Here is a 50568-nt window from a genome sequence, read left to right on the forward strand (position 1 = left end):
GGATTATGCAACTTAATTAGCTTGCATTTAAGACTAACAAACACTTTTTACTTCTATCTCTCTTGGTTTCTTCTCATAATTTACTAACTTTCAAACAAAATTAGAATAAAAAAAGATACACTTCACCAACAAAAACGATTTACACATACCTTTCATGCATATGTGGTCAAATGGTGGTAAAACATGTGATCATGACTTTCTTCAATTCATAACTATAGTTTCCACATATACTAGTATACATAATTATGCTACTTTTCTGTTACAAAAAATTGCATTACGCCTCTTTTCTGGATCAAATTTTAAGAATTTTGACCATAAATTATCAATGATATATAAAAAATAATATAATCAAGTGATATCTTGTTGAGTGGAACTATGAAAGTGTCTTAATATATTAAATTTCAAAGCATCAACTTTTATAATTTTAACAATGTAAAAGTAAGGATATACATGATCAAATGAGTACATTAAATTATCATTAACAAATAAATTATGCAATTATTAGTAACGGGAAAAGTATATAATAATATTTTAATGTATGGAATAAAACGGCTGACTCTTATTTTAAACTTTTAGATCATTACAACAAATTTTATGACGAACATACTTTTACTTGTATAATTTTTCCAATTTTGTATTTATTATTTACTTATTATGTGTCCTCCAATTATGCCTTTGATGTGTGCTTGCGTGGTAGTTGGTCAGCATCCTTTCCTTAATACCACACCTTTGTTGACATGAGAATGTAGGCACAAACGTGGTGTGCTATTCTCTCTTCATTCCCTTGGTAAATGTTGCTATATGTCATGACTTGTGTGTTATTCTATTAAGAAAGGCCGAATTACTTTATTTGTTTAAAATAAATAGTCAAATTCATTTAAGCTATCTTAAAATTATTTTTGAGAGTGAAGGATAGCTTAAGTGGTTAGAGTTTCTCTTTCGGTTCTAAGAAATTTTGGGATCGATTCTCTTCAAATCACTTGTTCTTGTGGCTCTCTAAACACCAAAATAAAATAAAATTGTCTTTAAAAAGTATGACATTTTTTATTTCCTATAATTACTCCATTATGATTTATAATCTCATTACCTAATGTGTAGTATTTACTTAATAATAATGATTTATGATCTCATTACCATATACATGGTATTTACTTAACCATGTTCATGTTGATAAATGGTAATATAGTTGCATCAAAAATAAATTGTAATATAGTACTCCCTCCGTTTTTATATAAAAGTCTCATATGGAATCAATCACATAAAATAAGAAAAGAAGAATATTTGGAATCTAACATTAAAGTACAAAAACAGTTCATAATTAATTTGCCTTATTTAAATTTTTTGATTTTTTTTTTTTGGAAAGCATCAGCCATAATTGCATAATTCAAGGGAGGAATTTCCTTACTTAGAGTCATGTCATAAATCAACAATCAATTAATTTAACCAATCAGAATATAATATGTATAAACTAGGAAATAAAAACTAAGTTAAAATGGAATATATTCAATATGGTAGATCTTTTTGAAACGCCTAAAATAATATATGGGACTAACATTATGAAACGGAGGGAGTAATAAATAATAATTATTGTTAAAAATATATTTAAGAATTAATATCATATCTTTAATTACTGGAGATAATAATTTATTATGAAATAGTTTAGATGGGGGAAGTATATTTAAAAATTAAAGATTTGATTCTATATTCCTTATTCTCTTCATATTACTTAATAATGATTTTTGATCTCATTACCAGAGACATGGTATTTACTTAATCAAATTCAGTGTTGGTAATGGTAATACATGGTAGTAAATAACAATTATTGTAAAAAATATCTTTGTGAATTAATACCATATCTTTAATTATTATTGGAGGTTATATTTGATTATAAAACAATTTAGATGGAGGAAGTATATTTAAAAATTAAAGATTTGATTATATATTCCTTATTCTCTTCAATTAACCAGATACATGGTATTAAGGGGGATTTTTCTATGTGCTTGGCCACACCGTGTGGTTGGGATTACTTCAGTTCCTCAGTCAAGGGTTCGACAACTCGAGTAACTAACAAATAATCAAATTTAGTGTTGATAATGGTAATACATGAGAGTAGTAAATAACAATTATTGTTAAAAATATCTTTGTGAATTAATATCATATCTTTAATTATTGGAGGTTATATTTGATTATGAAATTAGATGGAGGAAGTATATTTAAAACTCATAAAATTAGGATAGCAACAAGAAAGAAAATTTAGATTACAAAATAATGTCATATCAATTAGTGAAGATATGAATAAGAAGCTACTACTCAAAAATTAAAAATTAAAAAAAAGGAATAAGAAGCTACATAAATGTTACAAAATAAGATCAAACAATAGTATTAAATAAAACGAAAAACGAAATCACGCCTGATTTTGTTATAAATTTCTAAAGATGAATATTGTTGGTATCAAAATCATTAATTATGTTATGTACAACTTTCTTCAGTCATTAAGGTGGAGAAATCTCATACGATGTGAATAATAATTAATTTAAAAATCGCCATATGGCAACCAAGTGTAAATTAAATTACTAACACGCAGCAAAAGAGATGTGCTGAATTTATGGAAAAATTTGCAATTATCAATAACCCCCCCACAAGACGATGGGGGTATTTTAGTCTTTTCATCAAAAATCTTTAACAAATAAAATAAATTACAAAAATTGCCCTCACAAGTTGACTCTAATGGCGGCCCGTTTAGCCTTCTCTATATAAAACAAACAGAAAAACATTTCTTCTTCCTACCTTCATTCTTTCTCTTCTCCACTTTCTCTCTCTACTTTCTCTCTCTAGGAAAAAAATGGATTTTGATCAAGAAGATGGTAAGAATATGATGATGAAGGGTATATGGGTAAATGTGGTAGTATTGGTAACAATAGCAATAGCAACAAAATTAGTGTTACAATTATGGTGGAGACCAAGAAAAGTTGCAAAGCATTATTCAAATCAAGGAATTAAAGGGCCTCCTTATAATATCTTCATTGGTAATATGAAAGAATTGGTGGAAATGATGCTCAAAGCTTCTTCACAACCTATGACTCTTTCTCATAATATTCTTCCTAGAGTCCTTCCTTTCTACCATCATTGGAAGAAACTTTATGGTAAGTAATTCCCGCTTTTTATTTCATAAATTTACGTTTCATACCAATAATTAGTAAGGTTGCATACATCTGAACCTCCTTACTTTTTGGCAAGCATCTGTATGTCTTGCTCGCCCTAAGCAAGAATTTTGTGTTTGTGTGTATGATCATGTTTTGCTTGTCATGTTTATGTCAAGTGGTGGCTAGGGAAGAAAACAAACCTTTCTTTTCTTTTGATTCAAAAGATGCCAAAAAATTGATTTTACTTCTGATTTGAAAGGTTGGGAGTGATCTGAAAATATGATGAAATTCTAAATATTATTGCATCCAACTTTTTTCTACAATTTCCTTTCTTTTTCACCTTGTTCCCATCTTTGCATACAAAAAAATTGTCCATTTTTCATACAATTTTTTTTTAATTAATTCTAAGCAATGCATATTGGGTTAAATTTTAAGGGTGTTTTAATTTAATTTGATTTTAAAAAAAATTCATGGATCATGTTTTGGAAGTACTACATAGGAACTGTTTTTGAGCTGTCTTCTTTCCACCCTCTCACTTTCATCATAAATTCATAATAACATTATTCTCTTTCTCTCTCCTCAATTCTTGTTTCCTAATTTCCTAACTAGTTTTTTTATCATCAAATATTCATGATCATGTAATAAATTTTCTCCTATGTTTTAAAACAACTTAATTAGAAAGTATTATTACAGTTCACATGATTAATGATAATTGCACCATAATTTCGTTTTAAGTCATGAAAATTAACCATTTTATTGAAAAAATTTCAACAGGTGCAACTTACCTTATATGGTTTGGACCGACCCCAAGACTAACCATAGCGGATCCGGGTCAAATAAGAGAGATTTTATCTACCAAAGCAGAATTCTACGAAAAATACGAGTCTCATCCTCTTGTAAAAAAACTTGAAGGTCATGGTCTCATATCTCTTAAAGGCGACGTATGGGCTCATCGTCGCAAGACCATTTCACCCATCTTCCATCTCGAAAACCTTAAAGTAAGTTACACTCTGGATTGTACAAGTGCTAATGTACGGAATATTTTTTAATTTAAAACGACTACGTTATTTATTTATCTTAGTAGTTGTAACAAGAAAGATATCATGTACACATGATATATCTATATATATTTACATTTATTACAACCCATAAAAATGTAATAAACTTATGGTTAAAAATGGTAAATGTTGAGCAGATGATGATACCCATAATGGGAAAGAGTGTGGCCCATATGTTGGACAAGTGGTCCTTGATTTCGAATTCGGGCAAGGTTGAACTGGAAGTCTCAGAATGGTTTCAAAATTTGACAGAAGAGGTTATTACAAGGACTATTTTCGGAGCTAGCTATGATGATGGCAAGAAGATCTACCAATTACAAGCTAAGCAAATCGTCTTCGCCGCCGAGTCCTTCCAAAAGGTCTTCTTCCCTGGCCAAAGGTATGTAAATTAAAAATGTTCGTTGTTGGTACTCGACAGTACTGCTGCTACTGCTGCTGGTGTATACACGTATATACATACAGTAGCAGCAGTACTGTAATGTACAAGACTGATATACTCCCAGCCAAGCACGCTTAATAATAACTATTTTTATTATTAATAATAATATAATATAGGAAGGGAATTGACGCGTTTTGTTGTTGTTGTTGCTGTTGTCCTTTTTATTTCGTCGCAGATTCCTGCCAACGAAGAGGAACAGAACGGTGTGGAAACTAGACAGGGAGATCGAGGCGTCATTAATGAAATTGATTAGTCAGAGGAAAGAGAGTCTATTAAGACGACAGGAGGAGGAAGAAGGAGTCGGAGTCGGAGTCGGAGACGGAGGAGAAGGAGAGGAATGTCATAGGGATTTATTGGAGATTTTAATAGAAGCAAGCATGAATAATAATGAAAACACAAGTGAAAAAAAGATAACAGATAATGATATAGTAGAAGAGTGTAAGAGTTTCTTTTTTGCTGGGAAACACACAACTTCAAATTTGTTAATATGGACAAGTATACTCTTAGCAATGCACCCTCAATGGCAGCAATTGGCACGTGAGGAAGTTATGAGGGTGTGTGGAGCACGTGATATCCCAACTAAAGATGATGTTTCAAATCTAAAGACGGTAAGTAGTGCTAATTTAAAGTGCTCTTCTTCCGACTAATTTTATTTGCTCTTTTTCTTTTTGTCCGCATGCATATTCTTGTCTAATTCCAGGAGGAATTAATAGTATAACCAATTTTCAATTTTAATTTTAAAAAAAAACTTTTAATTAAATAAAAGTACTTAAAACAAAATAAAAAGGACAGTCCTTAATTAGATAAGAGTACAATCTTATTAGTGCTTTGTCATTTGGTATTTTTGTCACCAAAAAATTTAAAAGTATAGTAATTTTATTTAGTAAAAGAGTATTTAAACTCTAATTTTTATACAAGTATTTTTTTCCACCTATAATATAATTAGTTTATTAAGATATTTATTTTGTGGATAGGTTGGATATTCCAAGTATATTTCTTAGCTTCGCGAAGCTGATGTTACAATTTTGATTTTATAAAGTACTTTGTATGTTATATTGTATGATATTGTTATTAAAAAAAGTCAATAGTTAAGGTGTGCCTTTTTTACAAAAAAATAAAATAAAATAAAATATAAATAAAAATGGCACACTTGATTTCTGCCTCTCACGATTATTCTTCAATGGCCATTGTCTTAAATTATTTTTAGTATGGCTTACATTTTAAGGAATTTAATTAGTTGGTGAATAATTAATTTATTTGACAAAAGAAAATTCTATTACGGTAAAATGTCAAATTTGGCAAGGAAATTTAGAATTCATGTGCATTTTGTGTTAATTATATCTTTAATTATTGTCTCTCAAAGTACAATTGAATAACATGTTTTCTTATTCATGCAGCTATCAATGATCATATCTGAAGTTTTAAGGCTCTATCCACCAGTAGTAGCAACAATTCGACGAGCCAAAACACAAGTAGACCTCGGAGATATTAACATTAAAGAAGAAACCGAGCTCTTAGTCCCAATATTATCCGTTCACCATGATACCACAATATGGGGCCCAGATGCATCGGAGTTCAACCCGTCCCGTTTCTCTCAAGGCGTGTCCCGGGCTGCCACCCACCCGACCGCCTTCATGCCATTCGGCCTTGGGGGGCGCCAGTGCATCGGGCAAAACCTAGCATTGTTACAAGCCAAATTAGCTATAGCCATGATCTTGCAAAAGTTCACATTTGAGATATCACCCAATTATAAGCATGCACCCACCGTTTTGATGCTCCTTTACCCTCAATTCGGAGCTCCGATTATATTTCGGAGCTTGTAGGATCCTAGATCCGACTCTAACCTACATATTTTATGTCCTACATACAGAGAAAACCCAACAAAATAACTTTTACTCCTTTTACTCCCTTTCTTTGATTTTCTTAATTCCTTTTTTTGGTTGTCTTGATGATTTGCTAACTTTTTTGCCAAAACACTAACCCTATGTGAAAATATTAGTTGTAGGACTGACTACTTTCTCTTTTTTAATTAGCTTCTTGTGTCACTCAATGTAATTAAGTATATATTTGTATACATTTGCTCCTGACTGACACCTTGTAATATATAACAAAATGTTTATGTTATGCACATCTTTGTTCCATTAGATGAGCACTTGGCACTTTTCATGCATATAAATTTAGAATATTTTAAAAAGTGTTCATATTTCATAAGTAATTATGGTGTGAGCGTTTAGGATAATGCAACACTTCAATCCAAGCGACGATGGAAGTAAGCCTTGAGGTAAAAAAAAAAGTTCAAAAGGATAGATACAGGTATCAAAATCAAATTTCATCTCCATCAGCGCACTTCAATGAGGTGCATGAAGAGCAAATAAGATAAACAAATTTGAACACAACTCTCAAAATCCATTTATTAAAAGGAAATGATATTTCCCCCAAAAAAATAGTAAAAATGTCAACGCTTATTATCATGGTGACATACATTAGAATGTCACAATAATACATCGCTGTCAAGGCAAAGGAATAATAGAATTGACAAATAATAATAATGTAGACAGTAGTACAGTAGTAGGAACTAGGAAGAAGCTGATATCAACAACGCGGAAAGCCTAACTGCACACAAAGGGGAACATCAGTAATGAGGACAGCTTATCATGCCAGATGATCAGATAAACTAATTTAAGCTTGTCATTAAAATTATTAACAAGATGCAATTAAATATAAGCACAGGAAAATTATTTGAGGGGGATGAAGGGGGTGTGTGGGTAGCGACTAATCATCATCAAATACTGTTTTCGGAACGCGACGTCGAAAACAACTCGGATGCTTCAAAACCTACAGGGAAAAAAATAGGTATTGACTTTACAATGAGCAAGGGGTTGCAAATTGGTGTCTTCAAAATGTATGCAAGGGGCATGAATCTTAGTAAAAGCATGAAACATTGGTATATAAATATTAATTTCATGAGAAAGAAAGTAGGTTTCACATTTTTATTGTTAGGATGGATGACAAAAGAGGAGGCACAGCTATTGTTATCTGATAATGTCTGAAAATATAGTAATATTAAGGAATTCAGTTAGTCAAAAGAGCACATGATGTCACATTATTCATATTTAAACTGATAATTTAAGTACTATTCAGGGAATTATCAACGTGAACCACAGACAAAATTTGGCAAGGTATTAAGAAAGATAATCCAGAAATAGAGGGTATCATCAGCAAAATGTTCTATCAACCACGCGTATGTGTACATAAGGATGTCATATATGTGGTGCAACCAATTACCTTTCAAGCTATTCCAGTAGACGTGATGCAACTACTGCATTGAATAGTAGTCTTCTGACTGCAAAGTATTTTAACTGATCATTGTATACCTGAAGAATTCCAGTGAAGATCCTGAATTGGGATTAATAAGAATCGGACTAAAGATCAGAGTCATATATTAAGTCGGGATACATGAGCATATAAGTGATTCGAGGACAACATGTAAGTTAATCAGAAAGTTGTAACACAAAGAAAGTAAAAAATACAAGTACTATGATTCCAAGGCATGACAATTATCAGTAACATTCAGTAATTGCCAGGTTTAGAATCAACATCAATAACAAACAGGAAAGAATTTCTTGAAAGATAAAATAACAATTTCGACATAAAGCATAAATAAACAAAAGGAATTACAGTAATCAATATGCATATATTGATAAATGAGCAGTAAATAAACAAAATGACACAGAGCACAATACAAAGGGGTAGGTTCAGCTAGTTAAACGAGACCCCAAAATTTGGAGCAAAAATTCCAGGGTTCCCATATTGTACAATTCAAGACAATGATCTGGAGCTTCAAAACAGCAAAGTGTTATTTGTCCCCCTTGCTTATTATTAGTTGGAACTACAGTATGTTAAGTATAATAATGCACTAGATAAGCACATATACCGATTTAACAGTGGAAATACCCATGGTGTATGCCGGAGAGTGGAGCTTTTAATACAACCATGCCATACTTAATTCGCTTAAGCCGATGAAGAGATAAAGCAAAGAAACAGTTACACTATAAAAGTATGGAGTTTCTTTCAAAAGCTGGAACACCTTTCCCTACTTTTAAAGCATTTTAATCATATATTACATCAAGCATGTAGATGAATAGATGATTACCTTCTAGCAAGGAGCAATCTGGAGCATACCGATGTGAACGCACAGTATTCTACATGTCTAAAATTGATCCGATTGAATATCGAGCTGAATTTTGAGATAGGGACATCATTTTCTAACTTGTAATCCAAAATTATCCAAACCTAAACAACCTGCAAATTCTTCAGTCAGCTAATATCAAATCATTGAATGCCATTGAGCTGAAGGGAAACATGACAAATTAACAACCAGAATTAGATGAAGACCTTTTTGGTCAGTACTTTAGGAGTAACCTGTTTGTAAAAGACAGAGAGTGTCACATATGTATGTTATAATCATTTGACTTGTAGTTAACGTGACTTTTAGACAGTTTTCTTTCTCATATTTGTCTTGAGGTGTTAACAATCACTAGAATGACATTAAGTCGATCAATGTTTCATTTTATAATTAATATAATTAATGACTCATTAATTAGCTTATCTTAAAGTGCATGTTCATATTGCATTCACAGTCACAAGTTTATATGTAGAAATTTGCATATATTCATAGCTGCAAAAATCATAACAACCTTGATAGGTCTTCTAAACAGACAGTAATTAAAAAGCAGGACCAACAGATTGCGCAAGCTAAAAGCCAAGATATAAAAAAAATTGGGTTATGAACAATTGAACATGATTTTTCAACCTCATTAACTGACCTACGAATTACCCAAACCCATACATTTACACCCCACATCCGACCTAAGCAATGAGTTTGCACTCTTTCTCTCTATATTGTATCCCATTTCCGTTGCTCGTAATAATGCGTTGCTAAGGACCACCCAGCAACTCTAACTGCAGTATACCAGTTTATATGGCCCTTGTACTGCAAACTACAGCCTAGAGCTGACTCAATATCCATACAGACCCATCAAAGGAGGTACTACCCAGTGAATCTGCAATCAACAAACATTACCCATTGAGACCAAATGGAGGAAGCTCAATATAAATGACTTCAATCATCCAGTTCTTCCATCTTTCTGTTTCCACAGTGAACTTAACATTACCTGGCAAGATAGCCAAATCTACCAACTATATGCCCTCATGGGACCACGAGGTTTCTTCTTTATTGATTATTCTATTGTCCTTCGAAGCTGTTAGAACTGATTACTAATTGATGGTCCCCAAAAGGCATGTGGCTAGGAGATCTACTCTCTGTCCTACTTGTAAAGAGATTGTGAAATTTTTATACATTTAATGAAATAGAAGCATCATGCCTAATTAGCTCCTAATACCTACTTATTTAATTTCTTAACCCAAATCCTAGCTTCATACATCTTTATCTTAACACCTAGCCTACAATGGTCTACCATTTTTAAGGATGTAATAATGAACGTCGATTAAGCAAGAAACGTGCATCTTCTGAACTTTCTGTATCACTGAGACACTGTATGAGTGACCATTAAGTTATCATTAACAATTACTGGTAAGTGGTAATAGTATATGCCTGTTTGCTTCTGCTGTTTAGTTACATGTCTTTATAAAAAAAAGGCAAACATCTCTGTAGCCTTGATCTACACAGCTAATAAAGAATCAAGTAAACTACATATTCGGGAGAAAAAAGTTACTGAGTAGTGTTAAAAACAGTTGCTGCTATACTAAAGAGGCACTATCAAAGACATCAACCTATGACAAATCTACACAAGCCATCAACGTTGAAGTGTGTCAAAAAAAAAATTCAGCAGTATCTTCTTAGTTCTTATCCCTTTGTTTGCCAATATCTTTTCAGATGATTTAACATTAAATGTCATGCAACCTAAGCTAAAACATCAACCAAGATCTTAGCATATGCCAGCTTTCAGCTGGATTCCAAACGCCAAAGCACTATCCTAATCTTCTAACCAAAGCACCTTCTTATTCTTCTGACATGACAGTAGGTATACTCATGCAATGAACTTGGCAAAGTAAACATTAACATCATCCAATTTAAATAATTTCCTTTCAACCACAAATCACTTCTACGAAACCCAACTAATAGCATTTAGAAGTTATTTGTTTCCTTTATCTTCTTACATTGGTAACTGCTCAATCTATTATTGCCTCACATTCGTGTTTAGCATCATGTTATTCATGTATGAAACTCTGCATTTTAAATTCACTCTATTTAACTAGCCCACCAAATCCATCACCAACAGTTTATATAAAAGGCATCAACTCATCAGGGATCCTTTAACCTGTTGTACTTTAGTTATTAGTACTGGGACAGTAGATGGCTTCTAATATATAATCTGTTTGAAATCTTGTTCCACCAGTCCCTCTGCCGAATCCCAAATCAAACGTCTCAATACAACTGACATTCCTAAAAAGACAAAAGCCTAAAACTTGCTTTTGAGTTTTCCTTTGAGTATTTGTGCAGGAAATAAGATGTTTAACCGAGTCCACCAAAAACACGCATACATTAAATGTTAGGAACAGGAATGTAACCTCTTATGTTACTTGAAAGCCCAGAAGCAAACAAACACTTCTTGTGGCTCCTGCAAAAACAAAAGAGATCATATTGTTAAAAAACAATTAAAAGACAAAACAGCCCTTGATTTAAAAAAAAAAAAAAAAATTCAAAATATCGTACATTCATCTCGGAGCTATCCAGCTCACCAGCTCATTTACCAAATTGGACACATCCACAAATCCCTAGTAAATCCCTTAAATCCATGGCTATAGATGACCTTTCCGCTTAAATCTTAATACTTTAAGAAACATTGTCTCCTTTGGTAACCTATGGCCAAAGCAATTTAACTGGCTTTGTCTAACCTTAATTTAAGCCACTTTGTCGGGCTTTTCTAATTCTCTTCCTATGATTGGCTGTCACCTGTTTTTTAATCTGTATAGCAGCACCAATCTCAGAGGGGCTGGTAGTAGCTGCTAATTTATTCCAAAATGAATTATCTTTTCTATAAAATAAAAAATAAGACTTTGGATTTTTATCAGTGAACTAATGCATAAGAAACCTTAGTGCTTGAAACTTACTTCCATTAAGATCACAGCATTGTACAAGATGTTTCCATGTCAATATCACCATGATTAGCTGTAAACAACTGAAAAAAACATTAGACTATTAAAAAAAGCATAATTAACTAGTTACAAATATACAATAAAAAAATGCATGATCTCTGCACGTACGCGTGGCCAAGCATATGATATTACTCATATTGGTTAAAAAATTATATATAGGGGTATCTCCTTTAGACCCAATCATTACAGTATAATACCAAACATGAACAAGCAAAGCATTATGAACTCCAGTGCAGAGCAGCAAATATTGGAACAGCAGCAACAGTTCTAACAGACATTTCAACTACCAACCAGAACAAATATAATTGTTTAAACAAACTTAGAATTAATATAGTAATACCTTAACAGGTCCCCAAGTCTTCTTTTATAAACAAATGTGCCAATACTTTTTTGCTTCACCCAGGATTGTCATGTTATCTGATAATACTATACAATAATTTGCCCAAAAGTTTTCTAAGAGAGTGTCAAAACTCAACTAAACAACAAGAAAATATCCTATATGGCTTCTTGATCTTGAAATCAGATGCACATTTCATTTGTCGTCTTCTTTGCTTGCCAGTTGCTAGCAATTTAAAGGGAATCTCTCTCTCATGTGACCAATGCCATATTTCTATCTGATAAATGGGTGTTATCACATGGTTCACCAACGCCATAACCCCCGTCACATAATTACTCAGTGTGCGACATAATATTTGCTACTCATTCTACTTCGGAGCTATTTGATGAAGGTGAGATGCTTCATACAAGAAAACACTCCAATTAATAAGAGGATTGGGAGAATATTAGTCAAATTCATATTTACAATTTAACACCAAACCAAACAATCCCAGATATCAAACATCCTAGGCAATGACTCATGATTCTGCAACCAGAAGCATAAGCATAAAATTCTTCATCTCATCCCCAGAGTTGAAGCTGTTGAAAAGTATAACAGGCAATTGAAGCTGTTGAAAAGTGATGAACTTGTTTGCCCACAAAGTTATGTAAAACAAAATTGGTGCAGCCCAATACGAAAATAGTTTAGTTTGGTTCACAAAGACATACGAAGTTTAAAGGATCTATGCCGTGCCTAAATCAAAGCTAGAAAATCTTCCGGTTCCTAGTGTCAGAAGAATTTACTGCCTAAACATATACACGTCATAACTAGATATGTTCCTCATAATTGGGTTAGAAAGCTCCAGATGACGTCTCTTTACTCATTTATAACATACATCTGAATTTCGGTAGACTTAGCATAGGGTTCCTGTAAAATTGCATCAGAATCAGTTACGCCTTTGGGAATTTGGGTACAGGTGCAGCAACTACATAGAGAAAAGATAGAAGGCCAATGAAAGACTGGAAAATGATAGCACAGATCATTAACATGAAAGAATATTAACCAGAGTTGCAAAAACAGAAACCATGTAGCAATACAAATAAATTTCCAGTACTCATGCATTCATTTTGAAAACATGCTTTCTTAAGTTATTTCTACTTCCTTCTCCCAAGGTGTCCCCAATTCCTTAATTTTCTTTGTACTTGTAATCCATTTCCTGACTCAACAAGAACAATAACAAGGGATAAGGCTTTTAGGTTTAGGCACCTCATGCCAGAGAATTCATAAAAACAAACTTCTGTGAGTACTAAGGCTGGTTTAAACCTTTGGGTTCATTGGCACTCTTGAGCATTATTTCTCAATCTTCACCAAAACGAACACAGCCAGCAAGCATAAAACTAGAGTAGAGACTAGGAAAAGACAAGAATTCACCTTATAAGAAAGACTCTTTCTATAAATAGGACCAAAAATCAATTGATTACATTGGAACGTACATAAAATTATGAGGAATTGAATATTGGAGCATACCACTGTAACCAACATTCTACATGAAATTAAGAATTTGGTTCAGTGGATAAAGGCTTAAAGCTCGGCCAACACCCAGAGAATAAGCTCAAACAGCTTTATTATACAGCTAAATGGCATAATTAACTTCCTTCACCAAACATTTTTATGCCCACTGAAAACCCAGAGGCAACATGCAGGCAGATAAAATCAGGGCATTCACTCAACTCTGAAAATCACATTCATAGTTTAATACCTTCACATTATTTATCCAGTCTATAATACAGAGTCAAGGACCAACAGCTTCCCTACAATTCTAAACAGGCCGGCTAACTCAACATACATAGGCTAGGTTCATTTCTACTTCCTGTGAGTCATTCACACAAACTCTTAGATGCAAGATCTGCATCCCTACTATTGCCCTTGCTTTAAAAATAAATAAATGTCATTGTTAATGGAACTTATTCCAAATACTTTTAAGAAAGCATGCTGAATATAAGACAAGTTACTGTTCACTAGCTCAGCAAACAAATGAGAAAACTCTTTTGGCCCCTCAGCATCAATCAAGATGAATAAGCCTATTGGGATGCCTAAAACGGCAACTTACCAAAACTTATCTACAAATAAAGCATTTCCTTTTTGGCCACAAGCAAATAGCCCACAAAAGTTTCAAAACATATAGATAAAGACTAAAAGATCCTGACTTCATTATGAAAGCAAAAATGTAACTATATGCATGCACTTTATAAATCCTAATCAACTATTCAATACAAAACAGGAAGCTGAAAGTCAATCATTCTTTATATATAGTAGCAAAACCCTCTTCTGAGGTAACTATTGCTCTAAGCCTGGCCCATATCTTTTTTCATTTGAAGAAAACGTCACTATTGAAATTGTCTTATTAACTGATCTAAGCTGTCTCACCGTTAGGAAAAAAAAATGAATAGAAAAGTTCTCATTAACAATTGAGCACGACAGGCTATCCATTGAGGGATGTTTATGATAGTTTATCTTAAAATAATAAGCCTCTTGGCTCTTTCAAACAATTCATGGTGCAGTTACAGCTTATAGCAGTTAATAAAAGAATAACGTCATACATATTCGAGATAAAATAAGTGTATAACGTTGTATAAAATAAGTTTATAAAATAAGTGTATCCATATTCAAACAATACACGTGAATAAGTTGTTGTTAAGATATAAGTGTATAACGCCATACATTCTTGAGATAAAATAAGTTCCTTGATCAACAAATGTTTAAGAAACATATCTTAAAAACTTCATCTCCAATAACCAGCCATATATGACTTGGGTAGAGCGAGTTAGGAGCAATATGAAAGAATTGGGCGTACAGGAACACATAGCAGTATAGCACTAGATAGAAGGGCATGGAGGGAGAGTATCTTGGTTGACAGCTATAAAATTTTGGTTCATGTAGCCAACTCTATCATTGAGCTTATAGCTCTGATAATGTTGTAGTTGTCACCCCCATGGTAAGCTTATAAAGTAAAATAGACATCATACATATCCCTTCAAAATAAACGTAAGCTAGAATGCTAGATATTATGGGAATATCTGCTTCGAGCCTAATCAACAAAAATCACTCAGAAAAGTAGGAATCCAGTTAGCATCATCATACTATCTCTTCAAATATTGTGACTAAAATAATTTGACAAGTCCTGCTTCATGTTTCTCAGATTTTGAAAATACAAAAGCAATAAAGATTAGCGATCTCTAGCTTGATCTCCATAGTTCCTGAACCATCAAAAAAGTCTGAACCCCATGAGAAAATAAGATTAGAGTATAGACAACAGGTCATGAGCCACATTCTAACCTAAATAACATTTGTTATCAGATATCCTCTAACTGCTCACTTGCTCAGAAATTAAAATCTTTAGTTATCCCAATTTATAAAAAATAAAAAATAAAAAGTCCCTTCCTCTAATTGAAATCATTGAAATGTCAGCTTGTCAGGTACAAGAAGCAGCTCTGTCTAAAATTAGACTTCTTCATTGCAATCAACAGAAGACAATGTTTTTGTGGGATTGTGTAAGCCTGTAATGCATTGGGCATAGAAGAAGGGTGCAACTGGGATATTTATTATGATTCAGTTGGAGGTAGCTTGAGCAACAAGAAGAGGGGAGTTAGTCCATCAATAGATGAGTTTCTCTTTTTTTTTTGGGGGGGGGGGGGGTGGGGGCGTATAATGAATATTGATCAGAAGGTTTTTTTTTTTTTTTGCTTATTCTTAGTGTGAGCATGGCAGCCAATTAAGCTGGGATTGTATGCTCTATTTTTTTTATTTCGTATTTAAGTTCATCAAATACAATCCTTCTCCAAATCTCTTGTTTTCCTGTGTATCCAATCTATAACAGGTTGTCAAATAAAAAAAACTTCTTCAATGCGATCACGAAAATATTTATATCCATAATGCATTTACATAAACAACAAAGCAGCAAAATTAGCCATCCTTGGCAGTCAGTATATCCATAAATCAACAGCACGATAGACAGGCTATGTCGGACACTCCTGAATCCTGATACATAAACTCTAGATCCCACAGTCTACAGTCCTAAAAGTGTAGTTACTAAAATGACACACACGTAAAGACTCCTTCCTTCCAAAGATAGAGAATCCAGTACACTACTACACCCACAAACTCTCAGTAACAGGTTAGCATGACCTAATGCCGTATACCTAGAGAACCTACAGTCACACCATCAATCAATATTCAACACACTCTGAAAAAAACACCCTCTTTTTGGCATAAAGTCAATGCAAAGAGCTAGGATCAGCCAGGCAGAAATAGACCTTTAAGCAAGCAAACTGCATGAGACAAAAACTGCAACTATAATGAGGGATTGGAACTGTTACTTAGCTTCATATTCACTAAAGATTCAGTTATCTCTTTCTTTTCAAGCATAATAACAACCTCAATCGATAGCCATTCAGCTCTATACCTCCAATTATGTAGCACAGAGAAACTTAGAACCTCAACTCACAGAGTCATAGTCCTGGAAAGAAAGCCACCATCAGCAACAGAGTTTTTCATATACCTGATTTCCATGCCTTTTTAAGCCCTTTTCACAGCCTGATAATGTTATTATTTAAGATGAGTGTAAATTCAGATTTGAACAGCACACCCCCTCCCCCTCATGCAAAATCATAAGTTACATTGGTATTGTGGTGGGACATCTCTGAAATCAGCATTCCTCACCATTCAAAATATAGGGAGAAAAAGAGAGAATTAAATATAAACAATGGAATGACATGTAAATTCATCAGTGAAAGAATGTTGATTTTGTTAGAGCGGTCACAGTAAATGTTAGGTCTTAAATCTCCAGCAAACTCTGAGTTCTAAACTAATTTCTAACATTCCTCTTCTGATTGGCTATAGCTCCATAAGTGCACAGTTAATGGGTTAAAGATTAACAACTGAGTAGTAACTAGTAAGGCTTAGGTTGTTACACTGTACACATAGAATGTTCCTGATGCAACAACCAAGACAAATGTCCTGAAACATGTTGATCATCAAACATCACAATTTCACAAAACAATTCCTACTATGACAAAATCATAACAAGCTCACAAGTGCCTGAACTGTAATGAGAGGATGTGCATTCTTAACTTACTAGGAATGCTCATTCTTCCAGGGGAAATTGAATAAAAGCTTAATCTAACCCATTCTCCATAATTGTAATTTAGTTGCTTCTCATTCCAGAGTGAAGCAACTATGCAAGTACCATGTATCAAAAGCAAACCAAAAAAAAGGGTACACTAAATGCATATAATCATTAATCAATAATCATAGACATAGCATTCACAAATTTGTAATATCCAGACGATGCAAAGTACATAGCTTCATATTCATGTGACAATAATTGCCTTATATAATAAAGTTGCAAACAAACCAACTCGAGATTCATTATATTCAATGATTTGATTAGCGCCTCACTACTGTCTCTAAAAAATTGATTTTTAAAACTCTAAATTTGCCAGTGTAACCTTCTCCTTTGTCTTTATTAAGTACCATCCTTGCCCAACAACAGCCAATCAACTTTCTCCTTGTAAGATAGCCATGCGCCCAAACTACCTCTTTTGCACAAAACATATAATGTAGTTTACCAATTTGTGTGTAAGAGTTATAAATACAAGCATGAGCCAATATCAGAAGTCTTAATTGATCATTATTATAAACGAACACATCATTACGGTTGCAAGGTGCAGCCTATGACAAAGTGACACCTAAACAAAATTTCCTCTAACATCCGGGTACCACTTCCTAAGCTTTCCTATTTTCTATGGTAGGAACTAGGAAGTGATTGGCCATTGTCCTAGAGGTTAAAGCAAATCAGTGTAATCACTAAACATCAAAGGGGAGGAAGGATTGATAAAGAGGAATGCTCCTGCCATTGCATCATATACATTCTGCCACAAAAATACATAACTTCATCACTCGAACCTTCATTCCACTTAAACTTCTCTCTCTCCTCCCCCCCCCCCCCACCCCGTTTCACAAATTGTAATCAACACATTCCATTTTACCGGTACCAAAAAAGAACTCGAAACTTCCATCCTCCCAGTTTACACACTTCCAATTCATCACTCTATAATTAAACATCAATTTCAATATTTCACTCTATATTTAACCATCAATCAACATACCTATTTCGAGTGCGAATAGCATTTCGGGATGGAAGGATATATAAGCTTCTTTTCCTTACAAAATCATTTCGGGATGGAAGGATATATAAGCTTCTTTTCCTTACAAAATCCACACAAATGACAGAAAATCTTTAAACTCTACACTTCTTTAGGTTTACAAATCCACAAAAACTTCTAATTTCTAAACAATTTCCCGGACCGAACGAATCATAATTCTTTACAAACTTCGTATCCTTAATACTCTCCCTCACACTAAATCAAAACTAAAATTCGATCATATTAATATTCAGCATATTTATTAAGAATCAAATTAATCAAATTTAAACAGACATCGACAGGGTCTAATAACTAATCCTCAATTTCATTTAACAATGCAGCTACATATAGTAAATTAGTAATAGCAGTAAAATCAAAATTAATTTTAAGCAACTAAATTACAATTACGGAATACAAAATGTTATAGATATAGAATCAAATTAGGGCAAATTATGATTATGACTTGAACACCATAAAATTGAAATGCAGACAATTAAAATAATCGAAAATCGACAAGATTTAATTAAAATAAACAAGGAGAATCGTAGCGTACCTAAGCATTTTGATCACCGATCGTTTGTCAGTTGATTCTTCTAAAATTTCTGGAATTTCTCATCGGTCGAATTAAAATCCTTGGTAAAATACGTACTTTGTTTCCTACAATTATAATTTATATTGATTATTAAATAAAGAAGTGGCTGTAGTTTAGTGGTTAGAATTCCACGTTGTGGCCGTGGAGACCTGGGCTCGAATCCCAGCAGCCACATTGAATTTTTTTGGAATTAACATGGAAATTTTTACTTCCCACGAAACATCAAAGAAATTCCTATGAATTTCATTTGGGAAATCATTTCCAATGAAATACAACTTTTTACGGGAATTTATTTCCCTTGTCGACCAAACGAATCCTTAATTTCAGGCATTCACTTTTCAAAAATAAGTCAGACATAAAAAAAAAAAAATGGACCTAAGGAGGGGTGTTATAACAGGGTGGGGTACAGAGCATAAAATAGTGCTTTTAGCCTCAATGAAATGAAGGATTAAACAAAAGGGCAAAAAAAATAAACGAGGGTATGTTCTACTAACATTGTCCTAATGACTTGGAGGGATCCATCTTGACCGTACTTTCATTGGATCACATATACATAACAATTGCTTGAACTTGAAGCAATTGCAGAGTTGAACATAGGACTAGTCAATTTTTTGCCAAAATAGATCATTGTGATTAAATATAAGTATAAGGTTTTCAAAGGTGCTAAAGTGTCTCTAAATTTCTAGTTAATGGAAAACTTCATATTAAAATCAATTATTTAATTTGTAATCTCTAACCCCTTATCGTCCCTTCTCCGAAAGCTAACTATGCTATTAGAGTTGTTTGGATGCCTCCACCCCTGGTATTTTTAAGCTCAATTTTGATGGCGCGATTATAAATAATTTCATTGTGGCAAGAGTTGTGATCAAAATTCAGCTAAAGCTTGCTATCTCCTATCAAACATCTCCTTTAGACTTCACTTCCCCTTGTATGGTATGTATAATACTTGTAATGTGGTTGGTTGAAAGCAACCGAGCATTCAACACGGTTGTAGAACGTAATGACTTAATAATTATTACTTCATACAATTTTGCAGGGCCAATATCAAAACTATATGGAAGATTCAGTTACTTATGGATGATATTCAACAACTAATTAATCACTTTATGTTACTCCAATCTTATTTATTGAACAACAAATCGATCTACAAGTTGTATTGGATCTCACGATCACCTCCCTTAAAATAATGCATAGCACATTCTATCATTATTACTTGAGGTAGTCCCCATTTATCTCCAAGATAAACGAAACTAGGAAATCGGATGGCAACTATGTAATAAAAACGAAGTTCTAATGTGTCAGCCTAATAAAATAATGTAAAGAAAGAAAAGGTAAGTTAAAAGGTACATAACGTTTGACTTCAACATTAGAAACAATTGCTTAACCATGGTTACTAGTTTATCTTTGCCATAAACCATTGGGACGTTAGGAGAGAGAAAATGAGTGAATACGAGCTATGGAGAAGATGAATACCAATAACACAATCAGAACAAAAAAAAAAAAAAACGACTTGTCACTATGAATTTAAATAACAACCACTTAGAACATTTATCCACTCGTTATGAAGGCAAGGTCGTTTCAGTGTGAAGCCATGGAGGAGTTCGAAGAGGAAGAAGATGACACCATTCCCTCTTATCTTCACCTTTCCACTCCGAAATCCATCACGGCCACCATCATCAAAGAGCTCGTGTTCCATTGCCAACAATTCCGCCATGAAGTAACTCCATGATGCCGCTTCGCGACTGTAGACCGGTCAGGCGAACAAATAGAAACCCTAGTAGCAAAGTGTGTAAAGTAGGGCCATATTAACCCTTTAGGGAAAACATCACCTTAACGCTGCTTCGCGGCTAAATCGAACAACAATTACGCCATTTTGCTGAATCCTTCAAACACTTGGGGAATTAGGTACTTTCCCGGCTCGCATCCACGACACCAAAGTGGGCAACACCTCCCATTTAGTAAATATTTTGCAGACGTTATTGAGGAAGGTGAAACGTGTCTCGCACGTGGTTGAAGTCAGGTTAGTTTTGTTAAGCAAGATTAACAGTCAATGGACGGAAGAGTCACGCTACGTTTCAGTAATTGCTGAATTGCCCAATATACCCACTCATTAAATGCGCGACTTTACGTTTTCACCCTAAAAAAACTGCTAAAGATAATCGAGGAGATAAATATGAAATTTCTCTTATTATTTCGACAAATTATGTTATACTTGTAGAGTTGTAATTCATGTCTAGGCTAGTGATAATGAGTGGCACGACGTGGTGCATCCCCAAACCAACCATACAACCTCCTCACAAATGCACATTAGCCCAAACCCCAAACCAAATGTAACCATAATCTCTCTCCTTGTCAAAGGCGCCAAATTTAATAACTTCCCAAATGCGCCTTCCCCTTTCTCTCTCCTCAAACCACCTCTTCTTCCTCTCTCCCAAATTCAAACCCCCATTTTCAATAACTTCCTCAATTCTTCCAAAAATGGCGGATTCGGGTAATTCTTCTTTAATCTGGTTCAGAAAAGGGCTCCGAATTCACGACAACCCGGCTTTAGAACATGCTGCTAATGGGTCGGATTTTGTGTACCCGGTTTTCGTGATTGACCCGCATTATATGGAGCCTGACCCGGATGCTTTCTCACCCGGTTCGTCTAGGGCTGGGGTGAACCGGATTAAGTTTTTGCTTGAGAGTTTGGTGGACTTGGATTGTAATCTTAAGAAGATTGGGTCTAGGTTGTTGGTTTTTAAGGGTGAACCTGGTGATGTATTGACTCATTGCTTAAAACAGGTATATTTATTAATTGTGAATCATTATATGGTTGCACTTGTTACTTGTTTGTTATAGGGATAAGGTTGCTTATATCCAATCAAGGGTACGGAGTATTTTTATAGTTCTCCGTAAAAAATAAGGAAGAAAAGAACATTTGGTGACCGGAACTCCTAGTACATCAGGTACAAGTTACGGAGTGTTGTTGGTTTTGTACTTTTAGACTTTTAGTAGTGTAGTATTATTAAAATTTTAGTACTTCCTTTGTTTTTAATTACTTGCTTTATTTTGTTATGTGCGGAATTTTAGGAGAAATTAGGGAAGTAATAAAATATAGAGGTAATGGGATTGATGGAAAGATAAAATGTTGCAAAAAAAACAAAAGTAGTTGAGAGAATTGAAGGAGAGAGAATCTATATAAAACGGAGGGAGTTTATACTAAAACATTTTAAAAGGGGTTTGTTTGGAGGGAAAAGATGAACATTGGTTTAATCAGTTGGTTACTAGCCAATTTTAAATCATTTGCACTTTCTTTGGTTTACGTTTAGACTTTTGCACTAAAAATTGAATATTGAACATTCCTTATAAGGAATTGTGACTGTATGTATGTTCAAGTTTCGAAAAAAGTAAATGTAAATTTGGTGATTTGATTAGTATATCTGATTCGTTTGCAAGATAGTGTATAGGACTTCGTACATAAATGGACCTATAAAGCTATTTTATAATGTTTTTGTGCTAGTTTTTACTCTGTATTGAGTTTGTTTTGTATGTATTTCTGCTCGTGCAAAATGAATAGTTTGGAAACATGGTTGAAGTTGTACATTGGTCTTATGTAATGAAGCATAATCGAAGATTTGCATTGATCTCACACGATTATGATCATGTGTGTTCTTTTTTTTTTTTTTTTTTTTTTTTTTTTTTTTTTTTTTTTCTCTTTTTCTTTGTGGCTTTTATGCAGTGGAACATAAAGAAGCTTTGCTTTGAGTATGATACTGATCCATATTATCAAGATTTGAGTGCTAGAGTCGAGGTAATGTTGTGTTGAGGTTGTTTCTTTCTCCATTCCATATTGCTAGGAACTCGCTACATCTCCCCTACTGTCGTCTGCATTGGACAATCTGTTTCTATGTTTTGCATTTTGTTGTGTTCAGCTAATTGTTCTTCTAATTACTGGAAGTTGATATTCACAGAAGTATGCATCTCAAGAAGGAATCGAAGTTTTCTCTCCTGTGAGTCATACGCTGTTTGATCCTAGAGCGGTTATAGCTAAGGTAATCTAGACCCTCTTTTGACTCTGATGAACTGCTTAATATTGGAGCATGTGCTGTAAATGTTGTTGCAAGGAAGATGCTTTCTGATATTGTAATTCTGTTTTCAAAAGTTGAAACAAAAGTTGAACAAAGATATATGGAATAATGCACATTTTGGACAATTATTTTGAACAAAGATATATGAAGAATAATAATGCAAATTTTAAGCTCAATTCATTTGAACAATTATTTTGGCTAATACTTTAAATTGGTTTTCTGTTTACATCACGTTTTAACAGAACGGGGGCAAGCCACCTCTTACATACCAGTCATTTCTGAAGGTTGCTGGTCAACCCACTTGGGCTTCTTCTCCAGTTTCAACTGGACCATCATCAATTCCTCCTCCTGGGGATATAGGTGATTTGCAAATTTCAAATGTTCCGACAATGGAAGAACTTGGCTATCTAGATGTTGGACAGGTATGAAATCTGACACTGCCAACTATTTAAGGGCTTTTGGTTTATAAAATTTTGTTTCACATATTTGCTAAAAATTTAAATTAGTTTTGCAGCATGAATTTTCTCCATTTAAAGGTGGTGAATTTGAAGCACTGAAGCGGTTGAAGCAATCACTTGATGATAAGGTATGAATGTATGATGCTACCATTTGTAATAATTTTGTAGAGTGGAGTTCAGTTGCTTTCTTTTGATGTGTGCCTTCCTTGGGTGGATGGTTCCGATTAATCCTTATTTCTGCAGCCTTGGAGTTTATCTCTGAGAGTCTCATACTCTCAATTGAACTAATGTCAATGGTCTTCTCAACATTCCTTTCGTTTGAGAATATACTAAAACTAGCATAAATATTGACTAAGCAAAAAAAAAAAAAAAAAGAAAAGAAAAAAATAATTGGGGTTGCAGAATTTGCATTTTGCATTTATTATGTCCTGCCTCGCAACCTTCACTATTGAATGGACAAAACAGGAAAATTTCACTTCCTCACTGTAATTCAAGGGTTTGAGGACATGTTTTCTAGAGAATCTAGACTATGCTTTAAACAATACTATACTAAAACTAGCATAACTATTGACTAAGCAAAAAAAAAAAAAAAAAAAAAATAAAAAAATAAAAAAATTGGGGTTGCAGAATTTGCATTTTGCATTTATTATGTCCTGCCAGGCAGCCTTCACTATTTGAATGGACAAAACAGGAAAATTTCACTTCCTCATTGTAATTCAAGGGTTTGAGAACATGTTTTCTATAGAATCTAGACTATGCTTTAAACAATACTTTAAACATCTTATCTTGTTAATTTTTACTAGAAATTAGAGTGTGCTTGTTGTAGTAATATAAGTCTGCACTTTTAAGTTTTGTAATGTGAATTTTAATTAATTCAATTTGTATAGCAGTTGTACAAATGATGATAATGACTGATGAGGTAACATAGTGGTTGATGCCATTGTATGACTCTGAAAAACTTAATCTTAAATCTGCTACATATTGGTAGTTGGTACATTTTTTTGTATAATACCATGAGAGATTGTTTTGATGTAAAAATATGAGGTTTAGTCAATTGACTTGAAGTAATAGTTTGTGTATAAGAAATTAATCTGGAATTAGAATTTTTCTCTCAACTGCTGTTATATGCAACCTCTCCGCAGATCTAGAAAGTAGAAACATCTAGTTTCCTATTATAATTATCTGAAATCTCAACCCACTGCCCTGTGATTTTTCCTGACAACATGGTGCTTTTGTCACAAAGATATCTTCGAATGAAATAGTATATTTCTCTTGAGCAACCCTAAATTTGCAGCTTTGACGTACTTGATTTCAAATAGAGTCAGTTGACTGCTGTTTTAGTGTTTCTTATATTTGTTTGTTTTTCCCCCTGTCATGATTGACTTGGAATGCCTGTACAGTTTCTAGCTGCCTTTCCTGCAGTTGTGAATAGTTTTTTGGATTAAATGTAATTATTTTGCTTTCCAAAGTTTTACTTTGTCTTTCCATTGCTGCAGGCGTGGGTGGCAAAGTTTGAGAAGCCAAAAGGGAATCCCTCTTCCTTTCTTAAGCCCGCAACTACTGTTCTGTCACCATATTTGAAAGTAAGTGGTGAACTAGGAGTTGCATAAACCTTTTTTCATTTGTGTTTGTTAGTTGTGGTGGGCAAGTCTGAAAGATTGGGTAAGACTCCAAAGTCTAAACTCTACAAGCACTTCTAACATTTCTCTATATTTTATCTTGTGCAGTTTGGCTGTATATCTTCCAGGTACTTTTACCAATGTATTCAAGAAGTATATAAGAGTGTCAAGCAACATACATCCCCACCTGTTTCTCTTCTTGGACAGGTCAGTTTCTGAATTTGTGGCTAAAATTGCTTTCAATTTTATTACTCTTGTAAAACGTAGTTCAAAATCTACAGTTGTTGTGGCGGGACTTTTTCTATACAGCATCTTTTGGCACTCCCAATATTGATCGGATGAAGGGTAACCCGATTTGTAAGCAGGTATGTTACATGGTGCATCTTATATTAATTGCTTTCTTTGGCTGGTTGCCTTTCTATATTCAGTGCCCGCATCTTAGACTGAGTAATACAAAGTAACAGCTTTTTTTCTTATGAGTAGTTATGCCATACTTTCTCACGAAAGACTTCAACATTTCAGTAACATTATTTTTTTGGGAATCACGAACTTGAATATAAAGCATGGTCATACTTTTTCCTCAGTATGTATCAGTTTCTTGCTCTATCACATTCTGTTACTTCCCCTTACTTTGTAACCATTTCTATTTGGGGGTCAGGGGGTTGCTTTAGCATTTTTTAACAGACATATTTTGTCTACCCTCCCCTTCTATCTATCACAGCCTTCTTGGCATATCTCGTTTATTTTAGTAACAGTCGTTGGCTGCATAGGTTGATTTGAAGATTAGTAGCATACTTAAATTACTCGGACTTGTTTAGCTATCAGTAATGAAGAATTTATCTGTAACTATTATTCTTTCTTATACCTGCTATGAGAAACTTAAAATTAATGTACTTGGTCTTGTTACTATGAAATTTTCCAATGGTAAGTGGTCCCAATGATGTTTTCGTCTTTACTTTTATTGCTCAGATTGAATCTCTCCTGGATTTATCTGTTATACTCTCATGCAATCAAGTTTGCATCTTTGCTTAGTGATGAAAGAACTTATTCTGCTTCATGACATAGATCCCTTGGAATGAAGATAGTGAGCTGCTTGCTGCTTGGAGAGATGGAAGGACTGGGTATCCTTGGATTGATGCCATCATGATACAGGCAATTATCTTATTTTTATCTTCTTTTGGGACTTAATACAGGCTGCATTTTTGATGTTGATGTACGTACTCTTTAAAGAGTCTATGTGCCTTGCTTTCATAACCTTTTTTTTGTCAATGTCCTGCAGCTTCATAAATGGGGTTGGATGCACCATCTTGCACGGCATTGTGTTGCATGCTTCCTTACCCGTGGTGATTTGGTGGGACTTGAAAGCTTTAATTTCTTCCCCCCCCCCCCCCCTTTTTTTTTTCCTTTTTCGTTTCTGTATATTAAACATTCAAATTGGACTTTCTAATTAATACTTTCTACTAACAGTTTATCCACTGGGAGAAAGGTCGTGATGTATTTGAGAGGTTATTGATTGATTCAGATTGGTCAATTAACAATGGAAATTGGCTCTGGCTTTCTTGTTCCTCATTTTTCTATGAGGTATGCTCAATATTTATATGTTGAATAATGTAGTCACAGATTTTATCAAGTTTCAGCATTGAATATTAAAAGACGTTTTGAGCTTCATTTGGGCAAATATAGATGAGTGGCTATGGATGCAAATTTGTAGGATAGGCTTTTTTGCTCCTTTAATTGCATTGAAGCTTGTTTAATTGCTTAATGTTATTGAATGAGTGTAGGATCTTTTCTGTTATAGTGTGCAAAATGGTGAAAGTTTTCTCTTATCAATTAGATATTTTGGATAAAGTATTCTATGCTGCAGACACCATCACAAATTCTCGTTCACTTATAACTCAAGGATTCCTTGTTATAAATATCATGGTTATGCTGCTTTTATTTAGGGTACGAAGTATGTGACTTTGAGACTAATCATTATGTCTTGTTTTCTCTGAACAGTATCACAGGATTTACTCACCAATTTCATTCGGAAAGAAACATGACCCCAATGGCGATTTTATCAGGCATTTTCTTCCTGTATTGAAAGGTTTGTTGAGTTTATTAAGATCGCCTGAGATTTTCTATTTTTCAGAACATAATGAATGGTGAGTCTTTTCAATGATCAGATATGCCAAAACAGTACATTTATGAACCATGGACAGCTCCCAAGAGCCTCCAAGTGAAGGCTAAATGCATAATTGGGAAAGATTATCCAAGTCCTGGTAAGTGAACTGACGTTGTTCTCCTCAAGATATTCATAAATTTGACAAAATTCATTTACTCTTTTTCTTCTGAGTTGGTTCAACCGTTCAATTAAAGAGTCAGTTTACCCAGAAGTCAAGTTAGCATTTCCTTTGAGCAAGCATTTTTTGAATTTTTAGTATGCAATTTTCGCTGTTCATACACAGAAATTGCCAGGGATCTTGAGAAGTTTTTTCTGGCTTATGGCATAGGAGCACATGATATGCTCTCACTTTATCTGTATCAGTATTAGTGGATTTTATAGTGAATGTATTGCCCTAAATTTGACTGTAAAGCAAAGTAAGAAGTTAATATCTACAGTAAAAATATGAAGAATTTCCCCCCCCCCCCCCCCCCTCAAATACGAAAAACATTGCTTCATGATTTTCTTTTGAAAGGACAGTCGTTTAGACTATAGTATCATTTTCTAGTTCAACTGTCCTGTCTTTTGGAATATAGTACCCAGATCGAATCTCAAGTTGTGTCAAGTATGTCAGATTGACAATAATTTTGATTTTGAAACAGTTTTGGATCATGGAAATAGTCAAATAGGTAAGATTTAGCAAATGTGATTGGCATTATGATGAAAAATAATGTGGGCAATGTTAAATGTGAATGGATGGCCATTGAGGAGGTTATGATAAGAGTGGCATTAAGATGTCCATTTGTATATTCCTGGTAATTGGAATATATTATATTTATGGACAGTTTTAGTGAATGTTTCTAAAAGTATAGTCCCCTCCACCTTCCCCTAATGATGAAAGCGTACATGGCAGATTTGAGATGTGTTCAGCTTCTTCCCTTATTTTTAGTTCTTGTTCTTGGGAGCATGAAAAAATTTTTATCTGCTTTGTTTGCCTGTTACCATTCTAGCTTTCATGGACCGTCATATCCATAAGTGAAACCTTTTTTATTATGTCTTCCTTGAATACAATTCTCTAGTGGCTTAAATTTCTGCCCTTTTCCTACCAGTGGTTTCCCATGATTCTGCAAGCAAAGAATGCAAACGGAAGTTGGCTGAAGCATATGCATTGAACCGTCAGTCAAATGGTTCTGTCAGTGAAGATGATTTAGGCAAGTTGAGACGAAAATTAGAGGAAGATCAGCAGACACAGAAACCTGCTGCTAAAAAGCAAAAGCAGAAGTTAATTACGGATTAACAATAGTATCTTGATCCGTAGCTAGGCTGATGATCTTGATTAGTCTAGTAGTGCATATTTATTCTAACATCAAGTGAAAGTTTGTAGGAAATTATGTTATATGTAGGTCTTTCTTTTAATATACTCCGTAAATGTAAGTATTAAACCAGTTCCCATTCCTATGTAGGACTTTTAGAAGGTCAAAGACGATATAACATTTATTACGAAGTACTACATAAGGTTAATTTATACTCGTAACTTAGAACCATTAAACATGTAATATTTACTATGGAGTGCTACATAAGGTTAATTTACAACTCGAATAACCCCCCCCCCCCCCTTCTCTCTCTCATACTCCTAAGTGTTTTTATGTACTTTGGTTGACACCAACTTTTGTTTGCTTTGGTACCCTAATGAATCCAGTAACCTCAATAATTCTTGTTGGCAAATGGAGTTAGTATGTTTACCAAAAACTCTTTCTTTTAGAGGAATTTCATTCTTGGTCATTTGTAGAAAGATTCCCCGTCACTCACATGGTGCAATTTGCTACTTAATCCTCTTAAAACATCTATAACCACTTCAATCACAACTGGTATAACTTCCATAATCAAAATGGATAGTTCATTTAATCACTATATCTTTTGGTTACAAATTCACAATATTGATAATTTTTTTTTCAGAATATCAACTTGACAACTCGGATTGTACCATTGTATGAGCTTGTTGATGGAGGAGGAAAACTAAAAGTGATACCTATTATTCCCTCCGTTTCTAAATACTTGCAACACTTGTCTTTTTAATCGTTTTTACATACTTAGGATACTTCCTAACTTAGGATGAGATCACTTTATTACAGGAATTTCATTCTAGGTCATTTTATTGATTCCCTTTCCCTTTAACCCTAATTGTACTATTTTTTATTTTTTTTTATTTTTTTAGTTGTTTCTCTTTCTTACAAATTACTTCGTATTAAAAGTACCCCATTAACCCTACATGCATGTTAAAATATCACTTTTTATATACTATCCACTAGTTTTCCCTAAATTATTACTGAATATAAATGTTGTACAAGTATATAGGAATGAAAGGTGTACATTTTATAAAAAATGTCACATTATTGAAAGTCAATCTAATAATGTATATCTCGTGTATTAGCATGGCTGCACAGATAAAATACACTTTAGTTCATAATAATAATGTCATGAACCAAACTAAGCTTGGTTTAGTGAAAAAGATTGCACCTTCGAACCTTAAGATTGGGGGTTCAATCTCCACTAGAGACACTTTGAGAGTAGGAAACCCTTATCCTTCCCCCGATCAAGATCCAATAACGCCATGACGTTAATTAGACACACACTTGAATTTCATTACTCCAAAGAATTACTGGAGACGTACATTATACATCGTATTTATTACCACCTAACAAACTCACCATACAAATTCCGAAAGAATTGGAAAGTCTACTCAAACAACTGCAACCCAAATCAAGCCCCACCCAGCCCAACCCCAAGGAAACAGCCGCCCTCCCTTCCTCCACACCCATTTTCTCTCCTCATTTCCACCCAAACAGAAGGCAACTCACCCAAAAACTAAGAGAGAGAAAATTCACCAATTTCCCCCAATTCAATTTCCAGATCAATTCATCGATTCACCATCTTCAACAATCAGGGCGTGACCTAAGATCCAGAACACAATTCAATCAATCAATCAATCATGTGGCGAAGACTTGTTTTCTCTCACCTCAAAACCCTTTCTTCTTCTTCCGCCATTGTTAAACCTTCATTTTCTTCTCTTTCTCATCGTCTTCCTGCTGCTTCCTCCGCTGTTAGATCCTCTTCATTTCTTCTCTCTCGTCGCCATTTCTCCGCTGAAGCCGGTATTTGTCCCCCCCCCCCTTTTCTAGGGTTTGATTCAGATCTATTGTTGTTGATTTTTTGTTTAATTGATTGGATTGTTTTTGGGTGGTGTAGAGGTTTCAAAGCCTAAGGTTGAAGATGTAATGCCCATTGCTACTGGCCATGAGCGTGAAGAGCTTGAAGCTGAGCTGCAGGTTTTTACTTTTTTTTTTTTTTTATTTTTTTTTTTATCATTATTTGAATGAATAATTGCTGCATTAATTTTCGGAGATTATGAAATTTCTCAAATTTTATTGAATTATTTGTTATGATTTTTCTTAGGGGAAGGATATTCTGGAGATTAACCACCCTTCGGGTCCTTTCGGCACCAAGGTTAGGTTTTTTTTTTCCCCATAAATTTTGCGGGCTTTTTGGATTTTTCTTTTGCATTTGATGATTTATACGTACTTATTTTGATGGATGTTGGCGATTTTTTATTTGTTATTGTGATGGGTATTGGCGATAATTTAATGTGATTGTCAAATGTGGAATTGTTTTGAGGTTGTATACATTGTCGTATTTAGGATTTGCTTGAAATTTGCTGTAATTTGACACTATCTAGGAATGTAGGAAGGGAGGGAGAGAGTTGAATGGGCAATCATTCACTTTGTTTGGTTGTTTCAATTAGAGAAAGGGGTGTGAGAGGAAGTATTTATTATTAGCCATTTTCTAGACTGCTACTGTAACACCCTATGTTACTCGGGGACTTTTCATTTCACCTCGACTATTTGAAATGGGTATGTGACTTGTAGATATGGGTATGGACCTTTTTTTGCTTATGAGTTATGACACATTATTTTGGAACAGGAACATGAAAATTTTACTTTCCTGTGCTATTAGACACTTACAAATACCTGTATTCCATACAAAGTAGCCTAGGCCCTTGGGTGTACCCAATCCAATTACTTTAATCAACCCTGGTAAGTTGGTTTTTAAAATCGTTGCTGTAATACTGATTGTATATTGGCAAATGCAAGGGATGCCTGCACTGAGGATTGTTTGATGGTTCTTTTTGTAAGGTGGTTGCCTTTCTAATTTATGTGTTTGCCGAACTGTGACCCTTGGTAGGATTAAAAAGAATGATACTTTTTCGTGTATGGTATCTCTTATATAGCTACATGTAGTTGTCATGATGTTATATATCTCAGTGCGATGAAAATATGTAATGTGTAGAGTGTAGACTGCAGGGGACCTGTTTGGTATGCTGTCTTCTCATACCTTCATTTTTCTTTCTTGTTTTAATCTTTTGAAATCAGGTGCTGATTTTATCATGTAATTGTGTAATATAATGAAATCAGAACGTATTACTCTGGAACATTATGATTAGGGTTTTCTTTTATTTTTTAGTCTTGAGACTCTTCATCTTTCATTTTAATGTGATGCTGAATTTCGGTGCTTAAGTTTATACTCTTAGGCCGGCATGAATATATGATTTTTATCAAAACTTTAATTTCCTTAAAGCCTTGATATTCGCCCTTCAGCTTGTCTGCTTTAAAGTTTTTATAAACCCAAAAGCTTTGCCTTTACTGTGTTTTTTCCCCCCTCTTAATATCTTACCCCAAAGTCCCTAATCTAATGTTAATGCCTATAAACTGTCTTTAGTCAGGAAACCCCAAAATGGCAGCTTAGTTTCAAAGTCTACATTGATGAACTTTAGAATTTGTTCTCTGTTTGCGTTTATTATACTGTAATGAGAAGAACATCCCAGGAGGTTAAATATTGTTTGGTCTTTTTAGTCCTATTTACTATAATGTGATCCTCTTTGTCTTCAGTATTCTTCCTTTATTTCAATATTGCTTTTTTTTTTAAAAAAAGAAAAATAAATAAATAAATTTATCCTCCTGTTGGGCTTGATAATGCAAATAAATTTTTCAGTATTCTATGCTCAATTTCAATAAGAAGGTTATTATATGATCTATGCATTTTCAAATTAATGGTATCCTAATATATAAAATTCCAAAAAGCATGATGTTGATTTAGATGACTTCTTTCGTTAACGCTTTTTAAAATGCCAAGCTTGCTATTATTTATGAATTATTATGTAAAAATTTAAACTGACTAAATTTATATAATTAATTTGTTGGTCTATCATCTATGTTGTTAAAATTTATATAGCTTGAAATTTTCTTCATGTCCCATCATTATATAGAGATGATCTACACGTTGATTTTTAAATTTTTTGCTAACTTTGAATTGCTATATATGAATGCAGGAAAATCCAGCTATTGTTAAGTCTGTCTTTGACAAAAGAATTGTTGGATGTCCAGGTGGCGAAGGAGGTCAGTATCAAGTCTTTATATGCCCTCTTGATACAATGTCATCTCCATTTTTTTAGTTACTGAATCTTATTTTGCTGTTGCTGACATGTACTAAAACCCTTTAAATCTTTTTAACTCTTCTTTTCCCAGAGGATGAACATGATGTTGTCTGGTTTTGGCTCGAGAAAGACAAGCCATATGAGTGTCCAGTCTGCACACAATACTTCCAGGTTAGTGATGTACTATGTGGAATTTTTGATGACCAGTATATCATTTAGATCCTTGTCATAACAACTTTGTCGACTATGATGTGGAGAATCTATACTGGAAATTTGGTGCTTTGTCTGTAAATCATACGCATCTCAAACTGGACTTGACACGTACTTTCTCTACTTTTGTACAGAAAATTAGATAATGCTCAATCTAAAATATTTGTTAAAATGATTCTTATTTTTGACAAGCGAGTAATATTAGCCACATTTTAGATTAAATCAGCTACTTTGAATTTTCTGCATCTTTTCTTGATTTGCTCTGGAGCTGATAATAGTTATCTGGTTCTTTGAAGAACAATACCAGTGTGCTACCAAATTGCATTTTCAAATTCACGATTTATTGCATACTGCAATCTGTTTTTAAGTGCCAAATTCATTTACATGTTTTTAAGGGGTAGAATTTTATAATTAAAGCTAGATAATGTCCCTCCAACAACTAGTCTTTGATGAGATTGGACATATTCTTATTCTTTTACATTCTTGCTTTTAGCTATTTAGGGTTATGGGTGATGAAAACATTGTTTTTTCTGATTCAAGGATTATTCATGCAGTTGTTTGGCTATTTATTCCCATCCTTTACATTCTTACTTCAATGTTTTTTTCTATAATGTTGGTTTTATTAGAAATGCTTACTAATTGTTTAATCTGTTGCAGTTGGAAGTTGTTGGCGATGGCGGTGACCCCGAAGGGCATGATGAAGATGAAGGCGAACACCACCACCACCATTGATTGTAGTTTACGATTTTAGTGACATAATAAGATCTGGTGAGACAATGAGACAAGTTCTGTGAAACTTCTGCTGCTGCTTTCCAATTGAAAAGCTAAAAAGCTTGTTTGTTTTTTGATGGTACCTTAGACGGATGCTTGTTGGTAACAATTTAGCCCGCTGCTCTATTTTTGAGAGAAATACGAAAAAGTTGTTTCTTTACCATTGAGCTGGTAATTGGAAGTATAACTTTCATTCATGGTCTTTGTTGCTTGGGCGAATAATCCATTGATCCTTTTGCTGCATCACTCGAAGAAAATCCAGTTTGAAAATCTCATGTTGAAATAATTGTAATGGTTATGCTATTTAGTGTTGCTAGGAACTGGCAGGCCTTCTCTAATAGTATGATCAATTCCATTGCAACACAGATAATGAAACTTCATGGAATAACCAACAGGCCAAAAGACATCTGCATCACAAATAAGTGAATAACCCTGCTACGTCCTAAAGACCAGGGTACTCTTCAGCCACCATCTGAGTTGAGCTTCTTATTGACAAGCTATGGTGGTCTCAAGATGTGTCTCATTGCTAGGCAATAACTCCACATTCATCTGCAAGTCGTGATTAATTGCAATGTATTTTCTACTTTCCTGGGTACCCCTTGTGTTTGCTCTATGGAGGATAATTTTCCTCCATTCTTAGGTTTGAAAAGAAGGAAACTTTGCAGTGGAGAAAAGTGGAAGAGATTGGGAAACCATTGCAATTTGTGAAGGAAGGAAGAGGCAATCAAAGTGCTCGTTTCATGGGGCTTTATTATTGCTCTAACCTAGCTATGTATGGACACAAACCTAATCCTAAGACTTAATCATTTTGATCATCTTCTCAAATGTCCCAATTTGGTAAGTCATTTAGCCATAGTGCCATATGACAAGGTAATTTTCCTAGCTAGAATGCACTGAAAGAGTGAAAGGACTAAGAAGTTTCTTCTCCTAAGATACCCTTTCAAGTTTCAACACTACCCTTGTTTTTTGGCAAAGCAATACTACCCTTGATAGGCTTACTAGAAACAAATATTCCCAATCAAACATATGCAGTAAAAGAAATCTATGAGTAGGGGGTGTCTATTATTCGGATAAAAATCGAAATTCAATCCAATTCAAATCAAATTATCAATTCAGATCGGATTTAAACTTTAAATTGGATCGGATTGAAATTTTTGAAAATTCGGATTTTTGGATCTGATCAGATTGACCTTGTTTGGATCCAAAAAACCGAATTAACCGAAATATGAAAATATGCTTTTACAAATAAGGATGGTTTGTATTGATCATGTAAAATTGTGTTGATATATACATCAATATAAATTATGTACAACTATATTTTCAATACTTGTATTAATCATGTATAACTATGTTTTCAAGAATAAAATTTTTAAAATTGCATTTTTATTTTTATAATCACTTTAGGCCTTAAAAATTTGCAATGTATTTCAATTCGGATTTTCGGATCGGATCCAAATAACCGAATTTTAAATCAGATTGGATCGAATTGAATTGATGAGAAATTCGAATCGGATTGGATTTGAAAATAAAAATCAAATTTTATTTCGGATCGGATTCCAAACCAAAAACCGAATAGACACCCCTACTTATGAGCACAATCTCAACATGCCAAATCCACAAATTTACATACGATGCTTTAAAAGTAAGAAGTTATGTGACTATGTTTCAACTAAGCCAATGATCGCTTTTTCTTTCTTTCTTTCTTTCTTTTTTACCAGTTATTTTTGGGTACTTAATTTTCCTTAGTTTTGAATTCTATTTTTCCAAAGCTACCGTCAAAGTGCCCGTTGTGATCTAGGGTTGCTTTTATTTAGCTCTTATGTTATTCCTTTTTTCCATTGCATGGATTAAGGGGTCTTCTTATGATCTTATTTGATTTGGATTTTATGAGGGAAGTGTACTATGGCTGATGGCTCTATGGCTAATGCTTCTTCTTCTCCTCCTTCAAAAGATAATGATGAGATTATACAGGTAATGGTGGCCTTTTATATATACCTAGGTGCACATAGAGCTACGTGCAGTTAAGGAAGGTTTTTTTTTTTTTTTTTTATTTATTATTATTATTATTATTATTTAATATTTTCAGGCAATTATTAAATGAGTAGAAAAATTTTCAAGGAACCCTAAACTTTAAGCTCTCTCCTTCCTCCACATTTGGCAACGGCTTCTTGAACTCTTTCAATATTCTCCAATGCAAAATTTTCTTCCTTTCAAACCTAAGAATGGGGGGAGGAAATCTCTAATGTCCATAGCACACACAAAAAGGAAACCGAGAATATAAGAGAAATATATTAAATACGTATGTAATTATGCTGAAATGCAACTTATAAAGTCTCAAAATTAGTGCACCAAAAAAAAAAAAAAAAGTCTCAAAATTACATGATTTTCTACTCTAATAAAGGAGCCTAATAAGTGAGTTTAGAACTCACTATCAAACTTTACATAGTTCTATAAACCTTTTTCCACCAAAACTATATTTGTTTCTTAACAGCTTTTTTTTATTTTATTTTATTTAATTTATTTATTTATTTATTTCCATTGAAAGTCTTATACTAGTTTAACTAATCTTCATAAATTATTTCTTTACTGTATAAACTAATTAATTTTATTCAGAGTTGTAAATACTTGTTAAATTTTCAAATTAAATTTCAAATATACAAAATATAAAATTCTAATAAAACTATTTCGTGTAAACAATATATGGAGCTTGAATGATTTATGTCAAAATCTCAAAGACTAGTAATTCGTATATTGTTAAACTTATAGTAAAATGACAAGTAGCTAGTATTGCTAACATGTTGGGGTGGAATAATACAATGTTGTGGGTTTGAATTTGTTGCTAAGAAAAAAAAAGGTCTCCACTACTTGAAAATGTCACTATTTCTTGTCTCTTTCTATGTAGTCTTCGAAATTGTTCCCATGCATGATATTTATCAAGGAGGCAACCATATTATTGTTCAGAATCTACACATACATTTTATTCTCACAAGATTATTTAAGCATCCATCTCCATCACATTAATTATTAGAAAGGATCCGACATGCATTTTGTTTTTTTCATAATTTTTGCTCTTTCGCCCTTCTACATCTCTCTTCGCGTCAATTTTTGGCGAAAGATCTACAACCTACATGGTTAAAACTATACATATAAAAAAAATGTAGTTAAAATGTTAAATTTAGAAAAGTTGTCAAAAAAAAAAAACGCTTATAATTGACTTTTTGTAAGAACTTTTTTTTGGAAAAGTAAATTTTTCATTTTTTTTTAAAATATGACCTAAACTATGAACCTAAAGTAAATTTTTCATTTTTTTTTTTAGCTAAGGTGGTCTTATTATAATGGGGTTTTATATGGCCATTTTTTGACCGTGTCAAGCAGTCTAATAGGAAAAATATAGTAACTCTTAATCGTGATTTATTTATATATTTATTTGGTAAAGATTTTACATAACATTCAATGACAATAATTTATACTCCAAAAATTTTGAGGGGTACTGTTATTGTGTATCATCCAATATCAAATTGAACATTTCAACATAAGATGTACCCAAAATCTATACCTAGTGTATAAGTCAAATGATTAATGTTTGGATTTCTCTTATATACAATGAATCAAAAATAAATTTCAAATTACTAATTCCATAATAAATCAACAAACATTAATTTGTAATCATATAATTTGCAATCGAAGACATATTTTTATTTTGTTTAATTTTTTTAGCGGGTTTTATTTTCCCTACAAACAACAAAATAAAAAGACATATAGCAATACTTGACGAATAATAAATTTTCATTACCATTTATTATCTATTTGCTTATTTTCTTCTTTACGAAACTTTTCGAGGAACTTTCTATCATGAAAACTCGTATAGGGTTCACCTTCGTATGAACTTTCTATCATATGAATATTAATTAGTCGTTGTATAGTACAGTAAAAAAGTGGGGAATAATATCTGTATATTGATTCTAAATGAACCGTTGTACACTAAAATGGAAAAAGAAGCTTGAAAAGAACATACAAATCCAAAAATTGATGGACAGAAATATATATCAAATTATTAGCTAGCATATTTTTTAATTTACCTTTCTTTTTCTTGAAATTCTTTGTGTGAATTAGCTAGCATTCAAAAAGTTTGGTTTACGAATGAATTGAAGAAGACTTATTATATTATTGTCTTATGGAGTATGGACAATTGTAACGCAAAAAATACAAAAATTAGAAAAAAGGATTAGGTCCTTTTTTCTAACTTCGTTTGATGGACAACCACACCTATTTATTCTATACAGTGCAAGTACTCTCTTTTTAGTTTGCATCACAGTTGGAGTTTGTGATTATGACAATTGAAATGACTTATCAAATTATCGAACTGTTTATGAAACACGGACGGTATGATTACCTCTCACGTCTCATTTATTTTACTTGTCTCATCCGATTTATATTTATTTTGTGGAAAGTACAATGGGTTAAGTTGAGCAATTAATTTGACTTAGAGGGACTACTTATGGAGTAAAATACTTCGTACGGAGTGAGGGTCCTTGGTAATTTGTCCATCCTCTCCACCAATTCCTATTATTTACTTCGTATTATTTATTTGTGAAAATTAGACAATATAAAACTAAATAAGAAAAATTCAAACCATATTAGACAAGATTAGAAAGAGACTAGACCACATCACCAGATAAAATTAGTGATTCAAAATACACTAGAAGACTTCAAAGATCAAATCAAAAAGATTTAGATCCGGTCATATGAGGCTACGCTAGACTTTACAAAAATATATACCGGCCAAAACACCTCATACAAGATCAAGAGAGCATAACCTTATTACGAAGTAGACCCTGGCCTGTTTTTTTGAGCTTCCGGACAAGTAGAGCAGATTTCAGCAGAGTATAGCAGGTTTCAACAAAGCAAAGCAGATTGAGTCAGCAGAGCAGATTTTAGTAGAGTAGAGCAGAGCAGAATATTGAATAGAGCAGGGCGGCTCAAAAGAACAGGGTTGTACTGTATTAATTCTTGCACTGGAAAATCTAGCCTTATTAAAATGTTGTTGCTGAAAGTGAGCGAAAGTGTAACACTTTAAAAAACTGACCGCATTTGGTAAGTATACACTTTTTAAAAAAGTGGCAGAAGTATTCTTCCTTTAAAGTCAACTACAGTTTCATGATTTCAACTTATTCATATTATTGTTTTTATAAAAATCAAACCAGACCAGATCAAAAGATACATTGGATACACACTTATAAAGACACAATAAACAATAAATTAAACCAAAACACAATTTTAAAAAAACTCATACCATACTTGATCATGCCAAACCTTGTTTAAAAGCTCAAATTAGAATAACCTTTTACATAGCCTAAGGCATTGGTGTTAAATTATCAATGAATATAATTCTCATCTATTAATAGGAGGGGTAAGGCTTTATTGTCAATAATTAAATAGTAACATCGGATAAAATTACTCTATTTTTGGAGAGTTTCAACTTTATTCTAAATACCTTTCCTCATTTTTTTTGATAAAAATTACACTTTACTAAAGTAATAGAGCATCAAGTAAAGAAACTTGTATGAGTTCAAACTTACTAATTTGATCCCTATTTTTATTATTTTTTTTTTTGAAAATTTTTAAATCTTCTAAGAGTGTAGGGGAAATGGATAAATATCCGAGCAATTAATAAACTCTCTATATATTATTATATACATTAAAAAAAAAAAAACACTCCTTTTATATATATATATTATTATGTATAAAAAAATCAGCCGTCCATAGCATGAATCAAATTCTCTTTTCACAAAAACCAAGCAAGATTCGTGTGATTTATTATTATTCAAAAACATGTCTCAATAGATCCCAAAGGCCGATGGTTAATGGTTACAAATTAGTTAATTATAATCCCTTTTCTTATCATTAACTAATAATTATGCTACTTATGGTACAAATACAATGGTAGAACAATAAAAGTCGGGATCTTTTTTTTTTTTCATTTCACTATTGCTAAATTCTTTTGCTAAACTCCATTCTTTTCACTTAAAGTATTGGAAAATTGTACTTCCATGCATACATGCAATCACTTTTTTGGAACTTTAATAAAAAGGAATTACAGAATACTTTTGCAATCGTGCTTAGCATTATATAAGCAGAAAACAAAAGTATATCAAATAGCATTTTCGTAAATAAATTAACAACTTTTTTCTTTAAATGCGGATTCACAGTCGATATTATAAGCATAAAGTTATTGATTTATTTAAAAAATATTATTTGATAAACAAAATTTGTTTATCATTTGATAATCTAGGATAAGCTCTTAAGGCGCCTTACTAAAAATTTGATGACCAATCAATTAATTTCAATAATTTCAGTTTCTTATGTAGATAAGCAAACGTACATATATCCTTAAGGAAATTTATTTTCAAGTAAAATAAAGTTAATTTTTAGAGTCATACTATTTGTTTTTTCTTTTTTGACTTGAAAGCCATGCTAATCTTACTATATATGCACATATCTTATAAAACGTACATGTAATGATATTGACAATTATTTAAGCTCTTATACAAATGCATAAGACACACAATGAGTGTGAAGGTGTCATGTGTCTTTCCAAGACATTCACGTAATCACGCACATAATGTGCATACTTCGATGTACACACACAATTTATGCTACTCTCGGATGCACTATAGTATAATATCACTAGTCCAATACCATCACAAAAGCTAATACAAAGTATGATACTTATTTTATGTAAAGTTTATTGGTATATGATTATCGTATGATAGTTAAGGAATTTGTTCTCACTCTCATGTATGTAGCTTATTCCTCTATTAACTATTTAGTGAAAATTAATTTTCGAATCAACTAATAAAGTGAGAATAGACATAAGCTAGGAATAAACGTTACCTAGATGTATATGGTTAATATATACCACTTGCCCACAACTTTATGACAACAATATATAATATAATATTATTATATATAAACAACACTATTAACTTAGGTATATGTACATGCATATTTTGTAGTAAAGATATTCTTTCATAATAAGGTAGGGTGCAAAGTTGACAATTTAAAAACGCCTAACCCAAGTTTCTACTCTTTTTTTATCCTAAAGAAAGGGAAAAAAATGTCGTAATGTTGATTTATTAATAAAGGTTCTTAGATGCTAATTTTTGATGCTACAATTTCAACGGGGTTAGCTTTTAAAGTTAGCTAAAATATTATTAAGTACAAAATTAATTACAATCAAAAGTCAACGAATTCACATAAAAATTAAAGTTAGCTTTTAAGCTTTACTAGCTAGACTCCAAAATACATTATTTATACGTGGAGATCATATAATATCGTTATAATTATTAAATTATTAATGTTGATGTAGTGAGTAACTTGTTACATAATTAATCATATACCTAGCCCCAATTATAAATTTATAAGTGGAGATTGAATATGCAAAAACTAATTAATTTATATAAACAAGTTTTGTGTGGATGACAAAAAGAATAATTTGTACAATGGACGGTGCATTGAGTTATTTCTTATAGGCATCAATAGACGAAGGTGCTTGGAAACCTATGGAAAATTGAAAGGTTATTTAAAATATAAAAAGAAATGAAAAAAATTGATTAACAACTATTGCAAAGAGGTTTGAGTCAATAAAATAGATGAAAAAGGAATATAGTTTACGTATAATTTCTTATTGTTGAAAAAAAAAAAAAAAAGGGTAAGTACTCACTTTGTTTCTCAAAGGCTATTATATATGCAGATTGCTTAGCTTGCATTGGTTTTCAATGCACACATTTGATCCTTAATTATTTTCAATTTAGTAAAAATTATGAAAAATTGATAAAAAGAACATTAAGTAAGATTGAAACAAGCAAATTCAACAAGATCATCTATAATTATGTTTATTTTATTAGTAAAATTTAATTTTTGACCACATGAATAGTATATGTGATAATCTTTATGGAATTGAACAAATAGATTAATCTTTCTCGAAACTAAGTAAATTTATGGAAGTAGGAAAAGATCGAAAAATTCTCTATATCTAATAATTTGAGTCATGAATGACTCTAATAACACGTCATTGATATTACATTGTGTTTAGATGGTATCATCTAAATACCAACAAGGAACTATATCAATACCAACAATTTTTTTTCATTCAATTCGTTGGTACCACTGAAACTATTTTGGTATTATGATAATACAAGCTAAACTATAATGTAATACCAACACGTTTTATTAGAGTCATTTATGTCTCAAATTATATAAGCTGAGAATTCGGAGGAGAAGATCAACATAGTAATCCTTAACACATAAATGATATTATGTCGTTGCAATAATTTGCATTATTTTAGGAAGCTATCGGCCGGTTTGGGTATCATTTTGTTGAAATATGGTTACTGATTGAAACTGATTTTACTATATAGGATTTTTTTGTCAGAAATTACCTAATAAAACCAAAAATTTGTGAGAAATTACCTAATAAAAAAATATTGTAAGAAACTATCTTATAAAAGATAAAATGTTGTAAGATACTATTTTTGGCCGAATTTCTACTGTTGACCTAATTTTACAGCATTGACCCACCTCAAAACTCACCCGAAACCACTTGAGCTAAAATAAAATAAAGGCTACTTGAGCTAAATTTTGAGAAAGATTTTGGTTGGTCTAAAGTTGAATGACTTAATTAAACTAGCTCGAAAATTATTCTTTACGGATTGGGGCTGCACTTGCAACTAACTGAGGGAGTTCGGTTTCGGTTTACATGCATGTTCAAGGAGGTTTCATCCAAAAATCGTATGACAATAGAAGGAGTAGCTCCTTAGACTTATAAAGTATTTAACTAATTAATTTTTTTTATCAATGTAGGACACTTACATGTGTTATTTGGAAAGTTTATTTCAACAACATAAATTTGACATAAATAGTCACGACACTCACAAACTAGCAAAGATTTAAAGATCAACCAATCAAACTTGAAAAAACCTCACATTTTAACTCGAATTATTGACCTTAGCTTGACATACATACATGTATGATATTCTTTATTATTACGAAGTACGGAATATATAAGTATAAACTTATACTTTGTTATTAAATAATATAAAGATCAAACATACAAAATTATTAAATTAATAAGTAGAATTCGATTTACATATATGTATAAGGAGGTTCCATCCAAAAATCATATGACAATAGAAGGAGTAGCTCCTTAGACTTATAAAGTATTTAAGTAATTAATTTTTTTTATCGATGTAGGACACTTACATATGTTGTTTAAAAAGTTTATTTCAACAACATAAATTTGACACAAATTGTCACGACACTCACAGACTAGCAATGATTTAAAGATCAACCCAATCAAACTTGAAAAACCTCACATTTTAACTCGAACTATTGACCTTGACATAAATACATGTATGATATTCTTTATTATTACGAATTACGGAATATATAAGTATAACCATATACTTTGTTATTATATAATATAAAGACCAAAGATACAAAATTATTAAATTATTAAGTAGTTTTTAAAAATGTTATACTGAATTTCTTTATTTGTTCAATGGATCTTTACTCATCTCACATATTCAGTGGCAGATGCCCATAGTTTCTGCATGGCGGATGATGGCTTCAGCATTATACTCCTTGAAACGTCACTAAATCACTATACTGTCGTTTTTCATACCAAGTATTATAGTTATAGTTATGACTGTACGTTGTAAGTAAATTACGGAGTATTATTTTTCTTTTTAAGAAAATTTTTAGAGTGTACACAATTAGCTAGAATTGATCAATGTAAACTTGTAGTCTAAGATGGCATCTATGGGACATAACGAACATAGCCATAGCCCATTGTTTCATGTACGTAGAGAAATTCAATAACTTTTAATTAAGGGTGCGTTTTACATATCTTCATTAGTGAGTAGAAACACACCAATATCACTCATTATGACACATAATTAATAACTCTATACCTTTTTTTTACATATAAATTGACCACCAACCTTATTCTACTAGAACTAGCTAGGAAACATTATACACATGTCTTTAAATAATCTAATATCAAACGGAGTATTTTTTAAGAAATGATATGTTCTAGCTAATCTAAGGTGTGTAGTCTAGATCAAGATCCTACTTTGAATGGATGATTAAATCAATACATTCAAGTTGTTCTAGGATTGTAAAATCTTACTAAATTGCACAAATCATAATGAATTGACAAAGTATGTAAACCTATCTTGAGTTTCAACCATTAGCTTAATTAAGTTTTGGTTAGCTTAGTTTTCTAACATATTAGATTTAGCGTAACAAGAAGGTCATGAGTTCGAATCTCATCCACCCCTCCGTTTAATGTTGAATATTAAACGCTAGGTATATATATGTCGGGGTCTATCCGTCTATGCTACATCCACACTTTTAATCCAACATTTATGTGGTTTGGAATAAGTTGTGCAAGATTCTTGAAATTGATATTATTATTTATGATCCTTTTCAATATTTAATTGACAAATTTATATGAACTTCTTGGATCTTGTAACGTTATTTACAAAATAGTTAAACACTCTAAACTTTTTTTTTTTTTTTTTTTTTTGAACGGCTTTAAACTTGAACTTATGTATATATGAAAAAGTCAAGTTTAGAATCCTCGTAAATAAAATTTACTTTTTATCACAAATGGTCATCACATATTGTATTAAGATTCTAATAACTTATTATCCTACGTACAAACATTAAGGACTTACTAAGAATAAAGGTATATTACATATTTTAGGTTGAGAATTGTAAGATATGTATTGAAAGTATTTTACCACAATCATGTTTAACCCTACCTACCTCTAGTTCCTTTAATATACTTTGTATGTACTAGAGCCCAAAATCAACAAAGCTATGACTTTAAAATATTTGACTTATGTAAAGCTCTTAGAATTGCCTTAACACGGTTGTGCTTGTGCATGTACTCCAGCACAATATATTGTGTACTCCATCATCTAAAACCACTACTCTTTTTTTGTCAATTTATGATTGTGTCACTTCTTGTATACCTTTTCTTAAGAAAAATAACACGTTTCACCCATTAGCTAGCTTCTTCTAGCTAGTCTTACTTCATAACTAGGTTTCCAAAGTTATTCAAGACTTAATTACCATTTTAGACTTGTTGTATTGGGCTTGTACCCTAACACAATAACCTTAGACAAAGTGTTCGATGTGTGAGAAATATGTTGGATTTAGTTTAAAGTACAATTTTAGTGCTGAATAGAGTAGACATTATAGTATGAAAGCTAACGAGCATGTATAACAATGTAAATGATATAAAACATCAATTTCGACATTAGAAGTAAAAACAATTCTTTTTTGGATTTACTTGGGTAAGAAAAGAAGAAATTTATAACTAATTTACATTCAAAACATGTGTTGAATTCACAAAATTTATCTATCTATTTACTTTTTTTTTTTTTTTTTTTTTTTTTTTTTTTTTTGTGTGTGTGTCATTATGATATATATACAAGCATTTTATGAGACACCAAAATCTGAAAAAAAAAAGGAGACAAAAAATAGTAGGACCAATGAAATATAAATACAAAGGTATGTAAAAGATGGGAATAGCATAGAAATAGGATGGGATAAAATATGATCGAGCATCCATTATGTCTATGCTTGTAAGATATACGAATAGAGGGGGCACAATGGGAGTTGGGAGCCTTTTAATTTGGAAGGTTGCTCTTAAAATTTAGCACATGGGAACTACAAGTGGGTCTATACTTGTATATTTTTTTATGCCATCTTTTCACGTTTCTCTCCTTTCCTTTTTTATCTTTTCCTTTTGCCCTACATGATTTTTTTATTGTCACTACTCTTACAATATTTTGCAATCAAAGCTTAACTTTTTTATAAGCAAAGTGATAAGTAAGCCTCTTGTAGAGTGCTAGCTAGAGTAGGCCTATCACAAATCTTCATGCATGTGAGATCTTATTTTTTTTGTCACTAAGTGCAAATAATTTAAATTTGCATAAAACTAATTATATTGTCACAAATTCAGGAATTTGAATTGTCGGGATTCTTAATGGATCAAGCTGAATTAAATTAAATACTCAAATTTATATATCAGATATATTAACTTTCTACTAGCACCTCTAATAGACGACTCTTTAAGAAAATATGGAGAATGTTAACACTCATCCTTGGCTTGGTTAATAGGTTTATTTAGGATTTAATACCTAGGTATTTTGGATTTTGGCTAAGTTAATAGTTTATTTAGGATGAAAGGAAGAGTTTAATTAAAGTGAATTTTATGAGCATGACTAGAAATGACTTGAAAGCCCCAAAGCAACAAGGTGTCCCACGCTAGGACACCGCCCCCAAATCTTTGTCCTAATAGTCCCAAGACATGTTGGGTCCATATTTGTTGAAGGGACCTTTTTATTATAATTGGATCCAAATTTATAATTTTCGTATTGAAATCCCCCAACTCCTGGATTTTGGTTTTGGGATGTGGGGCTTTCTCTTCTTTTTGGGGCTTCACATGCCATGTAGATTTAGATAAGCCAATTAATCTATCTTGTTTAATGATGTATTGACATACTCTAAAACAAAAGGAGAGGGAATCAAAATCCAATTAGATCATCATCAAATCCCTTGTTTTCTCATACTTTCAAAATTCAAATTTATGTGGAAAACTAGTAGTTATATTTAGGATGCTCTCACAATCATATGACATTATCCTAGATTTCTTATAAGGATTAAGATTCGGAAATACTATTGATTATACACATTTTTTTGTTAATATAATTGGCTGATAAGAAATGTAATTATAAAATTAAATGTTTATGAGTAAGTAGCTATTAACTTAGTACATGATCTTATCAAGAAAAATTGACAGGATAAATTTTGAATTCAAAAGTTCTACGCAAAGAAATATGAGATTGAGATGAGTATGATGAGTTATTTTTGATAAATTTCAAGTTTGTCATAGGTAGTCTTCATAAATAAATACTTGGAGATTTATATGATTTGTTCAAGAGGCATAAAAACGCCCTTTAATCCAATGATTATAAGCTAAAACAAGTCTCGGAATAAAAGTCTGACAATATACAAAATTTCATCATAAATCCATTTGTTATAAAGTAGAATAGGCAACTAATATCATGTAAGTCATATATCTTTCATTTCCTTAGCTTGTTCAATGTGGAATAAGCTCATATGTGATGAGTTTCTTCTTAACACTCCCAATCCATCTTTTCCTTATAGGCTCAAAGTTATAATTAACATTCTCGTCGAGTTCACTTTTTTTACTTGTACTTATAACTTAATTAAGATCAAAGTCCCCGTTATGGAGTAATTAGCTAGTTTTGTTGGATTGGATTTTGTGGTTTAAACAATCTTTCAAATTATTTCCATATGTTATTCTTCAAATCTATCTATGAATTTTTTTTCCTAATTAATGATAGATAGGGTAAAATGAGCCATGATCTTTTGTTCTAATACCAAGATTAAATCTACTATGAACTTATACACAAACATCCATAGGAGGATAGTATGATCACGTACAAACCTAATAGGGGTCCATCATTTGTTAAATTGAAAGTTTTTTTCATTATTCATGCATTTTTTAGAATGTAGTTTGTATGTAAATTTATTCTGTAATAATGATGTATATAGTCGTGAGAGTTATTATTCTCCCCCTTTCGAAGAATTTTTGGAAAAAACAATTGGACACAAAGATCTCTAGCTTATTACAGATATTTTCAATCCAAGCAATCATGTAAAAAAATATAAAGGCAACCTCTTTTAAGAGAGATGTAGTGTCATTATATTGAACAATAATATTCACAATAAGATAAAAACTAGAGTTTAATCTAAAGTCTTATATATAAGTGTCACATCCCGTGGTTGAAAACATGTTTAGTAACGGAATCATGGACTTCAATGCATAACAACACCAAGATATTATTACAAACATTCTTATAATTCTAGCTAGGTTAGAGTTCTTTGAAAGTTTATGGACTGTAAGTTAATAATTAAGGGATATTGTGAGAGTTTTTGATAATTGTAAAATGGTTAATGATGATGGTAGAAATGGGTTTTCCCCCTTCTATTCTATAAGTACGTGGAGGAGAATTTTTCACATTACATCTCATTCGCCATTGTTTTTAATTTTACACCTTATATTTGTTTATATCAATCTTGTACGTGTATTTTGCTCTCTCAATTAGTGAGTCATTCTCCTCCTTTTGTGGAATTTTAGAAAAAATTATTAAATCCAAAATGTCTAGGCTATCACACAATGCAACAAAAAAAAAAAAATAAAAAATAAAAAATAAAAAAAAAATAATAATAAAATTATATATCCAAACAATCACGTCATAGTTTATTTCCATGTCCAGATCAGAATTCTAACTTCATGCTGGTTCAAGTCATTAATGGGAAGGTTGCGGAGAGGGTGGAGCATCGGAATGCCTTAAGGAAGATTAAAGTTGTTTTTCCTTATTTCCATTGTATGAGTAGTTACCACAAATACTTTGAGAGCTAGCCCTGTTTCTGACTATTGTAAAACAAAAAAAAGGTTTATTTAGAAACGTATGTATTGAATTGAAAGAAAGATGTAAAATAATCGAAAAATGTTCACGTTACATACTATAAAGACATATACCTTTTCGAGAAATATATATAAAATCATCAAAAATTATTCACGACAAGATTATAATCAAGAATTGAAGCTAGGGGATTTAAACTTGCGACAAATGTGATCTTAAAAAATTATAACAACCTATATATATATACCATAAATTCAGGTGCCAGAGAGTCAAATTAAATACATGTCACAACCAACGCGGTGGAAAAACATGTATAGTAATGGAATTGAAATAGGATAGGGGCCATTGTTACTTACAGAAGCATATACGTACATATACATCTGTATTACAAGATTTTGTCCATCATTCATTTTTTAGCTGTCTAGTTGGTTGTTTTTGTCCAGTGATATGACTCTCAACTACCAACAAACACAATTTAATTTGGAACTTTCTCAGGTATATCTAATTAGTAATGTTATGTTCTTGTTAATCAAGATTTAATGATTTAGATGTATGGTCCTGAAACTCTTTTAGTCGTCTCTTTTTGTTTGCTTAGGAGATCGGATGTTGATTAAGAACACATAGTATATTTTCCATCAGTTTACTTTTTCATTTTATTTAAAAGTATAGCAGAGTTAATAATAAAAGAGAAAATTAGTGAGGCCAGTGTAGATCTAGTCGATGTGAGTAATTTAGTATTTTCTAGAGTAAATAAACTAAAGGGATAAATTAGCAGAGACAACAAAAGGGGACGAAGAAAGTATATGATAGCTAGCTTCCGCAACTTTGACAAGGAGAATTAAATTAAATTTAGTTATTAGACATGCATGTACCTAGGTTTAGTTTGTTTGTGATTATAGTTTTCTAAGTACATTGGAGTTAATTAAAAGGGAAGTGTCGTAGTTGATTTTCATGGTAGGTCATAGAGACTTGGTGGTCGTATTCGACACATAATACTGTTGAGTTTGTTTGTGTCGAGTAAAATTTCAATATGTCCTCCAATAGTTTTTAATAGGACCTTCATAGCTAGGTCCTTCATCTTGTCGAATTAAGGCCTTCCTTATGAATACTAAAATTGCATTAAGATCTTAGCTAGCTAGGTCATTGGTTTTGAAATAATTTACAAATTTTAATTGACTTTAACAGGCGGAGAGTGACTATGTACAAGTTGTACATAGCAGGATGCATCTTATTACTAATTGACAATAATTAACGTAACGTAGTATTACAAATGTGTATGGGTTGAGTGAGTTCTTTTATTTATATTAACAAAATTTACTTCTTCATCTACATGTGTTAAATATACAAGTAGGAGTTTTTTAATGTATAAAAGGGCGATAAAATTATGCTTTGAATAATTTATTTATATTTTTTTTTTTAAAAAAAAAGTAAGATATAAGGAGTAGATTAGGAAGGTCTTTTCGCAAGACTGTGTCCTAATCTGTCTAAAAGTAAAAAATAAGAAAATTTGCTTTCAAATATGGCATACGATAAAATAGCCATTTATCTATTTACTTGATGTTTTAATTTAAATAGTGGGTGGATATTACTATCCCACACATAATTGTTGTAGGGAAAAATTGTACTGTATATATATGCCAACCTTAAGTGATTGCTTATTTAATATAATATGGATAATTCATCACACACTAAGCTAAGTCACTAACATGTGTCCATTATCCCATTGTATTGGGCTATGACAATAACGATGCACCTATATCTAAAGAGGATTTTATTGAAATGTCGCAAGTTGAGTATTAAATAATCATTCGTTCATTCCAAAAGCCATTCATTGGTAGGAAAAAGGACAAAGAAGTCTAAAACTCAATGATCTCATAAGATTCATAGAATATATATATGATCTAAGTTCTATTTCATATTCAGGATTTTAAAACATGAGATTCAAATGAATTAATAATATGATAACATTATAGCATTCGAACACGCTCTACGATAAGTCATCATATGTATTATCATATAATTAGATGTTAAGTAACCATTTCAAATGATTTGAAAGCTTAATAGTTTTAAGCAAGTATTAGCAAATGATTATAAAGGTAGAAAATTTACAGTTTTTTTTTTTTTTTTTTTTTTTTTTTTTTTTTTTTTTGGACAAAGAAATTTGCAATTCTAATGAATTGAACGTACTACAATTTCAACTAAAGTTTAATAATTTTTTTTTTTGGTATTTTAATACCTAAAATGTGGTTGAAGTTAAGCTGTAATTCTATATATATACTTCGTATATAAATTGTCACTATTATGATAAATGCAAGAACTCTGACATGCAAGAACACTAATACTACCTCCGA

The 50568-nt window shown here is 32.3% G+C and overlaps 3 protein-coding genes, 1 long non-coding RNA gene and 1 other non-coding gene across 9 annotated transcripts; 4 read left to right on the top strand and 1 right to left on the bottom strand.

Moving 5' to 3' along the window:
* Positions 1 to 2797: 2797 nt before the first annotated feature.
* On the top strand, positions 2798 to 6768 carry LOC110698693 (cytochrome P450 734A1-like). The gene is made up of 5 exons (XM_021876196.1): positions 2798 to 3143; positions 3918 to 4141; positions 4339 to 4580; positions 4816 to 5248; positions 6038 to 6768. Exons 1-5 carry the CDS (start codon positions 2843 to 2845, stop codon positions 6461 to 6463), a joined length of 1626 nt encoding a protein of 541 aa, XP_021731888.1. The 5' UTR covers positions 2798 to 2842; the 3' UTR covers positions 6464 to 6768.
* Positions 6769 to 6865: 97 nt separating this feature from the next.
* On the bottom strand, positions 6866 to 18968 carry LOC110698695. Of its 5 annotated transcripts, none has more exons than XR_002506767.1 (6): positions 18892 to 18968; positions 11775 to 11842; positions 11232 to 11281; positions 8794 to 8942; positions 7926 to 8036; positions 6866 to 7475 (listed from the first exon to the last, which is right to left on the bottom strand). It is a non-coding gene; the product is annotated as an uncharacterized LOC110698695 (long non-coding RNA). The 5 variants fall into 5 exon arrangements; XR_002506766.1 differs by adding an exon at positions 12160 to 13062 and having other exon boundaries at positions 6866 to 8036; XR_002506768.1 differs by having other exon boundaries at positions 6866 to 8014.
* A 64-nt stretch (positions 18969 to 19032) lies between these two features.
* On the top strand, positions 19033 to 19104 carry TRNAH-GUG. The gene has a single exon. It is a non-coding gene; the product is annotated as a tRNA-His (tRNA).
* A 1980-nt stretch (positions 19105 to 21084) lies between these two features.
* On the top strand, positions 21085 to 28807 carry LOC110698696 ((6-4)DNA photolyase-like). The gene is made up of 14 exons (XM_021876197.1): positions 21085 to 21714; positions 22652 to 22723; positions 22884 to 22964; positions 23243 to 23422; positions 23515 to 23586; positions 24955 to 25041; positions 25186 to 25284; positions 25359 to 25442; positions 26143 to 26229; positions 26357 to 26428; positions 26545 to 26658; positions 27076 to 27163; positions 27243 to 27338; positions 28330 to 28807. Exons 1-14 carry the CDS (start codon positions 21313 to 21315, stop codon positions 28515 to 28517), a joined length of 1722 nt encoding a protein of 573 aa, XP_021731889.1. The 5' UTR covers positions 21085 to 21312; the 3' UTR covers positions 28518 to 28807.
* A 1151-nt stretch (positions 28808 to 29958) lies between these two features.
* Positions 29959 to 33959, top strand: LOC110698697 (cytochrome c oxidase subunit 5b-1, mitochondrial-like). Its single transcript, XM_021876198.1, has 6 exons — positions 29959 to 30372; positions 30467 to 30546; positions 30674 to 30724; positions 32604 to 32670; positions 32800 to 32879; positions 33576 to 33959. The coding sequence occupies exons 1-6, from the start codon at positions 30210 to 30212 to the stop codon at positions 33648 to 33650; spliced, it is 516 nt and encodes a 171-aa protein (XP_021731890.1). The 5' UTR covers positions 29959 to 30209; the 3' UTR covers positions 33651 to 33959.
* The last annotated feature ends 16609 nt before the right edge of the window (positions 33960 to 50568 follow it).

This window comes from Chenopodium quinoa, unplaced genomic scaffold (assembly GCF_001683475.1).
Source record: "Chenopodium quinoa cultivar QQ74 unplaced genomic scaffold, ASM168347v1, whole genome shotgun sequence".
NCBI classification, from domain to species: Eukaryota; Viridiplantae; Streptophyta; class Magnoliopsida; order Caryophyllales; family Amaranthaceae; genus Chenopodium; species Chenopodium quinoa.

Bases quoted from the DNA above. Each gene is read 5' to 3' on its own strand.
- LOC110698697 (XM_021876198.1), top strand. From the start codon at position 30,210: ATGTGGCGAAGACTTGTTTTCTCTCACCTCAAAACCCTTTCTTCTTCT. The intron at 30,373-30,466 runs GTATTTGTCCCC...TGGGTGGTGTAG, and splicing joins CCATTTCTCCGCTGAAGCCG to AGGTTTCAAAGCCTAAGGTT. The intron at 32,671-32,799 runs GTCAGTATCAAG...TTCTTTTCCCAG, and splicing joins ATGTCCAGGTGGCGAAGGAG to AGGATGAACATGATGTTGTC.
- LOC110698693 (XM_021876196.1), top strand. From the start codon at position 2,843: ATGGATTTTGATCAAGAAGATGGTAAGAATATGATGATGAAGGGTATA. The intron at 4,142-4,338 runs GTAAGTTACACT...AATGTTGAGCAG, and splicing joins TCCATCTCGAAAACCTTAAA to ATGATGATACCCATAATGGG. The intron at 4,581-4,815 runs GTATGTAAATTA...ATTTCGTCGCAG, and splicing joins GTCTTCTTCCCTGGCCAAAG to ATTCCTGCCAACGAAGAGGA.
- LOC110698696 (XM_021876197.1), top strand. From the start codon at position 21,313: ATGCGCCTTCCCCTTTCTCTCTCCTCAAACCACCTCTTCTTCCTCTCT. The intron at 25,443-26,142 runs GTATGTTACATG...TTCATGACATAG, and splicing joins GTAACCCGATTTGTAAGCAG to ATCCCTTGGAATGAAGATAG. The intron at 26,230-26,356 runs GCAATTATCTTA...AATGTCCTGCAG, and splicing joins TTGATGCCATCATGATACAG to CTTCATAAATGGGGTTGGAT.